Source organism: Salvelinus namaycush, unplaced genomic scaffold, assembly GCF_016432855.1.
Source record: "Salvelinus namaycush isolate Seneca unplaced genomic scaffold, SaNama_1.0 Scaffold86, whole genome shotgun sequence".
NCBI classification, from domain to species: domain Eukaryota; kingdom Metazoa; phylum Chordata; class Actinopteri; order Salmoniformes; family Salmonidae; genus Salvelinus; species Salvelinus namaycush.
The window spans coordinates 1-62,449 of NW_024061597.1; the positions used below are offsets into that span (position 1 = coordinate 1).

The following is a 62,449-nucleotide window of genomic DNA, read 5'->3' on the forward strand; positions in this document are numbered from 1 at the left end:
ACGTTCAGAGAGGAGGAGGACAGGACTGTTTCAAGAGAGAGGAAGTAGAGAGGAGGACCAGGACGTCACGAGAGGAGGAACAAGACTGTTCAGAGAGGATGGTAACAGGACGTCAGAAGAGGAGGAACAGACGTCAGAGAGGAGGAAACAGGAACGTTCAGAGAGGAGGAACAGGACGTCAGAGCAGGAGGAACAGGACCAGTCAGAGAGGATGAGACAGGACGTTCAGAGAGGAGGAACAAGGATGTCAGAGAGGAGGAACAGGCCTGTTCACGAGAGGAGGAACAAGGCTGTCAGAGGAGGAGGAACAAGGCTGTTAGAGAGGAGGAACAGGACGGTCGAGAGAAGAGGAACAAGGACTGTTAGGAGAGGAGGAACCAGGACGTTCAGAGGAGGAGGAACAAGAACTGTTAGAGAGGAGGAACAGTACGATTAAGACGAGGAGGAACAGGACGTTCAGAGAGGAGGACAGGACGATCAGAGAGGAGGAACAGGACGTCAAGAGAGCGAGGGGAACAGGACGTCAGAGAGGCGGAGACAGGACGTTAGAGAGGAGGAGGGGACAGGTACGTCAGAGTAAGGAGGAGGAACCACGGACGTTCAGAGAGGAGGAGGACCGGACTGTTAGAGAGGAGGAGGGACCAGGACGTCAGTCAGAGAGCGAGGAACAAGATGTTAGTAGAGGAGGAACAGGACGTCAGAGAGGAGGAACAAGGGATGTTCGAGATGAGGAACAGGACGTCAGAGAGGAGGAACAGACTGTCTAGAAGAGGAAGGAACTAGGACGTTAGAGAGGAGGAACAGGACGTTCGAGAGGAGGAACAGGACGTTAGAGAGGAGGAGGGACAGGGACGTCAGAGAGGCGGAACAAGAATGTTAGAGATGAGGAGGGACAGGACGTCAGAGAGGAGGAAAGATAGAGAGGACGGACAGGACTTCAGAGAGGAGGACCAGGACGTCAGAGAGGAGGCACAGGACGTTCGAGAGGAGGAGGGACACAGGACGTCAGAGGAGGACAAGATGTAGAGAGGAGGCCGACAGGACGTCAGGAGAGGACGGAACAAGATGTTCGAGAGGAGGACGTCAGAGAGGAGGACAACAGGACGTCAGAGAGGAGGACAGGACGTCAGAGAGGAGGAACAGGACGTTAGAGAGGAGGGACCAGGACGTCAGAGAGGAGGGACAGGACGTCAGGGAGAGGAGGGACAGGACGTCAGAGAGGAGGAACAGGACGTCAGAGAGGAGGAACAGGACGTCAGAGAGGAGGAACAGGACGTCAGAGAGGAGGGACAGGACGTCAGAGAGGAGGGACAGGACGTCAGAGAGGAGGAACAGGACGTCAGAGAGGAGGGACAGGACGTCAGAGAGGAGGAACAGGACGTTAGAGAGGAGGAACAGGACGTCAGAGAGGAGGAACAAGACGTCAGAGAGGAGGAACAGGACGTCAGAGAGGAGGAACAGGACGTCAGAGAGGAGGAACAGGACGTCAGAGAGGAGGAACAGGACGTCAGAGAGGAGGAACAGGACGTCAGAGAGGAGGAACAGGACGTCAGAGAGGAGGAACAGGACGTTAGAGAGGAGGGACAGGACGTCAGAGAGGAGGAACAGGACGTTAGAGAGGAGGGACAGGACGTCAGAGAGGAGGGACAGGACGTCAGAGAGGAGGAGGGACAGGACGTCAGAGAGGAGGAACAGGACGTTAGAGAGGAGGAGGGACAGGACGTCAGAGAGGAGGAACAAGATGTTAGAGAGGAGGAACAGGACGTCAGAGAGGAGGAACAGGACGTTAGAGAGGAGGAACAGGACGTCAGAGAGGAGGAACAGGACGTCAGAGAGGAGGGACAGGACGTCAGAGAGGAGGGACAGGACGTCAGAGAGGAGGAACAGGATGTTAGAGAGGAGGAACAGGACGTCAGAGAGGAGGAACAGGACGTTAGAGAGGAGGAGGAACAGGACGTCAGAGAGGAGGAACAGGACGTCAGAGAGGAGGGACAGGACGTCAGAGAGGAGGGACAGGACGTCAGAGAGGAGGGACAGGACGTCAGAGAGGAGGGACAGGACGTCAGAGAGGAGGGACAGGACGTCAGAGAGGAGGAACAGGACGTCAGAGAGGAGGGACAGGACGTCAGAGAGGAGGAACAGGACGTCAGAGAGGAGGAACAGGACGTTAGAGAGGAGGAGGAACAGGACGTCAGAGAGGAGGAACAGGACGTTAGAGAGGAGGAACAGGACGTCAGAGAGGAGGAACAGGACGTCAGAGAGGAGGAACAGGACGTTAGAGAGGAGGAACAGGACGTTAGAGAGGAGGAACAGGACGTTAGAGAGGAGGAACAGGACGTTAGAGAGGAGGAACAGGACGTCAGAGAGGAGGAACAGGACGTCAGAGAGGAGGAACAGGACGTCAGAGAGGAGGAACAGGACGTCAGAGAGGAGGAACAGGACGTTAGAGAGGAGGAACTGGACGTTAGAGAGGAGGAACAGGACGTTAGAGAGGAGGAGGAACAGGACGTTAGAGAGGAGGAGGAACAGGACGTTAGAGAGGAGGAGGAACAGGACGTCAGAGAGGAGGAGGGACAGGACGTCAGAGAGGAGGAGGGACAGGACGTCAGAGAGGAGGAACAGGATGTTAGAGAGGAGGAACAGGACGTCAGAGAGGAGGAACAGGACGTTAGAGAGGAGGAACAGGACGTTAGAGAGGAGGAACAGGACGTCAGAGAGGAGGAACAGGACGTCAGAGAGGAGGAACAGGACGTTAGAGAGGAGGGACAGGACGTCAGAGAGGAGGAACAGGACGTCAGAGAGGAGGAGGAACAGGACGTTAGAGAGGAGGAGGAACAGGACGTTAGAGAGGAGGAACAGGACGTCAGAGAGGAGGAGGGACAGGACGTCAGAGAGGAGGGGGGACAGGACGTCAGAGAGGAGGAACAGGACGTCAGAGAGGAGGAACAGGACGTCAGAGAGGAGGAACAGGACGTCAGAGAGGAGGAACAGGACGTCAGAGAGGAGGAACAGGACGTCAGAGAGGAGGAACAGGACGTCAGAGAGGAGGAACAGGACGTTAGAGAGGAAGAACAGGACGTTAGAGAGGAGGAACAGGACGTTAGAGAGGAAGAACAGGACGTTAGAGAGGAGGAACAGGATGTTAGAGAGGAGGAACAGGACGTTAGAGAGGAGGAACAGGACGTCAGAAAGGAGGAACAGGACGTTAGAGAGGAGGAACAGGACGTTAGAGAGGAGGAACAGGATGTTAGAGAGGAGGAACAGGACGTTAGAGAGGAGGGACAGGACGTCAGAGAGGAGGGACAGGACGTCAGAGAGGAGGAACAGGACGTTAGAGAGGAGGAGGAACAGGACGTTAGAGAGGAGGAGGAACAGGACGTTAGAGAGGAGGAACAGGACGTCAGAGAGGAGGAGGGACAGGACGTCAGAGAGGAGGGGGGACAGGACGTCAGAGAGGAGGAACAGGACGTCAGAGAGGAGGAACAGGACGTCAGAGAGGAGGAACAGGACGTCAGAGAGGAGGAACAGGACGTTAGAGAGGAAGAACAGGACGTTAGAGAGGAAGAACAGGACGTTAGAGAGGAGGAACAGGACGTTAGAGAGGAGGAACAGGATGTTAGAGAGGAGGAACAGGACGTTAGAGAGGAGGAACAGGACGTCAGAGAGGAGGAACAGGACGTTAGAGAGGAGGAACAGGACGTTAGAGAGGAGGACAAGTCAGCTTATGCCTTAACCTTAATTGCTTACTGTTGATAATGGCCAGAGGGTTTGGAGAGATTTATTGAGAATTAATAAACGCTTGAAATAAAGAATATTTCTTTAGTATCACGGATGCAGACAGTGAACTTTTACCCTCGTCTGAAAAACGAGGGTAAAACAGGGGAAATACTATTGTTATTACCTCATCGATGTTTCTACATCATGACTAGCTAACATGCCTGGAGAACACATACCTCATGTAGTGCCAGAGAGTGTCCGTATCGTCCCATGACTGAGTTGACAGAGCGGTTGAGAGACAGCCAGCGCTGGGAGCTTAGGTTATACCTGGGGGGAGAGAGAGAAGATCAGGACCACTGAGCATCACAGGCAGACCAGGCAGGCCAGGACCAGGTAGGCCAGGACCAGGTAGGCCAGGACCAGGTAGGCCAGGACCAGGTAGGCCAGGACCAGGCAGGCCAGGACCAGGTAGGCCAGGACCAGGCAGGCCAGGACCAGGTAGGCCAGGACCAGGCAGACCAGGACCAGGTAGGCCAGGACCAGGCAGACCAGGACCAGGTAGTCCAGGACCAGGCAGACCAGGACCAGGCAGGCCAGGACCAGGCAGACCAGGACCAGGTAGGCCAGGACCAGGTAGGCCAGGACTAGGTAGGCCAGGACTAGGTAGGCCAGGACTAGGTAGGCCAGGACCAGGTAGGCCAGGACAGGACCAGGTAGGCCAGGACCAGGTAGGCCAGGACCAGGTAGGCCAGGACCAGGCAGGCCAGGACCAGGTAGGCCAGGACCAGGCAGGCCAGGACCAGGTAGGCCAGGACCAGGCAGGCCAGGACCAGGTAGCCCAGGGCCAGGTAGGCCAGGACCAGGCAGGCCAGGACCAGGTAGGCCAGGACCAGGCAGGCCAGGACCAGGTAGGCCAGGACCAGGCAGGCCAGGACCAGGTAGGCCAGGACCAGGTAGGCCAGGACCAGGCAGGCCAGGACCAGGCAGGCCAGGGCCAGGTAGGCCAGGACCAGGTAGGCCAGGACCAGGTAGGCCAGGACCAGGTAGGCCAGGACCAGGCAGGCCAGGACCAGGTAGGCCAGGACCAGGCAGGCCAGGACCAGGTAGGCCAGGACCAGGCAGACCAGGACCAGGTAGGCCAGGACCAGGCAGACCAGGACCAGGTAGGCCAGGACCAGGCAGACCAGGACCAGGTAGGCCAGGACCAGGCAGACCAGGACCAGGTAGGCCAGGACCAGGTAGGCCAGGACTAGGTAGGCCAGGACTAGGTAGGCCAGGACCAGGTAGGCCAGGACCAGGTAGGCCAGGACAGGACCAGGTAGGCCAGGACCAGGTAGGCCAGGACCAGGTAGGCCAGGACCAGGCAGGCCAGGACCAGGTAGGCCAGGACCAGGCAGGCCAGGACCAGGTAGGCCAGGACCAGGCAGGCCAGGACCAGGTAGGCCAGGACCAGGTAGGCCAGGACCAGGTAGGCCAGGACCAGGCAGGCCAGGACCAGGTAGGCCAGGACCAGGCAGGCCAGGACCAGGTAGGCCAGGACCAGGTAGGCCAGGACCAGGCAGGCCAGGACCAGGCAGGCCAGGGCCAGGTAGGCCAGGACCAGGTAGGCCAGGACCAGGTAGGCCAGGACCAGGTAGGCCAGGACCAGGCAGGCCAGGACCAGGTAGGCCAGGACCAGGTAGCCCAGGGCCAGGTAGGCCAGGACCAGGCAGGCCAGGACCAGGCAGGCCAGGACCAGGTAGGCCAGGACCAGGCAGGCCAGGACCAGGCAGGCCAGGACCAGGTAGGCCAGGACCAGGCAGGCCAGGACCAGGTAGGCCAGGACCAGGCAGGCCAGGACCAGGCAGGCCAGGACCAGGTAGGCCAGGACCAGGCCAGGACCAGGCAGGCCAGGACCAGGTAGGCCAGGACCAGGCAGGCCAGGACCAGGTAGGCCAGGACCAGGTAGGCCAGGACCAGGTAGGCCAGGACCAGGTAGGCCAGGACCAGGTAGGCCAGGACCAGGCCAGGACCAGGCAGGCCAGGACCAGGTAGGCCAGGACCAGGCAGGCCAGGACCAGGTAGGCCAGGACCAGGTAGGCCAGGACCAGGCCAGGACTAGGTAGGCCAGGACCAGGTAGGCCAGGACCAGGCAGGCCAGGACCAGGTAGGCCAGGACCAGGCCAGGACCAGGTAGGCCAGGACCAGGCCAGGACCAGGTAGGCCAGGACCAGGCCAGGACCAGGCAGACCAGGACCAGGTAGGCCAGGACCAGGTAGGCCAGGACCAGGTAGGCCAGGACCAGGCCAGGACCAGGTAGGGGTTTGGTTACAGATAAGTTTCTCCATTGAGTCCACTCTCTTGTCCAGGACTAGGCTTAATGTGTGTCTGGGAAACCTAGCCGTTGAGTACAGGATAGAAAACCGGCACCTCTTTTCAGAGGCCACTGATAAGGGGACATTGTTTTCCATGGTCCTTCAAGCCGGATGGGAACAACTGTCCTGGTACAGAGCTGAAATGTAATACAGACAGCTAATATGTAATATCATGATGTCCAGTGTTATTTTGTTTTATTTGATTTCAGATTTTTTTTACCCCTTTTTCTCCCTAATTTCGTGATATCCAATTGGTAGTTACAGTCTTGTCTCATCGCTGCAACTCCCCTTTAGACTCGGGAGAGGCGAAGGGGGAGAGCCGTTTGTCCTCCGAAACACAACCCAACCAAGCCGCACTGTTTCTTGACACAATGCCTACTTAATCAGGAAGCCGGCCGCACCAATGTGTCGGAGGAAACACCGTACACCTGGCGACCGTGTCAGAGTGCACTGAACAGGAGTTGCTAGTGCGCGATGGGACAAAGACACCCCTGCCGGCCAAACCCTCCCCTAACCCGGTCGACGCTGGGCCAATTGTGCACCGCCCCATGGGTCCCCCGGTCGCGGTCTACTGCGGTCGGACTCAAACCCAGAATCTCTAGTGGCACAGCTTGCACTGCGCCACTTGTGAGGCCTTTTGTGTCAACACCTGCTACCAGCTAGCTAGCCAGGTTGCAATAGAGCCTGCTTCGTCTGAAATAGCTAACGAACGTTTCCAGCGCTGTAGAAGCTGTGTTTATTACGGTCTTGTCCGGGACAATATTGACAATCCAGAGTTCCAATGTAGTAAATATTTGCTAGCGGAGGACTACAGGAATGAGGTGGCTATGTTTAGCAAACAAATCTCAATTCTGCTCAAATTTAATGGGGAGAAATTGGAACTTTCTAGCTATCAGCTCGGGCCTAATGGATGTTTACGAGCCTTGTCATCTGTCCCTATCTGAATGGCCTGTGCTACCTGGAACTAGACTGCCAAGGAAGTCCTCAGCATCTGTCCCTATTCGAATGACCTGTGCTACCTGGAACTAGCCTGCCAAGGAAGTCCTCAGCATCTGTCCCTATTCGAATGGCCTGTGCTACCTGGAACTAGCCTGCCAAGGAAGTCCTCTCCATCTGTCCCTATTCGAATGGCCTGTGCTACCTGGAACTAGCCTGCCAAGGAAGTCCTCACCATCTGTCCCTATTCGAATGACCTGTGCTACCTGGAACTAGCCTGCCAAGGAAGTCCTCACCATCTGTCCCTATTCGAATGGCCTGTGCTACCTGGAACTAGCCTGCCAAGGAAGTCCTCACCATCTGTCCCTATTCGAATGGCCTGTGCTACCTGGAACTAGCCTGCCAAGGAAGTCCTCTCCATCTGTCCCTATTCGAATGACCTGTGCAACCTGGAACTAGCCTGCCAAGGAAGTCCTCACCATCTGTCCCTATTCGAATGGCCTGTGCTACCTGGAACTAGCCTGCCAAGGAAGTCCTCTCCATCTGTCCCTATTCGAATGACCTGTGCTACCTGGAACTAGCCTGCCAAGGAAGTCCTCTCCATCTGTCCCTATTCGAATGGCCTGTGCTACCTGGAACTAGCCTGCCAAGGAAGTCCTCTCCATCTGTCCCTATTCGAATGGCCTGTGCTACCTGGAACTAGCCTGCCAAGGAAGTCCTCTCCATCTGTCCCTATTCGAATGACCTGTGCTACCTGGAACTAGCCTGCCAAGGAAGTCCTCTCCATCTGTCCCTATTCAAATGGCCTGTGCTACCTGGAACTAGCCTGCCAAGGAAGTCCTCTCCATCTGTCCCTATCTGAATGGCCTGTGCTACCTGGAACTAGCCTGCCAAGGAAGTCCTCTCCATCTGTCCCTATCTGAATGGCCTGTGCTACCTGGAACTAGCCTGCCAAGGAAGTCCTCTCCATCTGTCCCTATCTGAATGGCCTGTGCTACCTGGAACTAGCCTGCCAAGGAAGTCCTCTCCATCTGTCCCTATTCGAATGGCCTGTGCTACCTAGAACTAGCCTGCCAAGGAAGTCTTCTCCATCTGATTATCTTCCTCAATCTTGTAATGAAGTAGACTGAGAACAACAAGAAGATTGTTCCAGTCAGTCCCATGTCACAAGTCGTGGAAACCGAAGGCAGCAGACGGGAGTGACTGCGAGAGGTTCGGATCAGATTGACATAAGGAACGATGCACTGGTGCCTGATCCACCTGCACTTTCATCACTGGGACTGCCTGTGTCTGTGACAGCTGTGCTGGCTGATACCACGCTGACTCCAGCAGCGGCTTCGATGACTGCCTGTGTCTGTGACAGCTGTGCTGGCTGATACCACGCTGACTCCAGCAGCGGCTTCGATGACTGCCTGTGTCTGTGACAGCTGTGCTGGCTGATACCACGCTGACTCCAGCAGCGGCTTCGATGACTGCCTGTGTCTGTGACAGCTGTGCTGGCTGCTACCACGCTGACTCCAGCAGCGACTTCGATGACTGCCTGTGTCTGCGACAGCTGTGCTGGCTGCTACCACGCTGACTCCAGCAGCGGCTTCGATGACTGCCTGTGTCTGTGACAGCTGTGCTGGCTGATACCACGCTGACTCCAGCAGCGGCTTCGATGACTGCCTGTGTCTGCGACAGCTGTGCTGGCTGCTACCACGCTGACTCCAGCAGCGACTTCGATGACTGCCTGTGTCTGTGACAGCTGTGCTGGCTGCTACCACGCTGACTCCAGCAGCGACTTCGATGACTGCCTGTGTCTGCGACAGCTGTGCTGGCTGCTACCACGCTGACTCCAGCAGTGGCTTCGATGACTGCCTGTGTCTGTGACAGCTGTGCTGGCTGCTACCACGCTGACTCCAGCAGCGGCTTCGATGACTGCCTGTTTCTGTGACAGCTGTGCTGGCTGCTACCACGCTGACTCCAGCAGCGACTTCGATGACTGCCTGTGTCTGTGACAGCTGTGCTGGCTGCTACCACGCTGACTCCAGCAGCGACTTCGATGACTGCCTGTGTCTGTGACAGCTGTGCTGGCTGCTACCACGCTGACTCCAGCAGCGGCTTCGATGACTGCCTGTGTCTGTGACAGCTGTGCTGGCTGCTACCACGCTGACTCCAGCAGCGACTTCGATGACTGCCTGTGTCTGTGACAGCTGTGCTGACTGCTACTACGCTGACTCCAGCAGTGGCTTCGATGACTGCCTGTGTCTACGACAGCTGTGCTGACTGCTACCACGCTGACTCCAGCAGCGGCTTCGATGACTGCCTGTGTCTGCGACAGCTGTGCTGGCTGCTACTACGCTGACTCCAGCAGAGACTTCGATGACTGCCTGTGTCTGTGACAGCTGTGCTGGCTGCTACCACGCTGACTCCAGCAGCGGCTTCGATGACTGCCTGTGTCTGCGACAGCTGTGCTGGCTGCTACCACGCTGACTCCAGCAGCGGCTTCGATGACTGCCTGTGTCTGCGACAGCTGTGCTGGCTGCTACCACGCTGACTCCAGCAGCGACTTCGATGACTGCCTGTGTCTGTGACAGCTGTGCTGGCTGCTACCACGCTGACTCCAGCAGCGACTTCGATGACTGCCTGTGTCTGTGACAGCTGTGCTGGCTGCTACCACGCTGACTCCAGCAGCGACTTCGATGACTGCCTGTGTCTGTGACAGCTGTGCTGGCTGCTACTACGCTGACTCCAGCAGCGACTTCGATGACTGCCTGTGTCTGCGACAGCTGTGCTGGCTGCTACCACGCTGACTCCAGCAGTGGCTTCGATGACTGCCTGTGTCTGTGACAGCTGTGCTGGCTGCTACCACGCTGACTCCAGCAGCGACTTCGATGACTGCCTGTGTCTGCGACAGCTGTGCTGGCTGCTACCACGCTGACTCCAGCAGCGACTTCGATGACTGCCTGTGTCTGTGACAGCTGTGCTGGCTGCTACCACGCTGACTCCAGCAGCGGCTTCGATGACTGCCTGTGTCTGTGACAGCTGTGCTGGCTGCTACCACGCTGACTCCAGCAGCGGCTTCGATGACTGCCTGTGTCTGCGACAGCTGTGCTGGCTGCTACTACGCTGACTGCAGCAGCGGCTTCGTTGTCCAGTTTGGCTCCTCTCTCTGCTCTCTCTGGCTCTGATGGAGAACTGCCTGCTGTGGGAGGTCTGGACCTGTCGCCGGGAGCAGCAGGCATACACTATCCTGCTTCTCGTGGAGCCGTGAAAGGTTCAACGAATTGTGTGAGGGGTAGGAATGGGTTTCTCGAACAGATTTCTCGATTCCCTTCTCCGGACGTTGTATTGGGCAGTTCAATGGTGAGAAATGTATCAGTCCCTGGAGCAAAAACGGTGTGCTATCCAGGAGCACGAGTACAGGACATCAATAAGCTGCTCCCAAACATTTTAAACCAGCATCAGGAAATTTAGTCTGTCATAGTTCATGTGGGATTCAATGACATTATGAAGGGCAGGTCAGAACAGCTGAGGATGGATTGTAAAGAACTGATTGTGTCTCTGCTTGACACCAACAAACGCCTCACAATAACCGTCCCTCTGCCCTCCCTAAATCGTGGCATTGAACATTTCAGCAGACTTTTATCCCTGCATAACTGGCTACCAGACTATTGCAGCTCTGTGGGTGTAACATTTATTGAAAATTTTAAAACCTTCTGGAAACAAAGCTCGTTTTCTGAGGAGGATGGGATCCACACTAATCATTTGTGTTCCTCGATCCTTTCACAGCATTATAAGGAAGTGTTGAGAAAATGACTTATCATTGAACCAAGCCCAGCTCAGTTAATCCCTACCATTGTGTCGCTGAGTTGGCATAATGGTCCAGCAAGTGTAAATTATCCCAGGGGGCGTAGGAAGACACTGTAAGTAACCTAATTTATGTCTCTTACTGCCTTGAATGCCTCTGCTGATCCCACACATATTGTATTTAGTAATCATGTGCCTATGAGCCAGAGATACTGTTGGCACTGAGGCGGTGCGCCCTAGTAGGAAGTCCATCGTAGGAAGTCCACCGTAGGAAGTCCACCGTAGGAAGTCCACCGTAGGAAGTCCACCGTAGGAAGTCCACCGTGGGAAGTCCACCGTGGGAAGTCCACCGTGGGAAGTCCACCGTGGGAAGTCCACCGTGGGAAGTCCACCGTAGGAAGTCCACCGTAGGAAGTCCACCGTAGGAAGTCCACCGTAGGAAGTCCACCGTAGGAAGTCCACCGTAGGAAGTCCACCGTGGGAAGTCCACCGTAGGAAGTCCACCGTAGGAAGTCCACCGTAGGAAGTCCACCGTAGGAAGTCCACCGTAGGAAGTCCACCGTAGGAAGTCCACCGTGGGAAGTCCACCGTAGGAAGTCCACCGTGTGCATCACTAACATAAATAACATGAGCATGTCTACTGCCACTAAGATTCCCAGTAAAGCAATGAAAAGAAGCAAGAAAAATACAAACAAAATAGCCCAAGTTAACATATGTAGCCTAAGAAACAAGGTTCATTAAGTCAATAACTTGCTAGTAACAGATCACATTCATTTTCTGACTATCTCTGTAACTCACTTAGATAATACCTTTGATGATACAGTGGTAGCAATACATGGTTATAACATCTACAGAAAATACAGAAATGGCAATGGGGCGGGGGGGGTAATGCTGCCTATATTCAGAACCACATTCCTGTAAAGCTTAGAGAGGATCTCATGTTAAATACTGTTGAAGTAATATGGCTACAGGTTCATCTGCCTCACCTAAAGCCCATTCTGGTGGGAAGCTGCTATAGACCACCAAGTGCTAACAGTCAGTATCTGGATAATATGTGGGAAATCAAAATCAAATCAAATCCATTTTTATTTGTCACATGCGTCGAATACAACCCTGTTACTTGCCTCGAAGTGAGCATAGAAGTAATTCAGCTCGGCTGGTAGGCCCGTGTTACTGGGCAGGTCTCGTCTGGTAGGCCCGTGTTACTGGGCAGGTCTCGTCTGGTAGGCCCGTGTTACTGGGCAGGTCTCGTCTGGTAGGCCCGTGTTACTGGGCAGGTCTCGTCTGGTAGGCCCGTGTTACTGGGCAGGTCTCGTCTGGTAGGCCCGTGTTACTGGGCAGGTCTCGTCTGGTAGGCCCGTGTTACTGGGCAGGTCTCGTCTGGTAGGCCCGTGTTACTGGGCAGGTCTCGTCTGGTAGGCCCGTGTTACTGGGCAGGTCTCGTCTGGTAGGCCCGTGTTACTGGGCAGGTCTCGGCTGTGCTTCCCTTTGTAGTCTGCCAAAACCCGACGAGCGTCGGAGAGAGTGTAGTCCTGTATTGATGCTTTGTTGGAGGGCATAGCAGGATTTCTTATAAGCTTCCGGGTTAGAGTCCCGCTCCTTGAAAGCCTTTAGCTCAGTGCAGATGTTGCCTGTAATCCATGGCTTCTGGTTGGAGTATGTACTAGAGGTCGGCCGATTATGATTTTTCATCGCCGATACCGATACCAATTATTGGAGGACCAAAAAAAGACGATACCGATTAATCAGCCGATTTGTATATATATATTTGTAATAATGACAATTACAACAATACTGAATGAACACTTATTTTAACTAAATAGAATACATCAATTAAATCAATTTAGTCTCAAATAAATAATGAAACGTTCAATTTGGTTTAAATATTGCAAAAACAGTGTGTTGGAGAAGAAAGTAAAAGTGCAATATGTGCCATGTAAAAAAGCTAACGTTTAAGTTCCTTGCTCAGAACATATGAAAGCTGGTGAGTCTTTGATATTCCCAGGTAGGAAGTTTTAGGTTGTAGTTATTATAGGACTCTCTCTATACCATTTATATTTCATATACCTTTGACTATTGGATGTTCTAATAGGTACTATAGTATTGCCAGCCTAAACTCAGGAGTTGATAGACTTGAAGTCATAAAGCGAAGAGCTGCTGGCAAATGCAGGAAAGTGCTGTTTGAATGAATGCTTACGAGCCTGCTGGTGCCTACCATCGCTCAGTCAGACTGCTCTATCAAATCATAGACTTAATTATAACATAATAACACACAGAAATACGAGCCTTAGGTCATAAATATGGTCGAATTTATCTAACGGGTGGCATCCATAAGTCTAAATATTCCTGTTACATTGCACTACCTTCAATGTCATAAATATGTACAATTCTGGCAAATTAATTACGGTCTTTGTTAGGAAGAAATGGTCTTCACACAGTTCGCAACGAGCCAGGCGGTCCAAACTGCTGCATATACCCTGACTCTGCTTGCACAGAACGCAAAAGAAGTGACACAATTTCCCTAGTTTAAATAAATTAATATTAGCAGGCAATATTAACTAAATATGCAGGTTTAAAAATCAATACACAAGTATATATTTTAAGAAAGGCATTGATGTTTATGGTTAGGTACACATTGGTGCAACGACAGTGCATTTTTTCGCGAATGCGCTTTTAAAATCACCCGTTTGGCGAAGTAGGCTGTGATTCAATGATAAACTAACAGGCACCGCATCGATTATATGCAACGCAGGACAAGCTAGATAAACTAGTAATATCAACCACTAGTGATTATGTGAAGATTGACTGTTGTTTATAAGATAGGTGTAATGCTAGCTAGCACCTTACCTCCTTGCTACATTCGCAGAACAGGTAGTCAGCCTGTCACGCAGTCTCCTCGTGGAGTGCAATGTAATCGACCATGATCGGTGTGCAAAAATGCTGATTCCCGATTGTTATGAAAACTTGAAAATCTGCCCTAATTAAAATCGGCCATTCCGATTAATCGGTCGGCCTCTAGTATGTACGTACAGAGTCACTGTGGGGACGACATCATCAATGCACTTATTGATAAAGCCAGTGACTGATGTGCTGTACTCCTCAATGCCATCGGAAGAATCCCAGAACATGTTCCAGTCTGTGTAGCAAAACAGTCCTGTAGTTTAGCATCTTCTGACCTCTTTTTTATAGACCGTCACTGGTACTTCCTGCTTTAATTTTGCTTGTAACAGGAATCAGGAGGATAGAATTATAGTCAGATTTGACAAATGGAGGGTGAGGGAGAGCTTCGTATGAGTCTCTGTATGTGGAGTAAAGGTGGTCTAGAGTTTTCTTCCCTCTGGTTGCACATTTAACATGCTGATAGAAATGAGGTAAAACGGATTCATGTTTCCCTGCATTAAAGTCCCCGGCCAACAGGAGTGCTGCCTCTGGATGAGCGTTTTCCTGTTCGCTTATGGCGGAATACAGCTCATTGAGTGTGGTTTTAGTGCCAGCGTCAGTCTGTGGTGGTATGTAGACAGCTACGATAAATATAGATGAAAACTCTCTAGGTAGATAGTGTGGTCTACAGCTTATCATGAGATACTCTACCTCAGGCGCGTAAAACCTCGAGACTTCCTGAGATATTGTGCACCAGCTGTTGTTTACAAATATACATAGACCGCCACCCCTTGTCTTACCAGAGGCTGCTGTTCTATCCTGCTGATACAGTGTATAACCAGCCACCCCTTGTCTTACCAGAGGCTGCTGTTCTATCCTGCTGATACAGTGTATAACCTGCCACCCCTTATCTTACCAGAGGCTGCTGTTCTATCCTGCTGATACAGTGTATAACCTGCCACCCCTTATCTTACCAGAGGCTGCTGTTCTATCCTGCTGATACAGTGTATAACCCGCCACCCCTTGTCTTACCAGAGGCTGCTGTTCCATCCTGCCGATACAGTGTATAACCTGCCACCCCTTGTCTTACCAGAGGCTGCTGTTCTATCCTGCCGATACAGTGTATAACCTGCCACCCCTTGTCTTACCAGAGGCTGCTGTTCTATCCTGCCGATACAGTGTATAACCTGCCACCCCTTGTCTTACCAGAGGCTGCTGTTCTATCCTGCTGATACAGTGTATAACCTGCCACCCCTTATCTTACCAGAGGCTGCTGTTCTATCCTGCTGATACAGTGTATAACCTACCACCCCTTGTCTTACCAGAGGCTGCTGTTCTATCCTGCTGATACAGTGTATAACCTGCCACCCCTTGTCTTACCAGAGGCTGCTGTTCTATCCTGCTGATACAGTGTATAACCTGCCACCCCTTGTCTTACCAGAGACTGCTGTTCTATCCTGCTGATACAGTGTATAACCTGCCACCCCTTGTCTTACCAGAGGTGTCTGTTCTATCCTGCTGATACAGTGTATAACCTGCCACCCCTTGTCTTACCAGAGGCTGCTGTTCTATCCTGCTGATACAGTGTATAACCTGCCACCCCTTGTCTTACCAGAGGCTGTTGTTCTATCCTGCTGATACAGTGTATAACCTGCCACCCCTTGTCTTACCAGAGGCTGCTGTTCTATCCTGCTGATACAGTGTATAACCTGCCACCCCTTATCTTACCAGAGGCTGCTGTTCTATCCTGCCGATACAGTGTATAACCTGCCACCCCTTGTCTTACCAGAGGCGTCTGTTCTATCCTGCTGATACAGTGTATAACCTGCCACCCCTTGTCTTACCAGAGGCTGCTGTTCTACCCTGCTGATACAGTGTATAACCTGCCACCCCTTGTCTTACCAGAGGCTGCTGTTCTATCCTGCTGATGCAGTGTATAACCTGCCACCCCTTGTCTTACCAGAGGCTGCTGTTCTACCCTGCTGATACAGTGTATAACCTGCCACCCCTTGTCTTACCAGAGGTGTCTGTTCTATCCTGCTGATACAGTGTATAACCTGCCACCCCTTGTCTTACCAGAGGCTGCTGTTCTATCCTGCTGATACAGTGTATAACCTGCCACCCCTTGTCTTACCAGAGGCTGCTGTTCTATCCTGCTGATACAGTGTATAACCTGTCACCCCTTGTCTTACCAGAGGCTGCTGTTCTATCCTGCTGATACAGTGTATAACCTGCCACCCCTTGTCTTACCAGAGACTGCTGTTCTATCCTGCTGATGCAGTGTATAACCTGCCACCCCTTGTCTTACCAGAGGCTGCTGTTCTATCCTGCTGATGCAGTGTATAACCTGCCACCCCTTGTCTTACCAGAGGCTGCTGTTCTATCCTGCTGATACAGTGTATAACCTGTCACCCCTTGTCTTACCAGAGGCTGCTGTTCTATCCTGCTGATACAGTGTATAACCTGCCACCCCTTGTCTTACCAGAGGATGCTGTTCTATCCTGCTGATACAGTGTATAACCTGCCACCCCTTGTCTTACCAGAGGCTGCTGTTCTATCCTGCTGATACAGTGTATAACCCGCCACCCCTTGTCTTACCAGAGGATGCTGTTCTATCCTGCTGATACAGTGTATAACCCGCCACCCCTTGTCTTACCAGAGGATGCTGTTCTATCCTGCTGATACAGTGTATAACCTGTCACCCCTTGTCTTACCAGAGGATGCTGTTCTATCCTGCTGATACAGTGTATAACCTGCCACCCCTTGTCTTACCAGAGGCTGCTGTTCTATCCTGCCGATGCAGTGTATAACCTGCCACCCCTTGTCTTACCAGAGGCTGCTGTTCTATCCTGCCGATGCAGTGTATAACCTGCCACCCCTTGTCTTACCAGAGGCTGCTGTTCTATCCTGCCGATACAGTGTATAACCTGCCACCCCTTGTCTTACCAGAGGCTGCTGTTCTATCCTGCCGATGCAGTGTATAACCTGCCACCCCTTATCTTACCAGAGGCTGCTGTTCTATCCTGCCGATGCAGTGTATAACCTGCCACCCCTTGTCTTACCAGAGGCTGCTGTTCTATCCTGCCGATGCAGTGTATAACCTGCCACCCCTTATCTTACCAGAGGCTGCTGTTCTATCCTGCCGATGCAGTGTATAACCTGCCACCCCTTGTCTTACCAGAGGTGTCTGTTCTATCCTGCCGATGCAGTGTATAACCTGTCACCCCTTGTCTTACCAGAGGCTGCTGTTCTATCCTGCCGATGCAGTGTATAACCTGCCACCCCTTGTCTTACCAGAGGCTGCTGTTCTATCCTGCTGATACAGTGTATAACCTGCCACCCCTTGTCTTACCAGAGGCTGCTGTTCTATCCTGCTGATACAGTGTATAACCTGCCACCCCTTGTCTTACCAGAGACTGCTGTTCTATCCTGCTGATACAGTGTATAACCTGTCACCCCTTGTCTTACCAGAGGCTGCTGTTCTATCCTGCTGATGCAGTGTATAACCTGCCACCCCTTGTCTTACCAGAGGCTGCTGTTCTATCCTGCTGATACAGTGTATAACCTGCCACCCCTTGTCTTACCAGAGGCTGCTGTTCTATCCTGCTGATACAGTGTATAACCTGCCACCCCTTGTCTTACCAGAGGCTGCTGTTCTATCCTGCTGATACAGTGTATAACCTGCCAGCTGTTATTCATGTCGTCGTTCAGCCACGACTCGGTGAAACATAAGATATTACAATTTTTAATGTCCCGTTGGTAGGATATACGTGTTTTTAGTCCGTCCAATTTATTATCCAGCGATTGTATATTGGCCAATAGTACAGATGGCAAAGGCAGATTAGCCAGTCATCGCTTGATCCTTACAAGGCACCTGATCTCCTTCCGCAAAATCTCAGTGTCTTTCTCCTGCGAATGACGGGGATGAGGGCCTGTTTGGCTGTCTGACTCATTAAAGAAAAATTCTTTGTCCAATTCAATGTCCAGAAGCTCTTTTCGGTCATAAGAGAAGGTAGCAGCAACATGATGTACAAAACAAAACAAAGAAAATAGCACGTTTAAGAGCCAATAAAACAGCTCCTCTCCGGCGCCATCTGTTTGATAATCTATGTGATATCAACATAGAGGTTTATTTTCTGGGTGATTTCAATATTGGACTGACTTTCATCAAGCTGCCCACTCAAGAAAAAACTTGGTTCAGATTGTCAGTCTACCAGGGTAGTTACAAACAGCACAGGAATGAAATCATCAACATGTAATCATCACATCTTTACTAATGCAGCAGAAATTTGCTTTAAAGCTGTATCCAAATCCATCGGATGTATTGATCATAATATAGTAGCCATATTTGGGGCGTAGCCTAATGGTTAGAGCGTTGGAAAGGTTGCAAGTTCGAATCCCCGAGCTGACATGGTACAAATCTGTCGTTCTGCCCCTAAACAAGGCAGTTCCTAGGCCGTCATTAAAAATAAGAATTTGTTCTTAACTGACCTGCCTAGTTAAATAAAGGTAAAATTAAAAATTAAAAAATACATGAAGGAAAACCAAAGTTCCAAAGGCCTAATATAGAGGTCATAGAATATGTTTTGTAGTGATTCATATGTTGATGATGTAAAGAATATTTGCTGGTCTGTGGTGTGTAATGAGGAGGAACCAAAATGATGAGAGAAAGAGGCAAAAGGTTGCTTATTCCAGTTACTAATAAGCATTCACCCTTTAATAAAAGTACTAAAAACTGTTAAATCCCCTTGGATTGATGAGGGATGAGGCAAAAGGCAAATAAGTCTGGCAGCACAACTGATTGGCAAACATACTGCAAATTAAGAAATCATGTGACTCAACTAAATGAAAAATAAACTATACTACGAAACGAAAATAAATGATAAAGCGAATGATAGTAAAAAGCTTTGGAGCACCTTAAATTCATCACTCTTTGAATCAGATGGCGCATTCTTCACAAAATCCACTGATATTGACAACTACTTTGATTCATTTTTTATTGGCAAGATAAGCAAACTTGGGCATGACATGCCAGCCACGCCAGCAACACACGCTGACACACAGTATATCTGACACATCCAAGTTATGAAAAGATAAGAAATGTACTTTTGAACACCGTAAAGTCAGTTAAGAGGTGAATGTTTTGTTGTTGTCTATCAACAATGACAAGCCACCAGGGTCTGACAATCTGGATGGAAAATTACTGAGGATAATAGCAGACGATATTGCCACTCCTATTTGCCACATCTTCAATGTAACTACTACCTACTAGAGAGCATCTGCCCTCAGGCCTGGAGGGAAGCTAAAGTCATTCTGCTACCCAAGAATAGTAAAGCCCCCTTTACTGGCTAAAATAGCCGACCAATCAGCACGTTACCAACCCTTAGTAAACTTCTGGGAAAAATGGTTTGACCAGATACAATGCTATTTCACAGTAAACAAATTGACGACAGACTTTCAGCTTATAGGGAAGGACACTCAACAAGCACAGCACTTACACAAATGACTGATGATTGGCTGAGAGAAATTGTTGATAAAAAGATTGTGGGAGCTGTTTTGTTAGACTTCAGTGCGGCTTTTGACATTATCGTTCAGTCTGCCGACGGAAAGACGTACAGTAATGACTTTACACCCCCTGCTATAATGTGGATAAACGTGTCAGCTACTACAGCGACTGGAATGACTGCAACACTTAACAAAGAGCTGTTGTCAGTTTCAGAGTGGGTGGCAAGGAATAAGTTAGCCCTAAATATTTGTAAAACTAAAAGCATTGTATTTTGGACAAATCATTCACTAAACCCTAAACCTCAACTAACACTTAATATGTTGTGAAAAGTGATGTCATTTGATATTTTGTATTGTATATAACTGCTTTAATGTTGCTGGACCCCAGGAAGAGTAGCTGCTGCCTTGGCAGGAACTAATGGGGATCCATAATAAACCCCAGGAAGAGTAGCTGCTGCCTTGGCAGGAACTAATGGGGATCCATAATAAACCCCAGGAAGAGTAGCTGCTGCCTTGGCAGGAACTAATGGGGATCCATAATAAACCCCAGGAAGAGTAGCTGCTGTCTTGGCAGGAACTAATGGGGATCCATAATAAACCCCAGGAAGAGTAGCTGCTGTCTTGGCAGGAACTAATGGGGATCCATAATAAACCCCAGGAAGAGTAGCTGCTGCCTTGGCAGGAACTAATGGGGATCCATAATAAACCCCAGGAAGCGTAGCTGCTGCCTTGGCAGGAACTAATGGGGATCCATAATAAACCCCAGGAAGAGTAGCTGTTCCCTTGGCAGGAACTAATGGGGATCCATAATAAACCCCAGGAAGACTAGCTGCTGCCTTGGCAGGAACTAATGGGGATCCATAATAAACCCCAGGAAGAGTAGCTGCTGCCTTGACAGGAACTAATGGGGATCCATAATAAACCCCAGGAAGAGTAGCTGCTGCCTTGACAGGAACTAATGGGGATCCATAATAAACCCAAGGAAGAGTAGCTGCTGCCTTGGCAGGAACTAATGGGGATCCATAATGAACCCCAGGAAGAGTAGCTGCTGCCTTGACAGGAACTAATGGGGATCCATAATAAACCCCAGGAAGAGTAGCTGCTGCCTTGGCAGGAACTAATGGGGATCCATAATAAACCCCAGGAAGAGTAGCTGCTGCCTTGGCAGGAACTAATGGGGATCCATAATAAACCCCAGGAAGAGTAGCTGCTGCCTTGGCAGGAACTAATGGGGATCCATAATAAACCCCAGGAAGAGTAGCTGCTGCCTTGGCAGGAACTAATGGGGATCCATAATAAACCCCAGGAAGAGTAGCTGCTGCCTTGGCAGGAACTAATGGGGATCCATAATAAACCCCAGGAAGAGTAGCTGCTGCCTTGGCAGGAACTAATGGGGATCCATAATAAACCCCAGGAAGAGTAGCTGCTGCCTTGGCAGGAACTAATGGGGATCCATAATAAACCCCAGGAAGAGTAGCTGCTGCCTTGGCAGGAACTAATGGGGATCCATAATAAACCCCAGGAAGAGTAGCTGCTGCCTTGGCAGGAACTAATGGGGATCCATAATAAACCCCAGGAAGAGTAGCTGCTGCCTTGGCAGGAACTAATGGGGATCCATAATAAACCCCAGGAAGAGTAGCTGCTGCCTTGGCAGGAACTAATGGGGATCCATAATAAACCCCAGGAAGAGTAGCTGCTGCCTTGGCAGGAACTAATGGGGATCCATAATAAACCCCAGGAAGAGTAGCTGCTGCCTTGGCAGGAACTAATGGGGATCCATAATAAACCCCAGGAAGAGTAGCTGCTGCCTTGGACAGGAACTAATGGGGATCCATAATAAACCCCAGGAAGAGTAGCTGCTGCCTTGACAGGAACTAATGGGGATCCATAATAAACCCCAGGAAGAGTAGCTGCTGCCTTGACAGGAACTAACTGGGGATCCATAATAAACCCCAGGAAGAGTAGCTGCTGCCTTGGCAGGAACTAACGGGGATCCATAATAAACCCCAGGAAGAGTAGCTGCTGCCTTGGCAGGAACTAACGGGGATCCATAATAAACCCCAGGAAGAGTAGCTGCTGCCTTGGCAGGAACTAATGGGGATCCATAATAAACCCCAGGAAGAGTAGCTGCTGCCTTGGCAGGAACTAACTGGGGATCCATAATAAACCCCAGGAAGAGTAGCTGCTGCCTTGGCAGGAACTAATGGGGATCCATAATAAACCCCAGGAAGAGTAGCTGCTGCCTTGGCAGGAACTAATGGGGATCCATAATAAACCCCAGGAAGAGTAGCTGCTGCCTTGGCAGGAACTAATGGGGATCCATAATAAACCCCAGGAAGAGTAGCTGCTGCCTTGACAGGAACTAATGGGGATCCATAATAAACCCCAGGAAGAGTAGCTGCTGCCTTGACAGGAACTAATGGGGATCCATAATAAACCCCAGGAAGAGTAGCTGCTGCCTTGACAGGAACTAATGGGGATCCATAATAAACCCCAGGAAGAGTAGCTGCTGCCTTGACAGGAACTAACTGGGGATCCATAATAAACCCCAGGAAGAGTAGCTGCTGCCTTGGCAGGAACTAATGGGGATCCATAATAAACCCCAGGAAGAGTAGCTGCTGCCTTGGCAGGAACTAACTGGGGATCCATAATAAACCCCAGGAAGAGTAGCTGCTGCCTTGGCAGGAACTAATGGGGATCCATAATAAACCCCAGGAAGAGTAGCTGCTGCCTTGGCAGGAACTAACTGGGGATCCATAATAAACCCCAGGAAGAGTAGCTGCTGCCTTGGCAGGAACTAATGGGGATCCATAATAAACCCCAGGAAGAGTAGCTGCTGCCTTGGCAGGAACTAATGGGGATCCATAATAAACCCCAGGAAGAGTAGCTGCTGCCTTAGCAGGAACTAATGGGGATCCATAATAAACCCCAGGAAGAGTAGCTGCTGCCTTGGCAGGAACTAATGGGGATCCATAATAAACCCCAGGAAGAGTAGCTGCTGCCTTGGACAGGAACTAATGGGGATCCATAATAAACCCCAGGAAGAGTAGCTGCTGCCTTGGCAGGAACTAATGGGGATCCATAATAAACCCCAGGAAGAGTAGCTGCTGCCTTGACAGGAACTAATGGGGATCCATAATAAACCCCAGGAAGAGTAGCTGCTGCCTTGACAGGAACTAATGGGGATCCATAATAAACCCCAGGAAGAGTAGCTGCTGCCTTGGCAGGAACTAATGGGGATCCATAATAAACCCCAGGAAGAGTAGCTGCTGCCTTGACAGGAACTAATGGGGATCCATAATAAACCCCAGGAAGAGTAGCTGCTGCCTTGGCAGGAACTAATGGGGATCCATAATAAACCCCAGGAAGAGTAGCTGCTGCCTTGGCAGGAACTAATGGGGATCCATAATAAACCCCAGGAAGCGTAGCTGCTGCCTTGACAGGAACTAATGGGGATCCATAATAAACCCCAGGAAGCGTAGCTGCTGCCTTGACAGGAACTAATGGGGATCCATAATAAACCCCATGAAGAGTAGCTGCTGCCTTGGCAGGAACTAATGGGGATCCATAATAAACCCCAGGAAGAGTAGCTGCTGCCTTGGCAGGAACTAATGGGGATCCATAATAAACCCCAGGAAGAGTAGCTGCTGCCTTGGCAGGAACTAATGGGGATCCATAATAAACCCCAGGAAGAGTAGCTGCTGCCTTGACAGGAACTAATGGGGATCCATAATAAACCCCAGGAAGAGTAGCTGCTGCCTTGGCAGGAACTAATGGGGATCCATAATAAACCCCAGGAAGAGTAGCTGCTGCCTTGGCAGGAACTAATGGGGATCCATAATAAACCCCAGGAAGAGTAGCTGCTGCCTTGACAGGAACTAATGGGGATCCATAATAAACCCCAGGAAGAGTAGCTGCTGCCTTGGCAGGAACTAATGGGGATCCATAATAAACCCCAGGAAGAGTAGCTGCTGCCTTGACAGGAACTAATGGGGATCCATAATAAACCCCAGGAAGAGTAGCTGATGCCTTGGCAGGAACTAATGGGGATCCATAATAAACCCCAGGAAGAGTAGCTGCTGCCTTGGCAGGAACTAATGAGGATCCATAATAAACCCCAGGAAGAGTAGCTGCTGCCTTGGCAGGAACTAACGGGGATCCATAATAAACCCCAGGAAGAGTAGCTGCTGTCTTGGCAGGAACTAACGGGGATCCATAATAAACCCCAGGAAGAGTAGCTGCTGCCTTGGCAGGAACTAATGGGGATCCATAATAAACCCCAGGAAGAGTAGCTGCTGTCTTGGCAGGAACTAATGGGGATCCATAATAAACCCCAGGAAGAGTAGCTGCTGTCTTGGCAGGAACTAATGGGGATCCATAATAAACCCCAGGAAGAGTAGCTGCTGCCTTGGCAGGAACTAATGGGGATCCATAATAAACCCCAGGAAGAGTAGCTGCTGCCTTGGCAGGAACTAATGGGGATCCATAATAAACCCCAGGAAGAGTAGCTGCTGCCTTGACAGGAACTAATGGGGATCCATAATAAACCCCAGGAAGAGTAGCTGCTGCCTTGGCAGGAACTAATGGGGATCCATAATAAACCCCAGGAAGAGTAGCTGCTGCCTTGGCAGGAACTAATGGGGATCCATAATAAACCCCAGGAAGAGTAGCTGCTGCCTTGACAGGAACTAATGGGCATCCATAATAAACCCCAGGAAGAGTAGCTGCTGCCTTGGCAGGAACTAATGGGGATCCATAATAAACCCCAGGAAGAGTAGCTGCTGCCTTGACAGGAACTAATGGGGATCCATAATAAACCCCATGAAGAGTAGCTGCTGCCTTGGCAGGAACTAATGGGGATCCATAATAAACCCCAGGAAGAGTAGCTGCTGGCTTGGCAGGAACTAATTGGGATCCATAATAAACCCCAGGAAGAGTAGCTGCTGCCTTGGCAGGAACTAATGGGGATCCATAATAAACCCCAGGAAGAGTAGCTGCTGCCTTGACAGGAACTAATGGGGATCCATAATAAACCCCAGGAAGAGTAGCTGCTGCCTTGGCAGGAACTAATGGGGATCCATAATAAACCCCAGGAAGAGTAGCTGCTGCCTTGGCAGGAACTAATGGGGATCCATAATAAACCCCAGGAAGAGTAGCTGCTGCCTTGACAGGAACTAATGGGGATCCATAATAAACCCCAGGAAGAGTAGCTGCTGCCTTGGCAGGAACTAATGGGGATCCATAATAAACCCCAGGAAGAGTAGCTGCTGCCTTGGACAGGAACTAATGGGGATCCATAATAAACCCCAGGAAGAGTAGCTGCTGCCTTGGCAGGAACTAATGGGGATCCATAATAAACCCCAGGAAGAGTAGCTGCTGCCTTGGCAGGAACTAATGGGGATCCATAATAAACCCCAGGAAGAGTAGCTGCTGCCTTGGCAGGAACTAATGGGGATCCATAATAAACCCCAGGAAGAGTAGCTGCTGCCTTGGCAGGAACTAATGGGGATCCATAATAAACCCCAGGAAGAGTAGCTGCTGCCTTGGCAGGAACTAATGGGGATCCATAATAAACCCCAGGAAGAGTAGCTGCTGCCTTGGCAGGAACTAATGGGGATCCATAATAAACCCCAGGAAGAGTAGCTGCTGCCTTGGCAGGAACTAATGGGGATCCATAATAAACCCCAGGAAGAGTAGCTGCTGCCTTGACAGGAACTAATGGGGATCCATAATAAACCCCAGGAAGAGTAGCTGCTGCCTTGGCAGGAACTAATGGGGATCCATAATAAACCCCAGGAAGAGTAGCTGCTGCCTTGGCAGGAACTAATGGGGATCCATAATAAACCCCAGGAAGAGTAGCTGCTGCCTTGACAGGAACTAATGGGGATCCATAATAAACCCCAGGAAGAGTAGCTGCTGCCTTGGCAGGAACTAATGGGGATCCATAATAAACCCCAGGAAGAGTAGCTGCTGCCTTGACAGGAACTAATGGGGATCCATAATAAACCCCAGGAAGAGTAGCTGCTGCCTTGGCAGGAACTAATGGGGATCCATAATAAACCCCAGGAAGAGTAGCTGTTCCCTTGGCAGGAACTAATGGGGATCCATAATAAACCCCAGGAAGAGTAGCTGCTGCCTTGGCAGGAACTAATGGGGATCCATAATAAACCCCAGGAAGAGTAGCTGCTGCCTTGACAGGAACTAATGGGGATCCATAATAAACCCCAGGAAGAGTAGCTGCTGCCTTGGCAGGAACTAATGGGGATCCATAATAAACCCCAGGAAGAGTAGCTGCTGCCTTGACAGGAACTAATGGGGATCCATAATAAACCCCAGGAAGAGTAGCTGCTGCCTTGGCAGGAACTAATGGGGATCCATAATAAACCCCAGGAAGAGTAGCTGCTGCCTTGGCAGGAACTAATGGGGATCCATAATAAACCCCAGGAAGAGTAGCTGCTGCCTTGGCAGGAACTAATGGGGATCCATAATAAACCCCAGGAAGAGTAGCTGCTGCCTTGGCAGGAACTAATGGGGATCCATAATAAACCCCAGGAAGAGTAGCTGCTGCCTTGGCAGGAACTAATGAGGATCCATAATAAACCCCAGGAAGAGTAGCTGCTGCCTTGGCAGGAACTAATGGGGATCCATAATAAACCCCAGGAAGAGTAGCTGCTCTCTTGGCAGGAACTAACGGGGATCCATAATAAACCCCAGGAAGAGTAGCTGCTGCCTTGGCAGGATCCATAATAAACCCCAGGAAGAGTAGCTGCTGCCTTGGCAGGAACTAATGGGGATCCATAATAAACCCCAGGAAGAGTAGCTGCTGCCTTGGCAGGAACTAATGGGGATCCATAATAAACCCCAGGAAGAGTAGCTGCTGCCTTGGCAGGAACTAATGGGGATCCATAATAAACCCCAGGAAGAGTAGCTGCTGCCTTGGCAGGAACTAATGGGGATCCATAATAAACCCCAGGAAGAGTAGCTGCTGTCCTTGGCAGGAACTAATGGGGATCCATAATAAACCCCAGGAAGAGTAGCTGCTGTCTTGGCAGGAACTAATGGGGATCCATAATAAACCCCAGGAAGAGTAGCTGCTGCCTTGGCAGGAACTAATGGGGATCCATAATAAACCCCAGGAAGAGTAGCTGCTGCCTTGGCAGGAACTAATGGGGATCCATAATAAACCCCAGGAAGAGTAGCTGCTGCCTTGGCAGGAACTAATGGGGATCCATAATAAACCCCAGGAAGAGTAGCTGCTGCCTTGGCAGGAACTAATGGGGATCCATAATAAGCCCCAGGAAGAGTAGCTGCTGCCTTGGCAGGAACTAATGGGGATCCATAATAAACCCCAGGAAGAGTAGCTGCTGCCTTGGCAGGAACTAATGGGGATCCATAATAAACCCCAGGAAGACTAGCTGCTGCCTTGGCAGGAACTAATGAGGATCCATAATAAACCCCAGGAAGAGTAGCTGCTGCCTTGGCAGGAACTAATGGGGATCCATAATAAACCCCAGGAAGAGTAGCTGCTGCCTTGGCAGGAACTAATGGGGATCCATAATAAACCCCAGGAAGAGTAGCTGCTGCCTTGGCAGGAACTAATGGGGATCCATAATAAACCCCAGGAAGAGTAGCTGCTGCCTTGGCAGGAACTAATGGGGATCCATAATAAACCCCAGGAAGAGTAGCTGCTACCTTGGCAGGAACTAATGGGGATCCACAATAAACCCCAGGAAGAGTAGCTGCTGCCTTGGCAGGAACTAATGGGGATCCATAATAAACCCCAGGAAGAGTAGCTGCTGCCTTGACAGGAACTAATGAGGATCCATAATAAACCCCAGGAAGAGTAGCTGCTGCCTTGGCAGGAACTAATGGGGATCCATAATAAACCCCAGGAAGAGTAGCTGCTGCCTTGGCAGGAACTAATGGGGATCCATAATAAACCCCAGGAAGAGTAGCTGCTGCCTTGACAGGAACTAATGGGGATCCATAATAAACCCCAGGAAGAGTAGCTGCTGCCTTGGCAGGAACTAATGGGGATCCATAATAAACCCCAGGAAGAGTAGCTGCTGCCTTGACAGGAACTAATGGGGATCCATAATAAACCCCAGGAAGAGTAGCTGCTGCCTTGGCAGGAACTAATGGGGATCCATAATAAACCCCAGGAAGAGTAGCTGCTGCCTTGACAGGAACTAATGAGGATCCATAATAAACCCCAGGAAGAGTAGCTGCTGCCTTGGCAGGAACTAATGGGGATCCATAATAAACACAAATACAGTACTTACGCTGTAATCATCTGGTAGTCTGAGGAGTTGAAGACGTAACCCCCGACGACCCACATGATCCCCTGGTCCACTACAGCCTTGTGGGAAGCCCTGGCCAGACCTGGCTCGGGGTACTCCTCGCGTTGCCAGAACGAGGCGTTGGCTGGGACGGACAGAGAGCAGTCTGGACCTGATGGGGAAGAGAAGATGGATGAGGTCTCCACGACTAGCCTGGTTATATGCAGGCTGGGACGGACAGAGAGCAGTCTGGACCTGATGGGGAAGAGAAGATGGATGAGGTCTCCACGACTAGCCTGGTTATATGCAGGCTGGGACGGACAGAGAGCAGTCTGGACCTGATGGGGAAGAGAAGATGGATGAGGTCTCCACGACTAGCCTGGTTATATGCAGGCTGGGACGGACAGAGAGCAGTCTGGACCTGATGGGGAAGAGAAGATGGATGAGGTCTCCACGACTAGCCTGGTTATATGCAGACTGGGACGGACAGAGAGCAGTCTGGACCTGATGGGGAAGAGAAGATGGATGAGGTCTCCACGACTAGCCTGGTTATATGCAGACTATCACTTACACTTACATAGACCATACATCATATTTAAAAAATAAACATGCAGTTGAAGTCAGAAGTTTACATACACTTAGGTTGGAGTCATTAAAACTAACACTAATCACACAAATTTCTTGTTAACAAACTATAATTTTGGCAAGTCGGTTAGGACATCTACATTGTGCATGACACAAGTCATTTTTCCAACAATTGTTTACAGACAGATTATTTCACTTATAATTCACTGCATCACAATTCCAGTGGGTCAGACGTTTACATACACTAAGTTGACTGTACCTTTAAACATCTTGGACAATTACAGAAAATTATGTCATAGCTTTAGAAGCTTCTGATAGGCTAATTGACTTTGTTGTCCTTAAGCCATTTTGCCACAACTTTGGAAGTATGCTTGGGGTCATTGTCCATTTGGAAGACCCATTTGCGACCAAGCTTTAACTTCCTGACTGATGTCTTGAGATGTTGCTTCAATATATCCACATAATGTTCCTCCCTCATGATGCCATCTATTCTGTGAAGTGCACCAGTCCCTCCTGCAGCAAAGCACCCCTACAACATGATGCTGCACCCCCGTGCTTCACGGTTGGGATGGTGTTCTTCGGCTTGCAAGCATCCCCCTTTTTCCTCCAAACATAACGATGGTCATTAGGGCCAAACAGTTCTATTTTTGTTTCATCAGACCAGAGGACATTTCTCCAAAAAGTACAATCTTTGTCCCCATGTGCAGTTGCAAACCGTAGTCTGGCTTTTTTATGGCAGTTTTGGAGCAGTGGCTTCTTCCTTGCTGAGCGGCCTTTCAGGTTATGTCGATATAGGATTAGTTTTACTGTGAATGTAGATACTTTTGTACCTGTTTCCTCCAGCATCTTCACAAGGTCCTTTGCTGTTGTTCTGGGATTGATTTGCACTTTTCACACCAAAGTATGTTCATCTCCAGGAGACAGAACGCGTCTCCTTCCTGAGCGGTATGACGGCTGCGTGGTCCCATGGTGTTTATACTTGCGTACTATTGTTTGTACTGATGAACGTGGTACCTTCAGGCGTTTGGAAATTGCTCCCAAGGATGAACCAGACTTGTGGGTGTCTACAATTTTATTTCTGAGGTCTTGGCTGATTTCTTTTGATTTTCCCATGATGTCAAGCAAAGAGGCACTGAGTTTGAAGGTAGGCCTTGAAATACATCCACAGGTACACCTCCAATTGAGTCAAATTATGTCAATTAGCCTATCAGAAGCCTCTAAAGCCGTGACATGATTTTCTGGAATTTTCCAAGCTGTTTAAAGGCACAGTCAACTTAGTGTATGTAAACTTCTGACCCACTGGAATTGTGATACAGTGCATTATAAGTGAAATAATCTGTCTGTAAACAATTGTTTGAAAAATGTATTGTGTCATGCACAAAGTAGATGTCCTAACCGACTTGCCAAAACTATAGTTTGTTACCAAGAAATGTTTGAGTGGTTGAAAAACAAGTTAATGACTCCAACCTAAGTGTATGTAAACTTCCGACATCAACTGTACGTAGAAGGTCATATATAATGTGATGAGTCTCTTATACGTAGAACACAATCAGAGGTCAATAACATTAGAGGTTGAGGGTAAGAGCGCTGATCGATAAGCATACAAACTCCGAAATTATTACTGAACACGATCCTTTAAGTTAGATAGAGACGGTGCCCACCTTGCCACCCAGGCTGGCATCGACATGTCTTTGTGTCCTGAAGGCAGTGTCCCCTGGCAGGCCAACCACAGTCTGACAGGCAGTAAGGGACATCACAGGCCTCGCCCTTCCAGTTGGATTCACAGTCACAATATACAGCACCTGTTGAGTTCCCGACGCGACACTCCCCTCGGCCAGAACAGTTGTTAGGACACGTGTTCACCCTGGTGGAGGGGAGGAAGAGAGAGAGAAAAATAAGACAGGGGTAAGAAAGAGAATGATGGACGGATGAGAAGGTATTTAAATATACTGATGAAATTGATTAATCAAGTGTCATGATGTATGCTAATGAGGAGACAAAGGGGTTGATAATATAAAACTCTACAACGTCAAATATTGTAGAACGACAGCAACACATGAGTAGTGAGACAGTCTGCTTCTATTTCATGTTATTCTGGCTGCAGCAGGAGACAGGTTTGGTGTTTGGGCTCTTTGATACACTACAGACACTGGGGCCCTATGAGACACTACAGAGAGAGAGAGACACACTGGGGCCCTATGAGACACTACAGAGAGAGAGAGACACACTGGGGCCCTATGAGACACTACAGAGAGAGAGAGACACACTGGGGCCCTATGAGACACTACAGAGAGAGAGAGACACACTGGGGCCCTATGAGACACTACAGAGAGAGAGAGACACACTGGGGCCCTATGAGACACTACAGAGAGAGAGAGACACTGGGGCCCTATGAGACACTACAGAGAGAGAGAGACACTGGGGCCCTATGAGACACTACAGAGAGAGAGAGACACTGGGGCCCTATGAGACACTACAGAGAGAGAGAGAGACACTGGGGCCCTATGAGACACTACAGAGAGAGAGAGAGACACTGGGGCCCTATGAGACACTACAGAGAGAGAGAGACACTGGGGCCCTATGAGACACTACAGAGAGAGAGAGACACTGGGGCCCTATGAGACACTACAGAGAGAGAGAGAGACACTGGGGCCCTATGAGACACTACAGAGAGAGAGAGAGACACTGGGGCCCTATGAGACACTACAGAGAGAGAGAGAGACACTGGGGCCCTATGAGACACTACAGAGAGAGAGAGACACTGGGGCCCTATGAGACACTACAGAGAGAGAGAGACACTGGGGCCCTATGAGACACTACAGAGAGAGAGAGACACACTGGGGCCATATGAGACACTACAGAGAGAGAGAGACACACTGGGGCCCTATGAGACACTACAGAGAGAGAGAGACACACTGGGGCCCTATGAGACACTACAGAGAGAGAGACACACACTGGGGCCCTATGAGACACTACAGAGAGAGAGAGACACACTGGGGCCCTATGAGACACTACAGAGAGAGAGAGACACACTGGGGCCCTATGAGACACTACAGAGAGAGAGAGACACTGGGGCCCTATGAGACACTACAGAGAGAGAGAGACACTGGGGCCCTATGAGACACTACAGAGAGAGAGAGACACTGGGGCCCTATGAGACACTACAGAGAGAGAGAGACACTGGGGCCCTATGAGACACTACAGAGAGAGAGAGACACTGGGGCCCTATGAGACACTACAGAGAGAGAGAGAGACACTGGGGCCCTATGAGACACTACAGAGAGAGAGAGACACTGGGGCCCTATGAGACACTACAGAGAGAGAGAGACACTGGGGCCCTATGAGACACTACAGAGAGAGAGAGAGACACTGGGGCCCTATGAGACACTACAGAGAGAGAGAGAGACACTGGGGCCCTATGAGACACTACAGAGAGAGAGAGAGACACTGGGGCCCTATGAGATACTACAGAGAGAGAGAGACACTGGGGCCCTATGAGACACTACAGAGAGAGAGAGACACTGGGGCCCAATGAGACACTACAGAGAGAGAGAGAGACACTGGGGCCCTATGAGACACTACAGAGAGAGAGAGACACTGGGGCCCTATGAGACACTACAGAGAGAGAGAGACACTGGGGCCCTATGAGACACTACAGAGAGAGAGAGACACTGGGGCCTGATGAGACACTACAGAGAGAGAGAGAGACTGGGGCCCTATGAGACACTACAGAGAGAGAGAGACACTGGGGCCCTATGAGACACTACAGAGAGAGAGAGACACTGGGGCCCGATGAGACACTACAGAGAGAGAGAGACACTGGGGCCCTATGAGACACTACAGAGAGACACTGGGGCCCTATGAGACACTACAGAGAGAGAGAGACACTGGGGCCCTATGAGACACTACAGAGAGAGAGAGAGACACTGGGGCCCAATGAGACACTACAGAGAGAGAGAGACACTGGGGCCCGATGAGACACTACAGAGAGAGAGAGAGAGACACTGGGGCCTGATGAGACACTACAGAGACACACTGGGGCCCAATGAGACACTACAGAGAGAGAGACACTGGGGCCCGATGAGACACTACAGAGAGAGAGAGAGAGAGACACTGGGGCCCGATGAGACACTACAGAGAGACACTGGGGCCCAATGAGACACTACAGAGAGAGAGAGACACTACAGAGAGAGAGAGAGAGAGAGAGACACTGGGGCCCGATGAGACACTACAGAGAGACACTGGGGCCCGATGAGACACTACAGAGAGAGAGAGAGAGACACTACAGAGAGAGAGAGAGACACTACAGAGAGAGAGAGAGAGACACTGGGGCCCGATGAGACACTACAGAGAGACACTGGGGCCCAATGAGACACTACAGAGAGAGAGAGACACTGGGGCCCGATGAGACACTAGAGAGAGAGAGAGAGACACTGGGGCCCGATGAGACACTACAGAGAGACACTGGGGCCCAATGAGACACTACAGAGAGAGAGAGACACTACAGAGAGAGAGAGAAAGAGACACTGGGGCCCGATGAGACACTACAGAGAGACACTGGGGCCCGATGAGACACTACAGAGAGAGAGAGAGAGACACTACAGAGAGACACTGGGGCCCAATGAGACACTACAGAGAGACACTGGGGCCCAATGAGACACTACAGAGAGACACTGGGGCCCAATGAGACACTACAGAGAGAGAGAGACACTACAGAGAGAGCGAGAAAGAGACACTGGGGCCCAATGAGACACTACAGAGAGAGAGAGAGACACTGGGGCCCAATGAGACACTACAGAGAGAGAGAGACACTGGGGCCCTATGAGACACTACAGAGAGAGAGAGACACTGGGGCCCTATGAGACACTACAGAGAGAGAGAGAGACACTGGGGCCCAATGAGACACTACAGAGAGAGAGATACTGGGGCCCTATGAGACACTACAGAGAGAGAGAGAGAGAGAGAGACACTACAGAGAGAGAGAGAAAGAGACACTGGGGCCCGATGAGACACTACAGAGAGACACTGGGGCCCGATGAGCTTTCTTTTATCAGTTTCTCAGTCCAACTTGAATTGTATCACCATGGAGACGGGACCAGTACCCAGCAGAACTCTGGGTCGTTTGTGTCGTGCCCTTCAAAGATGTTGGGGGTCAAGGCTAACAAGCCTGGTTAACTAACTTCATTATCTCTTCCTGCTAGCCTGGTTAACTAACTTTATTATATCTTCCTGCTAGCCTGGTTAACTAACTTCATTATCTCTTCCTGCTAGCCTGGTTAACTAAGTGCATTATCTCTTCCTGCTAGCCTGGTTAACTAACTTCATTATCTCTTCCTGCTAGCCTGGTTAACTAAGTGCATTATCTCTTCCTGCTAGCCTGGTTAACTAACTACATTATCTCGTCCTGCTAGCCTGGTTAACTAACTACATTATCTATTCCTGCTAGCCTGGTTAACTAACTGCATTATCTATTCCTGATAGCCTGGTTAACTAACTTCATTAGCTCTTCCTGCTAGCCTGGTTAACTAACTTCATTATCTCTTCCTGCTAGCCTGGTTAACTAACTTCATTATCTCTTCCTGCTAGCCTGGTTAACTAACTTCATTAGCTCTTCCTGCTAGCCTGGTTAACTAACTTCATTATCTCTTCCTGCTCGCCTGGTAAACTAACTGCATTATCTCTTCCTGCTAGCCTGGTTAACTAACTACATGATCTCTTCCTGCTCGCCTGGTAAACTAACTACATGATCTCTTCCTGCTCGCCTGGTAAACTAAATGCATTATCTATTCCTGCTAGCCTGGTTAACTAACTGCATTATCTATTCCTGCTAGCCTGGTTAACTAACTGCATTATCTATTCCTGCTAGCCTGGTTAACTAACTACATTATCTCTTCCTGCTCGCCTGGTAAACTAACTACATTATCTATTCCTGCTAGCCTGGTTAACTAAATGCATTATCTATTCCTGCTAGCCTGGTTAACTAACTACATTATCTCTTCCTGCTAGCCTGGTTAACTAACTACATTATCTATTCCTGCTAGCCTGGTTAACTAACTGCATTATCTATTCCTGCTAGCCTTGTTAACTAACTTCATTAGCTCTTCCTGCTAGCCTGGTTAACTAACTTCATTATCTCTTTCTGCTAGCCTGGTTAACTAACTTCATTAGCTCTTCCTGCTAGCCTGGTTAACTAACTGCATTATCTCTTCCTGCTAGCCTGGTTAACTAACTTCATTATCTCTTCCTGCTAGCCTGGTTAACTAACTTCATTATCTCTTTCTGCTAGCCTGGTTAACTAACTGCATTATCTCTTCCTGCTAGCCTGGTTAAATAACTTCATTATCTCTTCCTGCTAGCCTGGTTAACTAACTTCATTAGCTCTTTCTGCTAGCCTGGTTAACTAACTTCATTAGCTCTTTCTGCTACTCCCTTTTATACACTGCTCAAAAAAATAAAGGGAACACTAAAATAACACATCCTAGATCTGAATGAATGAAATATTCTTATTAAATACTTTTTTCTTTACATAGTTGAATGTGCTGACAACAAAATCACAAAATCAAAATCACAACAAAAATTATCAATGGAAATCAAATGTATCAACCCATGGAGGTCTGGATTTGGAGTCACACTCAAAATTAAAGTGGAAAACCACACTACAGGCTGATCCAACTTTGATGTAATGTCCTTAAAACAAGTCAAAATGAGGCTCAGTAGTGTGTGTGACCTCCACGTGCCTGTATGACCTCCCTACAACGCCTGGGCATGCTCCTGATGAGGTGGCGGATGGTCTCCTGAGGGATCTCCTCCCAGACCTGGACTAAAGCATCCGCCAACTCCTGGACAGTCTGTGGTGCAACGTGGCGTTGGTGGATGGAGCGAGACATGATGTCCCAGATGTGCTGAATTGGATTCAGGTCTGGGGAACGGGCGGGCCAGTCCATAGCATCAATGCCTTCCTCTTGCAGGAACTGCTGACACACTCCAGCCACATGAGGTCTAGCATTGTCTTGCATTAGGAGGAACCCAGGGCCAACCGCACCAGCATATGGTCTCACAAGGGGTCTGAGGATCTCATCTCGGTACCTAATGGCAGTCAGGCTACCTCTGGCGAACACATGGAGGGCTGTGCGGCCCCCAAAGAAATGCCACCCCACACCATGACTGACCCACTGCCAAACCGGTCATGCTGGAGGATGTTGCAGGCAGCAGAACGTTCTCCACGGTGTCTCCAGACTCTGTCACGTCTGTCACATGTGCTCAGTGTGAACCTGCTTTCATCTGTGAAGAGCACAGGGCGCCAGTGGCGAATTTGCCAATCTTGGTGTTCTCTGGCAAATGCCAAACGTCCTGCACGGTGTTGGGCTGTAAGCACAACCCCCACCTGTGGACGTCGGGCCGTCATACCACCCTCCTGGAGTCTGTTTCTGACCGTTTGAGCAGACACATTCACATTTGTGGCCTGCTGGAGGTCATTTTGCAGGGCTCTGGCAGTGCTCCTCCTTGCAAAAAGGCGGAGGTAGCGGTCCTGCTGCTGGGTTGTTGCCCTCCTACGGCCTCCTCCACGTCTCCTGATGTACTGGCCTGTCTCCTGGTAGAGCCTCCATGCTCTGGACACTACGCTGACAGACACAGCAAACCTTCTTGCCACAGCTCGCATTGATGTGCCATCCTGGATGAGCTGCACTACCTGAGCCACTTGTGTGGGTTGTAGACTCCGTCTCATGCTACCACTAGAGTGAAAGCACCGCCAGCATTCAAAAGTAACCAAAACATCAGCCAGGAAGCATAGGAACTGAGAAGTGGTCTGTGGTCACCACCTGCAGAACCACTCCTTTATTGGGGGTGTCTTGCTAATTGCCTATAATTTCCACCTGTTGTCTATTCCATTTGCACAACAGCATGTGAAATTTATTGTCAATCAGTGTTGCTTCCTAAGTGGACAGTTTGATTTCACAGAAAGTGTGATTGACTTGGAGTTACATTGTGTTGTTTAAGTGTTCCCTTTATTTTTTTGAGCAGTGTATTTAGCAATACAGTTTAAAAAACAAAGTGGCACTTTTCCTCTTTTGGTAAAGAGCTACTGTAGCTACTGTCCAGGCTCACCTGTTACTAAAAAGAGGCCATGCAAGGTCAGACTCACCTGTAGGAGACGCTGAACACAGTCAGGTTATAAGGTCAGGGGTTAAGGGTTACCTATATGAGATGTTGAAGCCGGTCAGGTTATAAGCAGCGTCGCTGAAGAAGTGGAGGAGGGCGTAACCAGACTGTGAAACCACCTCCGGAACAGTCTCGTTGCCATAGCGCTCAGGAACTATCAACCCACTGCAACAAGGAAGGTCAACACCCATCAACACCCTGAATAATTCATCGTTACCCAGGTAAATCAATAATTCATCGTTACCCAGGTAAATCAATACTTCATCGTTACCCAGGTAAATCAATAATTCATCGTTACCCAGGTAAATCAATAATTCATCGTTACCCAGGTAAATCAATAATTCATCGTTACCAAGGTAAATCAATAATTCATCGTTACCAAGGTAAATCAATAATTCATCGTTACCCAGGTAAATCAATAATTCATCGTTACCCAGGTAAATCAATAATTCATCGTTACCAAGGTAAATCAATAATTCATCGTTACCCAGGTAAATCAATACTTCATCGTTACCCAGGTAAATCAATACTTCATCGTTACCAAGGTAAATCAATACTTCATCGTTACCCAGGTAAATCAATACTTCATCGTTACCCAGGTAAATCAATACTTCATCGTTACCCAGGTAAATCAATAATTCATCATTACCCAGGTAAATCAATACTTCATCGTTACCCAGGTAAATCAATAATTCATCGTTACCAAGGTAAATCAATACTTCATCGTTACCAAGGTAAATCAATACTTCATCGTTACCAAGGTAAATCAATAATTCATCGTTACCAAGGTAAATCAATACTTCATCGTTACCCAGGTAAATCAATACTTCATCGTTACCCAGGTAAATCAATACTTCATCTTTACCCAAGTAAATCAATAATTCATCGTCAATCACCACCACCCACAATCACCACCATCTACAATCACCACCACCACCACCCACAATCACCACCATCTACAATCACCACCACCACCACCCACAATCACCACCATCTACAATCACCACCACCACCACCCACAATCACCACCATCTACAATCACCACCACCACCACTACCATCACCACCATCATCCTCCCTGTACGCACCTGAAGGCAGCCAGTAGAGGAGTGTAGATAGAGTCACCATCGTACACATACAGGTGGTCCCAGCTGCACTCTGTAGCAAAGTGGTCCAACCTCAGTCTGAGGATGCTGTTGGGCCTGCAGGGCAGAGAGAACACAGTTAGGCCTTTGGTTGGAAAAAAACGATTAGCCTTTAGTTCAACTAAACATGGATGAACTCAGGTCTAGGAGACACTGTTAAAATAAACATGGATAATCTCAGGTCTAGGAGACACTGTTAAGATAAACATGGATAAACTCAGGTCTAGGAGACACTGTTAAGATAAACATGGATGAACTCAGGTCTAGGAGACACTGTTAAGATAAACATGGATAAACTCAGGTCTAGGAGACACTGTTAAGATAAATATGGATAAACTCAGGTCTAGGAGACACTGTTAAGATAAACATGGATAAACTCAGGTCTAGGAGACACTGTTAAGATAAACATGGATAAACTCAGGTCTAGGAGACACTGTTAAGATAAATATGGATAAACTCAGGTCTAGGAGACACTGTTAAGATAAACTCAGGTCTAGGAGACACTGTTAAGATAAATATGGATAAACTCAGGTCTAGGAGACACTGTTAAGATAAATATGGATATGGTTGAAGTTCAGTTTGAGGATGGTGTTGAAAAAGGTATTGGATGAATCCCAGAATGCACAGCTGCATGTGGTTCAATTTGAAGAAATAAATAATTGCCTTAAGCACAGTACTAAATGCTCAACTGTTTTCAGCAGAGCGGAAAACCCACAAGTATTCAAAATGTTGTCACTGTGAAAACTCATGGAACACTTGGCAATGCTTGTAAAAAAATTATCAAATCAAAGTCTCTTCACCTCTGGAATACTTTACATGTTCACAAACATCATCATTCAGAGGCAGAAGGGTCAAAAAGACTGGTTGTCAGGAAAGAGAGGGATCCTGTCCATATATGGTCAAACATCATCATTCAGAGGCAGAAGGATCAAATAGACTGGTTGTCAGGAAAGAGAGGGATCCTGTCCATATATGGTCAAACATCATCATTCAGAGGCAGAAGGATCAAATAGACTGGTTGTCAGGAAAGAGAGGGATATTGTCCATATATGGTCAAACATCATCATTCAGAGGCAGAAGGATCAAATAGACTGGTTGTCAGGAAAGAGAGGGATCCTGTCCATATATGGTCAAACATCATCATTCAGAGGCAGAAGGATCAAATAGACTGGTTGTCAGGAAAGAGAGGGATATTGTCCATATATGGTCAAACATCATCATTCAGAGGCAGAAGGATCAAATAGACTGGTTGTCAGGAAAGAGAGGGATCCTGTCCATATATGGTCAAACATCATCATTCAGAGGCAGAAGGATCAAATAGACTGGTTGTCAGGAAAGAGAGGGATCCTGTCCATATATGGTCAAACATCATCATTCAGAGGCAGAAGGGTCAAAGAGACTGGTTGTCAGGAAAGAGAGGGATATTGTCCATATATGGTCAAACATCATCATTCAGAGGCAGAAGGATCAAATAGACTGGTTGTCAGGAAAGAGAGGGATCCTGTCCATATATGGTCAAACATCATCATTCAGAGGCAGAAGGATCAAATAGACTGGTTGTCAGGAAAGAGAGGGATCCTGTCCATATATGGTCAAACATCATCATTCAGAGGCAGAAGGGTCAAAGAGACTGGTTGTCAGGAAAGAGAGGGATATTGTCCATATATGGTCAAACATCATCATTCAGAGGCAGAAGGATCAAATAGACTGGTTGTCAGGAAAGAGAGGGATCCTGTCCATATATGGTCAAACATCATCATTCAGAGGCAGAAGGATCAAATAGACTGGTTGTCAGGAAAGAGAGGGATCCTGTCCATATATGGTCAAACATCATCATTCAGAGGCAGAAGGATCAAATAGACTGGTTGTCAGGAAAGAGAGGGATCCTGTCCATATATGGTCAAACATCATCATTCAGAGGCAGAAGGATCAAATAGACTGGTTGTCAGGAAAGAGAGGGATCCTGTCCATATATGGTCAAACATCATCATTCAGAGGCAGAAGGATCAAATAGACTGGTTGTCAGGAAAGAGAGGGATCCTGTCCATATATGGTCACGGATATGTAGTCTATTAAAACCACAATCATGTCCTTCTGTCTCAGCACCAGATGCCCAGTGCTGGAGGTCAATGGGGTTGTACTGGAAGACTGGCTGTGTCCCAAATGGCCCACTATTCTCCATATAGTGCACTACTTTAGACCAGAGCCCTATGGGTCCTGGTCAAAAGTAGTGCACAAAATGGGAAGCCATTTTGGCAGTGGATTGTCCTCTCTTCATTAGCTAGCTGCTCTTCTAAGAGTCCCACAGCAGAATGATGTCTACATGGGATGATTCAATTATTACATTCCAGTTCATCAGTTTGTTTTTCTCAACATTCTTGTGATTTGGATTCAGAAGATTAACTAGTGGGTTGAAGCTAAGTGCTGATAACTGTGTGCCCTACACGCTTCATGTAAATGAAGCATCTCTATTTGCATAGAGAATGAAACAGCAAAACCATTTAATACAAACATCACTGCATATTATGAAGCTTAGCTTATCACTTGGTATAACTTTCAATTAATAAATAGCAACATATTTTTGGTTGATCTTTAAGAGAAACTTAACGGGACTGCCACCCCCTTTGCCTCCAGAACCTAATTAGGTGTACCTAATAAACTGACACTGTCTGTAGGAGCCAACCATTTGGGTGAACAGGGTGGTGTACCTAATAAACTGACACTGACTGTAGGAGCCAACCATTTGGGTGAACAGGGTGGTGTACCTAATAAACTGACACTGACTGTAGGAGCCAACCATTTGGGTGAACAGGGTGGTGTACCTAATAAACTGACACTGACTGTAGGAGCCAACCATTTGGGTGAACAGGGTGGTGTACCTAATAAACTGATACTGACTGTAGGAGCCAACCATTTGGGTGAACAGGGTGGTGTACCTAATAAACTGACACTGTCTGTAGGAGCCAACCATTTGGGTGAACAGGGTGGTGTACCTAATAAACTGACACTGACTGTAGGAGCCAACCATTTGGGTGAACAGGGTGGTGTACCTAATAAACTGACACTGACTGTAGGAGCCAACCATTTGGGTGAACAGGGTGGTGTACCTAATAAACTGATACTGACTGTAGGAGCCAACCATTTGGGTGAACAGGGTGGTGTACCTAATAAACTGACACTGTCTGTAGGAGCCAACCATTTGGGTGAACAGGGTGGTGTACCTAATAAACTGACACTGTCTGTAGGAGCCAACCATTTGGGTGAACAGGGTGGTGTACCTAATAAACTGACACTGTCTGTAGGAGCCAACCATTTGGGTGAACAGGGTGGTGTACCTAATAAACTGACACTGTCTATAGGAGCCAACCATTTGGGTGAACAGGGTGGTGTACCTAATAAACTGACACTGACTGTAGGAGCCAACCATGGGTGAACAGGGTGGTGTACCTAATAAACTGACACTGTCTGTAGGAGCCAACCATTTGGGTGAACAGGGTGGTGTACCTAATAAACTGACACTGACTGTAGATTGGGCCTATCTGTCAATGACATTGTGCAGGGTAGAGGCATGTTGCTGTTGTGCTATTAGTCTATAGTTAAACTGACGTTCCCTCAATGAGCCAGGTGCACTTGGTCTTGTACTTGTAGTTCCCTGGTCCGTCTGTCAGGAACCCTGAGGGACCCGTCAGCCTATAGGAGAGAAAAGAGGTCAAAGGTCAGACCAGTCAGCCAATAGGAGAGAAGAGGTTAGAGATTTAAAGGCCATCGCCTCACCTATTACAGTCACACCTGATAACACAGCCATTCATACAGTCACAAGAGCAGCCATTCATCCAGTCACAAGAGCAGTTATTCATCCAGTCACAAGAGCAGTTATTCATCCAGTCACACCTGATAACACAGCCATTCATCCAGTCACACCTGATAACACAGCTATTCATCCAGTCACACCTGATAACACAGCCATTCATCCAGTCACACCTGATAACACAGCCATTCATCCAGTCACAAGAGCAGCCATTCATCCAGTCACACCTGATAACACAGCCATTCATCCAGTCACACCTGATAACACAGCCATTCATCCAGTCACACCTGATAACACAGCTATTCATCCAGTCACAAGAGCAGCCATTCATCCAGTCACACCTGATAACACAGCCATTCATCCAGTCACACCTGATAACACAGCCATTCATCCAGTCACACCTGATAACACAGCTATTCATCCAGTCACACCTGATAACACAGCCATTCATCCAGTCACACCTGATAACACAGCTATTCATCCAGTCACACCTGATAACACAGCCATTCATCCAGTCACACCTGATAACACAGCCATTCATCCAGTCACACCTGATAACACAGCCATTCATCCAGTCACAAGAGCAGCCATTCATCCAGTCACAAGAGCAGCTATTCATCCAGTCACACCTGATAACACAGCCATTCATCCAGGCACACCTGATAACACAGCCATTCATCCAGTCACACCTGATAACACAGCTATTCATCCAGTCACAAGAGCAGCCATTCATCCAGTCACACCTGATAACACAGCCATTCATCCAGTCACACCTGATAACACAGCCATTCATCCAGTCACACCTGATAACACAGCTATTCATCCAGTCACAAGAGCAGCCATTCATCCAGTCACAAGAGCAGTTATTCATCAAGTCACACCTGATAACACAGCTATTCATCCAGTCACAAGAGCAGCCATTCATCCAGTCACACCTGATAACACAGCCATTCATCCAGTCACACCTGATAACACAGCCATTCATCCAGTCACACCTGATAACACAGCTATTCATTCAGTCACAAGAGCAGCTATTCATCCAGTCACAAGAGCAGCTATTCATCCAGTCACAAGAGCAGCTATTCATCCAGTCACAAGAGCAGCTATTCATCCAGTCACAAGAGCACTTATTCATCCAGTCACAATAGTAGCCATTCATCCAGTCACAAGAGCAGCCATTCATCCAGTCACACCTGATAACACAGCCATTCATCCAGTCACACCTGATAACAGCCATTCATCCAGTCACACCTGATAACACAGCTATTCATCCAGTCACAAGAGCAGTTATTCATCCAGTCACAAGAGCAGCTATTCATCCAGTCACAAGAGCAGCTATTCATCCAGTCACACCTGATAACACAGCCATTCATCCAGTCACAAGAGCAGTTATTCATCCAGTCACAAGAGCAGCTATTCATCCAGTCACAAGAGCAGCTATTCATCCAGTCACAAGAGCAGCCATTCATCCAGTCACAAGAGCAGCCATTCATCCAGTCACACCTGATAACACAGCTATTCATCCAGTCACACCTGATAACACAGCTATTCATCCAGTCACAAGAGCAGCCATTCATCCAGTCACAAGAGCAGCTATTCATCCAGTCACAAGAGCAGTTATTCATCCAGTCACAAGAGCAGTTATTCATCCAGTCACAAGAGCAGCCATTCATCCAGTCACACCTGATAACACAGCCATTCATCCAGTCACAAGAGCAGCCACACTTCCAATAGAAAAAAATAATAATAATTTAGTTATGAATTGAACTTTAATTGAATGAGTTGACTCTTCACATGGGATGATTTCACTGAACAACTTAATAAAGGGAATATTGGAATGATCCCCAAACATTTTCAACATCTGTAAAATGATAGTCTAGAAACTAAAGCTTTGGTTGTCTTCCTCTCAGACTTCCATGTCTTCTCCCTGGACCTCCTCAATGTCCACCTCTTGAACATCAGACTCCATGTCTTCTCCCTGGACCTCCTCAATGTCCACCTCTTGAACATCAGACTCCATGTCTTCTCCCTGGACCTCCTCAATGTCCACCTCTTGAACATCAGACTCCATGTCTTCTCCCTGGACCTCCTCAATGTCCACCTCTTGAACATCAGACTCCATGTCTTCTCCCTGGACCTCCTCAATGTCCACCTCTTGAACATCAGACTCCATGTCTTCTCCCTGGACCTCCTCAATGTCCACCTCTTGAACATCAGACTCCATGTCTTCTCCCTGGACCTCCTCAATGTCCACCTCTTGAACATCAGACTGAGGCCTCATCTTCACTGTCACTTTCCAACCTTGTTGAGTATGGCTCGTTGTCAGGCTCAAAAAGCATAATTTGCCCAGATGGCCATCAATTTTTTAACCCTTGTATTGGTCAGCCTGTTGCATCCTTTGGTGCGTGTGCTCCCAAACAAGGACCAGTTGCGCTCAGAGGCGGCTGATGTTGGTGGGATTTGGAGGATGATGGAGGCAACAGGGGAAAGAGCCTCCGATCCACAAAGTCCCTTCCACCAGGTGGCTGATGAGATATGTTGGCACGACTGCCATATTGCATCTCCATCCCAAAGGCCTTGGAAGTGTACTTCGCCAGACTGCCAAGAACCTTGCCCTCATCCAGGCCAAGGTGGCGAGACTCGGTAGTGATGACACCATAGGCCTTGTTGATCTCTGCACCAGACAGGATGCTCTTGCCAGCGTACTTGGGGTCCAACATGTACGCTGCGGCGTGTTTGGGCATCAGGGAGAAGTCTTCCTGCTTTTAGATGTATTTCAGAACTGCAGTTTCCTCTGCTTGGAGCAACAGTGAAGTGGGCAGGGCAGTACGGATTTCTTCTCTTACGTCTGCAAACAGAGTCTGAACATCAGACAGGATGACATTGTCTCCCTCAATCCGGCCAATGGCTACTGCTATAGGTTTCAGGAGTTTCAGGCTGCTTACCACTCTCTCCCAAAATACACCATCCAGGAGGATCCTCTTGATGGGGCTGTCCATTCCTTGGAGAGACTCCTTCCCATCCAGGAGACTGTCAGAGTGTGGGCTCAATAGCATCTCATTAGTGTGCAAGATCTTGAGAATCAGATGTATATGTGATGGAAGAATGCACTGTGCATGCAGAGGGTTGCAATTCCATTGAATTGGGGAAAGTTTAACCAAAATATGTCACAAGACCTAGAATTGCCTTGTGTATCCCACAAAAAAGGTCCACTGTTAAAAGCTAACTTTTTGCTGAATTTAAGCTAAATTCCCTAAATTTGCCGGAAGGTTTCCGACCCTTTGCAACCTTACTATAGACAGCGGACGGTTGAAGAGTTAAATGACAACATCTACATGACAGCTCACACAAACTGCCATCATGTTTTAGTGTGTCTTCTCCAGTCACAAGCCAGATGTCTGATCAACGAACAGGGACATATAGGGACAGAGAGGGCTGAGCTGTTCTCCAACCAGTTCTAGCTGAGCAACTACCTTTATTTACTCCTGTTATTGTCTGTCTGTTCTTCCAAAAAAAGGAACCTCCAATCTATTGAGCTGTTGTAGACTTTCGACCTGTTCGTGTCAGTACTGAGCGATTGTTATCGTTACAAGTTATCGTTAGGCTACTCATTGTGTATAATTCCTCGTGCTCTAATTTTTTTCTCTCTCTGCATTGTTGGGAAAGGCCGGTAAGTCAACATTTCACTGAGTTGTTTACCTAGCATGTGCGAAATAACATTTGGAGGTGCTGGGTGGACATTTTGTCGACACACCAGTCATAAGAGGAGTAGTAAATGAAGGTAGTTGCTTAAAATTCCATATTTGGTGAGTAACAAACTTATTTTGACATTAGAAGGCTCACAGTATGTTTAACATGATTCTTGAACGACTACCTCATCTCTGTACCCCACACATGCAATTCTGTCCCTCAGTCGAGCAGGGAGGTTTCCCAATGCCTTACTCAAAAAAAGCAGACATTGAATATCCTTTGAGCATGGTGAAGTTATTAATTACATTTTGGGATGGTGTATCAATACACCCAGTCATTAAAAAGAAACAGGCGTCCTTCCTAACTCAGTTACCAGAGAGGAAAGAAACCCCTCAGGGATTTCATCATGAGACCAATGGACAGTTACAGAGTTTAATGGCTGTGATAGGAGAAAACTGAAGATAGTTACTCCACAATATGACCTAATTGACTGACTAAAAAGAAGAATACAAATATTCCAAAACATGTATTCTGTTTGCAACAAGGAACCAAAGTAATACTGCAAAAAAATGTGGCAAAGAAATTAACTTTTTTGTCCTGAATAAAAGTGTTTTGTTTGGGGCAAATCCAACACAGCACATCACTGAGTACCACTCTTCATATTTTCAAGAATGGTGGTGACTTAATCATGTTATGGGTATGCTTGTCATCGGCAAGGACTAGGAAGTTTTTTGGGGGATAAAAATAAATGGAATAGAGCTAAGCACAGGCAAAATCCTAGAGTAAAACCTGGTTCAGTCTGCTTTCCAACAGGCACTGGGAGATTAATTCACCTTCCAGCAGGACAATAAACAAAAACTCAAGGCCAAATCTACACTGGAGTTGCATACCAAGACAACAGTGAATGTTCCTGAGTGGCCAAGTTAACTTCTTGACGCTAGGAGGCAGAATTTTTATATTTTGGAAAAATAACGTTCCCAATGTAAACGGCCTATATCTCAGGCCCAGATGCTAAAATATGCATATAATTGACAGATTAGGATAGAAAACAATCTAAAGTTTCCAAAACTGTCAAAATATTGTCTGTGAGTATAACAGAACTGATTTCGCAGGCGAAAACCTGAGGAAATCCTACCCGGTAGTTCCTCTTATTTTGAAAAATCCCTATTCCATTGCCTGCCTATCCTCCATTTAAAGGGATATCAACCAGATTCCTTTTCCAATGGCTTCCACGGGTTGTGACCAGGCTTTAGACATAGTTTCAAGCTTTTATTCTGAAAAATGAGCGAGATGTATCAAAACTCGTCAGTGGATGGCCAGATGTCCTTTGATTTAGTTCATGCACGCGATAGTTGTAGCTCGACATTTTTTTTATCTATTGTATTGAATAGTTTACCGTCCGGTTGAAATATGATCGATTATTTATCTTAAAAACAACCTGAGGATTGTTTATAAAAAACGTTTGACATGTTTCTACGAACTTTACGGATACTATTTGGAATTCTCGTCTGCCCTTCATGACTGCTCGAGCCTGTTGATTTCTGAACATAACGCACCAACCAAATGGAGGTTTTTGGATATAAAAATAATATTTATCGAACAAAAGGAACATTTATTGTGTAACTGGGAGTCTCGTGAGTGCAAACATCCAAAGATCATCAAAGGTAAGCGATTAATTTTATTGCTTTTCTGACTTTCGTGACCAATCTACATTGCTGCTAGCTGTTCGTAATGTTTTGTCTAGTGATCGATAAACTCACAAGCGCTTGGATTGCTTTCACTGTAAAGCATATTTTCATATTACACGATAGGTGGATTAACAACAAAGTAAGGTGTGTTTTGGTATGTTTCACTTGTGATTTCATGAAAATAAATATTTTTAGTAATTTTTTGGGAATTTGGCGCTCTGCAATTCAGCGGTTGTTTACGAAAATGATCCCGTTAAAGGGATCTGTGCGCCAAGAGGTTTTAAACCTTTTACTTAAATCAGCTTGGAAAATCTACGGCAAAACTTGAAAATGACTGTCTAGCAATGATCAACAACCAACTTGATAGAGCTTGACTAATATTTTTATGAATAATGTGCAAATATTGTACAATCCAGGTGTGGAAAGCGCTTAGACACCCAGAAAGAGTCACAGCTGTAATCGCTGCCAAAGGTGTTTCTAACATGTATTGACTGTGGGGTTGAATACTTAACTAATCAATATATAAACAGAGTGTACAAACCATTCGAAACATGACAGACTGACCAGGTGAAAGCTATCATCCCTTATTGATGTCACTTGTTAAATCCAATTCAATCAGCCCCGACGAATTGAGGCTGTTCTGAGGGCGAAAGGGGGGTGCAATTCAATATTAGGAAGTTGTTCACTCAGTGTATCAGTGTTTCATTTTCCACTTTGACAGAGTATTACAATTAAATCCAATTTCAAATCCAAAACAGAAAGGACAATGGAGACGGCTCTCAACTAGGAGGCATTCTGCCTTCTGGAAAACAGAAAGGACAATGGAGACGGCTCTCAACTAGGAGGCATTCTGCCTTCTGGAAAACAGAAAGGACAATGGAGACGGCTCTCAACTAGGAGGCATTCTGCCTTCTGGAAAACAGAAAGGACAATGGAGACGGCTCTCAACTAGGAGGCATTCTGCCTTCTGGAAAACAGAAAGGACAATGGAGACGGCTCTCAACTAGGAGGCATTCTGCCTTCTGGAAAACAGAAAGGACAATGGAGACGGCTCTCAACTAGGAGGCATTCTGCCTTCTGGAAAACAGAAAGGACAATGGAGACGGCTCTCAACTAGGAGGCATTCTGCCTTCTGGAAAACAGAAAGGACAATGGAGACGGCTCTCAACTAGGAGGCATTCTGCCTTCTGGAAAACAGAAAGGACAATGGAGACGGCTCTCAACTAGGAGGCATTCTGCCTTCTGGAAAACAGAAAGGACAATGGAGACGGCTCTCAACTAGGAGGCATTCTGCCTTCTGGAAAACAGAAAGGACAATGGAGACGGCTCTCAACTAGGAGGCATTCTGCCTTCTGGAAAACAGAAAGGACAATGGAGACGGCTCTCAACTAGGAGGCATTCTGCCTTCTGGAAAACAGAAAGGACAATGGAGACGGCTCTCAACTAGGAGGCATTCTGCCTTCTGGAAAACAGAAAGGACAATGGAGACGGCTCTCAACTAGGAGGCATTCTGCCTTCTGGAAAACAGAAAGGACAATGGAGACGGCTCTCAACTAGGAGGCATTCTGCCTTCTGGAAAACAGAAAGGACAATGGAGACGGCTCTCAACTAGGAGGCATTCTGCCTTCTGGAAAACAGAAAGGACAATGGAGACGGCTCTCAACTAGGAGGCATTCTGCCTTCTGGAAAACAGAAAGGACAATGGAGACGGCTCTCAACTAGGAGGCATTCTGCCTTCTGGAAAACAGAAAGGACAATGGAGACGGCTCTCAACTAGGAGGCATTCTGCCTTCTGGAAAACAGAAAGGACAATGGAGACGGCTCTCAACTAGGAGGCATTCTGCCTTCTGGAAAACAGAAAGGACAATGGAGACGGCTCTCAACTAGGAGGCATTCTGCCTTCTGGAAAACAGAAAGGACAATGGAGACGGCTCTCAACTAGGAGGCATTCTGCCTTCTGGAAAACAGAAAGGACAATGGAGACGGCTCTCAACTAGGAGGCATTCTGCCTTCTGGAAAACAGAAAGGACAATGGAGACGGCTCTCAACTAGGAGGCATTCTGCCTTCTGGAAAACAGAAAGGACAATGGAGACGGCTCTCAACTAGGAGGCATTCTGCCTTCTGGAAAACAGAAAGGACAATGGAGACGGCTCTCAACTAGGAGGCATTCTGCCTTCTGGAAAACAGAAAGGACAATGGAGACGGCTCTCAACTAGGAGGCATTCTGCCTTCTGGAAAACAGAAAGGACAATGGAGACGGCTCTCAACTAGGAGGCATTCTGCCTTCTGGAAAACAGAAAGGACAATGGAGACGGCTCTCAACTAGGAGGCATTCTGCCTTCTGGAAAACAGAAAGGACAATGGAGACGGCTCTCAACTAGGAGGCATTCTGCCTTCTGGAAAACAGAAAGGACAATGGAGACGGCTCTCAACTAGGAGGCATTCTGCCTTCTGGAAAACAGAAAGGACAATGGAGACGGCTCTCAACTAGGAGGCATTCTGCCTTCTGGAAAACAGAAAGGACAATGGAGACGGCTCTCAACTAGGAGGCATTCTGCCTTCTGGAAAACAGAAAGGACAATGGAGACGGCTCTCAACTAGGAGGCATTCTGCCTTCTGGAAAACAGAAAGGACAATGGAGACGGCTCTCAACTAGGAGGCATTCTGCCTTCTGGAAAACAGAAAGGACAATGGAGACGGCTCTCAACTAGGAGGCATTCTGCCTTCTGGAAAACAGAAAGGACAATGGAGACGGCTCTCAACTAGGAGGCATTCTGCCTTCTGGAAAACAGAAAGGACAATGGAGACGGCTCTCAACTAGGAGGCATTCTGCCTTCTGGAAAACAGAAAGGACAATGGAGACGGCTCTCAACTAGGAGGCATTCTGCCTTCTGGAAAACAGAAAGGACAATGGAGACGGCTCTCAACTAGGAGGCATTCTGCCTTCTGGAAAACAGAAAGGACAATGGAGACGGCTCTCAACTAGGAGGCATTCTGCCTTCTGGAAAACAGAAAGGACAATGGAGACGGCTCTCAACTAGGAGGCATTCTGCCTTCTGGAAAACAGAAAGGACAATGGAGACGGCTCTCAACTAGGAGGCATTCTGCCTTCTGGAAAACAGAAAGGACAATGGAGACGGCTCTCAACTAGGAGGCATTCTGCCTTCTGGAAAACAGAAAGGACAATAGAGACGGCTCTCAACTAGGAGGCATTCTGCCTTCTGGAAAACAGAAAGGACAATGGAGACGGCTCTCAACTAGGAGGCATTCTGCCTTCTGGAAAACAGAAAGGACAATGGAGACGGCTCTCAACTGGGAGGCATTCTGCCTTCTGGAAAACAGAAAGGACAATGGAGACGGCTCTCAACTAGGAGGCATTCTGCCTTCTGGAAAACAGAAAGGACAATGGAGACGGATCTCAAATTACTAAACTCCATCCTACTAAACTACACTGCAGGAGTTACAGATCCATACAGCTATGGAGCCTCCATCCTACTAAACTACACTGTAGCAGTTACAGATCCATACAGCCTCCATCCTACTAAACTACACTGTAGCAGGTAGAGATCCATACAGCTATGGAGCCTCCATCCTACTAAACTACACTGTAGTAGTTACAGATCCATACAGCCTCCATCCTACTAAACTACACTGTATTAGTTACAGATCCATACAGCCTCCATCCTACTAAACTACACTGTAGTAGTTACAGATCCATACAGCCTCCATCCTACTAAACAACACTGTAGCAGTTACAGATCCATACAGCCTCCATCCTACTAAACTACACTGTAGCAGTTACAGATCCATACAGCTATGGAGCCTCTATCCTACTAAACTACACTGTAGCAGTTACAGATCCATACAGCCTCCATCCTACTAAACTACACTGTAGCAGTTACAGATCCATACAGCTATGGGGCCTCCATCCTACTAAACTACACTGTAGCAGTTACAGATCCATACAGCCTCCATCCTACTAAACTACACTGTAGCAGTTACAGATCCATACAGCTATGGAGCCTCCATCCTACTAAACTACACTGTAGTAGTTACAGATCCATACAGCTATGGAGCCTCCATCCTACTAAACTACACTGTAGCAGTTACAGATCCACACAGCTATGGAGCCTCCATCCTACTAAACTACACTGTAGCAGTTACAGATCCATACAGCTATGGAGCCTCCATCCTACTAAACTACACTGTAGCAGTTACAGATCCATACAGCCTCCATCCTACTAAACTACACTGTAGCAGTTACAGATCCATACAGCCTCCATCCTACTAAACTACACTGTAGTAGTTACAGATCCATACAGCTATGGAGCCTCCATCCTACTAAACTACACTGTAGTAGTTACAGATCCATACAGCCTCCATCCTACTAAACTACACTGTAGCAGTTACAGATCCATACAGCCTCCATCCTACTAAACTACACTGTAGTAGTTACAGATCCATACAGCCTCTATCCTACTAAACTACACTGTAGTAGTTACAGATCCATACAGCCTCTATCCTACTAAACTACACTGTAGCAGTTACAGATCCATACAGCCTCCATCCTACTAAACTACACTGTAGCAGTTACAGATCCATACAGCTATGGAGCCTCCATCCTACTAAACTACACTGTAGTAGTTACAGATCCATACAGCTATGGGGCCTCCATCCTACTAAACTACACTGTAGTAGTTACAGATCCATACAGCCTCCATCCTACTAAACTACACTGTAGTAGTTACAGATCCATACAGCCTCCATCCTACTAAACTACACTGTAGTAGTTACAGATCCATACAGCTATGGGGCCTCCTTCCTACTAAACTACACTGTAGTAGTTACAGATCCATACAGCCTCCATCCTACTAAACTACACTGTAGCAGTTACAGATCCATACAGCCTCCATCCTACTAAACTACACTGTAGCAGTTACAGATCCATACAGCCTCCATCCTACTAAACTACACTGTAGTAGTTACAGATCCATACAGCCTCCATCCTACTAAACTACACTGTAGCAGTTACAGATCCATACAGCTATGGAGCCTCCATCCTACTAAACTACACTGTAGTAGTTACAGATCCATACAGCTATGGGGCCTCCATCCTACTAAACTACACTGTAGTAGTTACAGATCCATACAGCCTCCATCCTACTAAACTACACTGTAGTAGTTACAGATCCATACAGCCGCCATCCTACTAAACTACACTGTAGTAGTTACAGATCCATACAGCTATGGGGCCTCCATCCTACTAAACTACACTGTAGTAGTTACAGATCCATACAGCCTCCATCCTACTAAACTACACTGTAGCAGTTACAGATCCATACAGCCTCCATCCTACTAAACTACACTGTAGCAGTTACAGATCCATACAGCCTCCATCCTACTAAACTACACTGTAGTAGTTACAGATCCATACAGCCTCCATCCTACTAAACTACACTGTAGTAGTTACAGATCCATACAGCTATGGAGCCTCCATCCTACTAAACTACACTGTAGTAGTTACAGATCCATACAGCCTCCATCCTACTAAACTACACTGTAGCAGTTACAGATCCATACAGCCTCCATCCTACTAAACTACACTGTAGTAGTTACAGATCCATACAGCCTCCATCCTACTAAACTACACTGTAGCAGTTACAGATCAACACAGCTATGGAGCCTCCATCCTACTAAACTACACTGTAGCAGTTACAGATCCATACAGCCTCCATCCTACTAAACTACACTGTAGTAGTTACAGATCCATACAGCCTCCATCCTACTAAACTACACTGTAGCAGTTACAGATCCATACAGCTATGGAGCCTCCATCCTACTAAACTACACTGTAGTAGTTACAGATCCATACAGCTATGGAGCCTCCATCCTACTAAACTACACTGTAGTAGTTACAGATCCATACAGCCTCCATCCTACTAAACTACACTGTAGTAGTTACAGATCCATACAGCCTCCATCCTACTAAACTACACTGTAGCAGTTACAGATCCATACAGCCTCCATCCTACTAAACTACACTGTAGCAGTTACAGATCCATACAGCCTCCATCCTACTAAACTACACTGTAGTAGTTACAGATCCATACAGCCTCCATCCTACTAAACTACACTGTAGCAGTTACAGATCCATACAGCTATGGAGCCTCCATCCTACTAAACTACACTGTAGTAGTTACAGATCCATACAGCTATGGGGCCTCCATCCTACTAAACTACACTGTAGTAGTTACAGATCCATACAGCCTCCATCCTACTAAACTACACTGTAGTAGTTACAGATCCATACAGCCTCCATCCTACTAAACTACACTGTAGCAGTTACAGATCCATACAGCCTCCATCCTACTAAACTACACTGTAGCAGTTACAGATCCATACAGCCTCCATCCTACTAAACTACACTGTAGCAGTTACAGATCCATACAGCCTCCATCCTACTAAACTACACTGTAGTAGTTACAGATCCATACAGCTATGGAGCCTCCATCCTACTAAACTACACTGTAGTAGTTACAGATCCATACAGCCTCCATCCTACTAAACTACACTGTAGCAGTTACAGATCCATACAGCCTCCATCCTACTAAACTACACTGTAGTAGTTACAGATCCATACAGCCTCCATCCTACTAAACTACACTGTAGCAGTTACAGATCAACACAGCTATGGAGCCTCCATCCTACTAAACTACACTGTAGCAGTTACAGATCCATACAGCCTCCATCCTACTAAACTACACTGTAGTAGTTACAGATCCATACAGCCTCCATCCTACTAAACTACACTGTAGCAGTTACAGATCCATACAGCTATGGAGCCTCCATCCTACTAAACTACACTGTAGTAGTTACAGATCCATACAGCCTCCATCCTACTAAACTACACTGTAGCAGTTACAGATCCATACAGCTATGGAGCCTCCATCCTACTAAACTACACTGTAGCAGTTACAGATCCATACAGCCTCCATCCTACTAAACTACACTGTAGCAGTTACAGATCCATACAGCTATGGAGCCTCCATCCTACTAAACTACACTGTAGCAGTTACAGATCCATACAGCTATGGAGCCTCCATCCTACTAAACTACACTGTAGTAGTTACAGATCCATACAGCTATGGAGCCTCCATCCTACTAAACTACACTGTAGTAGTTACAGATCCATACAGCCTCCATCCTACTAAACTACACTGTAGCAGTTACAGATCCATACAGCTATGGAGCCTCCATCCTACTAAACTACACTGTAGCAGTTACAGATCCATACAGCCTCCATCCTACTAAACTACACTGTAGTAGTTACAGATCCATACAGCTATGGAGCCTCCATCCTACTAAACTACACTGTAGTAGTTACAGATCCATACAGCCTCCATCCTACTAAACTACACTGTAGCAGTTACAGATCCATACAGCCTCCATCCTACTAAACTACACTGTAGTAGTTACAGATCCATACAGCTATGGAGCCTCCATCCTACTAAACTACACTGTATTAGTTACAGATCCATACAGCCTCCATCCTACTAAACTACACTGTAGTAGTTACAGATCCATACAGCTATGGAGCCTCCATCCTACTAAACTACACTGTAGCAGTTACAGATCCATACATCCTCCATCCTACTAAACTACACTGTAGCAGTTACAGATCCATACAGCCTCCATCCTACTAAACTACACTGTAGCAGTTACAGATCCATACAGCTATGGAGCCTCTATCCTACTAAACTACACTGTAGCAGTTACAGATCCACACAGCTATGGAGCCTCCATCCTACTAAACTACACTGTAGCAGTTACAGATCCATACAGCTATGGAGCCTCCATCCTACTAAACTACACTGTAGCAGTTACAGATCCACACAGCTATGGAGCCTCCATCCTACTAAACTACACTGTAGCAGTTACAGATCCATACAGCCTCCATCCTACTAAACTACACTGTAGCAGTTACAGATCCATACAGCCTCCATCCTACTAAACTACACTGTAGTAGTTACAGATCCATACAGCTATAGAGCCTCCATCCTACTAAACTACACTGTAGCAGTTACAGATCCATACAGCCTCCATCCTACTAAACTACACTGTAGCAGTTACAGATCCATACAGCCTCCATCCTACTAAACTACACTGTAGCAGTTACAGATCCATACAGCTATGGAGCCTCCATCCTACTAACCTACACTGTAGCAGGTAGAGATCCATACAGCCTCCATCCTACTAAACTACACTGTAGCAGTTACAGATCCATACAGCCTCCATCCTACTAAACTACACTGTAGCAGTTACAGATCCATACAGCTATGGGGCCTCCATCCTACTAAACTACACTGTAGCAGGTAGAGATCCATACAGCCTCTATCCTACTAAACTACACTGTAGCAGTTACAGATCCATACAGCCTCCATCCTACTAAACTACACTGTAGCAGTTACAGATCCATACAGCCTCCATCCTACTAAACTACACTGTAGTAGTTACAGATCCATACAGCTATGGAGCCTCCATCCTACTAAACTACACTGTAGCAGTTACAGATCCATACAGCCTCCATCCTACTAAACTACACTGTAGCAGTTACAGATCCACACAGCCTCCATCCTACTAAACTACACTGTAGCAGTTACAGATCCATACAGCCTCCATCCTACTAAACTACACTGTAGCAGTTACAGATCCATACAGCTATGGAGCCTCCATCCCCCCATCGCCCCCTGGACGCTAACTCAAGCCTCCATCTCACTTATATTTAGGATAAAGATCCGGAGGAATGTGGTGGATATGGCACGTTTCGCTATTGAACGCGGATGTTAAACTATTAGCTAAGGTTCTAGCATGCCGGTTGGAACCTTCAGGATGTCATATCTGATGGTCAAACGGGTTTCATCAAAGGGTGACGACTGTTTTCCAACGTACGCCGGCTTTTGAACATTATACTCTCTCCTATTTCTCCAGACCCCGAAATTGTTGTTTCTCTTGATGCAGAGAAGGCTTTCGCCTGGGTGGAGTGGGATTATTTATTTTAAGATTTGGTTGTGGGACCAATTTCATATCATGGATACGTCTGCTCTATTCTGCTCCTACGGCTAGCGTCCACACCAACTCTCAATATTCAAAATACTTCCCTCTCTCCAGAGGGACCAAGGGTGCCCTATGTCCCCGCTCCTTTTTGTCTTTTGCGATAGAACCGCTCTCCTTGGCCTTAAAATTACCACCATCATTTACTGGAATCCACCGAGCTGGTGAAGACCACAAAGTGTCACTGTATGCAGATGGTCTACTATTATTTAGGTGTGAATATAACACACTCTCTGGCTACCCTCCATAAAACAAACTTTGCAAGCCTAGTCATACGAGTTAAAGTAGAATTACAATGCTAGGATAGTCTGCCTCCCATTAGCTGGCAGAATCTAATCTGTTAAAATTAACATTTTACCTAGGTTTCTATACCTTTTTCAACATCTTCTGATCTTTCTGCCGAAATTATTTTTTACCAAGTTTGATAGGCTCATCAGTCATTTTATCTGGGCAGGCAAATCACCTAGGATACCTAGAGCAATACTTCAAAGAAGGAGACAAGATGGAGGATTGGCACTTCCAAATGTACTGCTTTACTATTGGGCAGCCAATATTCAAAAGATGATGGTCTGGTGTAATGCTCCAGGGACCAACTGGTGCTCATTGGAGGAGCACTCCTGCCAATCATCCTCCCTTCCTGCTCTTGTGTCCCACTGTCCTTGTGTCTTTCAAAGTATCCTGGAAACCCCATTGTGCGCTCTACTTTTAAGATATGGAGATAATTTGGTCAACATTTTAGACTTTCTGTCCCTTCTCTTCTAAGCCCTATCTGTATCAACCACCTATTTTTACCCTCCAAACTCCACCAGGCTTTTGTTTTGTGGCGAGAGAGAGGTTTGGTTTGTTTCAAAGATGTATTTTTTAGAAGGGAAGTTTGTCAGTTTTAATGATCTCGTTGCTAAATCTAATCTGGCTCATAATCTTTTCCGCTATTTTCACGCCCGTAACTTTGTTCGCTCTCATTTTCCCACCTTTCCTTAACTGCCTCCCAAGACGATGCTAGAGGAGATTTTGTCCATCCCGTGGAGTCAGCCAGGTCTGATTTCTAGATTATATGACATTATGCTGTCCTGAACCCTCCAATAAACAGAATCATGGCCGACTGGGGTAGTGAACCGTAACTTGACTTTACAGATGACTGGCGGGAGGAGGCTTTACAGATGACTGGCGGGAGGAGGCTTTACAGATGACTGGCGGGAGGAGGCTTTACAGATGACTGGCGGGAGGAGGCTTTACAGATGACTGGCGGGAGGAGGCTTTACAGATGACTGGCGGGAGGAGGCTTTACAGATGACTGGCGGGAGGAGGCTTTACAGATGACTGGCGGGAGGAGGCTTTACAGATGACTGGCGGGAGGAGGCTTTACAGATGACTGGCGGGAGGAGGCTTTACAGATGACTGGCGGGAGGAGGCTTTACAGATGACTGGCGGGAGGAGGCTTTACAGATGACTGGCGGGAGGAGGCTTTACAGATGACTGGCGGGAGGAGGCTTTACAGATGACTGGCGGGAGGAGGCCCTTAGGGTTAACTCCACATCCTCATGTGCTCGGTTAGGTAAAATTCAGTTCAAAGTCTTACACAGAATTCACCACAACAAAGAAAAACTTAGGAAATGCCTTCCAGACACAAATGACACGTGTTTATTCACTCCGGCAGACCACACCCATATGTTTTATTTGTGTTCTAAGCTGTCTGAGTATTGGACATCCTTTTTAAATACGCACTCTAGAATTCTAGATATTGACCTGCAGCTTTGTCCTCTAATAGCCATATTTGGAGTTCCACCTTTGTTGCCTAGTCTCACTAAAAGTAAAGCGGACGTTGTAACGTTCCGGCAGATCTTCATTAACTGGAAATCCTTCAAACCTCCCACTGCATCATCCTGGTTGAAATATCTCATGTCTTTTCTAAACTTAGAAAACAATTAAATATACTTTGAGAGGCTGTACTGATAACTTTTACTTGAGATGGCAGCCTTTAATTTCCTTTTTTGAATAGTTGCCCTCTATTGATCAGGAGTAAGAATTTTAGCCAACGGGATGCGGGAGAGTAGAGATAGTATGTTGTGATATTTTTTTTTGTGTATGTGTACTTGTGTACGTATGTATATTTATATACTATCTCCAATTGTAAATTTGTTACAAAATTTTTAAATGTATGCTGCTTTTGTTGTTAAAGGGAGGGAGTTGTTTCAATAAGTATAAGAGGATAAAAGGACGTATCTGTTCATTTTGTAATTCTTCATATGTCCAATAAAAATATATAGAAAAAATCAAATCTAAAACATCTACTTGAAAATCTATGGAGGAACTGAACATGGTCGTCTGGCAATGATCAACAACCAATTTGAAGAATTTTGAAAATAATAAAATGGGCAAATGTTGCACAATCCAGGTGTGGAAAGCTCTTAGAAACGTACCTAGAAAGACTGACAGCTGTAATCTCTGCCAAAGGTGCTTCTAAAAAGTATTGATTCAGAGGTGTGAATACTTACGTTTTATTTATTTAACTAGGCAAGTCAGTTAAGAACAAATTCTTATTTACAATGGCGGCCTACCAAAAGGCAAAAGGCCTCCTGCGGGGACGGGGGCCTGGGATTAAAAATAAAAACATAGGGCAAAAAACACATCACAACAAGAGAGACACCACAACACTACATAAAGAGAGACCTAAGACAACAACATAGCATGGCAGCAACACATGACAACACAACATGGTAGCAACATTATCGGGCAGGGACAACAGCACAAAGGGAAAGAAGGTAAACAATACATCATGTAAATGAGATGTCGATTTCATTTTCAATAAATTAGCAAAAATATTCAACCAAAAAATTCACTTTGTCATTATATGTAGATGGGTGATCGAAATAATATATTTAATCTATTTTGAATTCAGGCTGTAACACAAAATGTGGAACAAATCAAAGGGTATGAATACTTTCTCAAGGTACTGTATGAAACTTTGATAAACTTGAAACTATAGTTTGTAAACTTGATTCAGACAATCTACCATAGTGCAACTTAATATATACATTTAATTTGAATATTCAATTAAATTGAAATATATATATTTAAACTGAATATAATATTCACTCAATTCAGTGTCAAATCATGAAATACAAGTTCAATTTATGAATTGAATGATTACATTTCTACATTAGAAATTAAAAAATATTAAATTCAAAGTCCTAGCTAAAACAAATTCAAAATGAAGGAAATCAAATACAATTTATTTTGGCACTGAAATCGCTCCATATTAATGTTGAGACCGAGCGTCGGGACTCTTGACAGAAGTCCCCCATACAGAAGAGGACTTCGTCCAATGACTGATATATAATGGAAGTCGTAGGCAGCGATTCTCACCTGAACCTTCCTCCGCAGTGTTGGCATTGGTCCCCGACCCAGCCGGGGCTGCACACACAGTTGCCCGTAGACGTGTTGCATTGCCCATTCATGCACGGTTTGTCGCATTCTTTCGCATCGGTGATAGCGGGCAGTCCAAGGAGAAGCCCGAAAGCGGAGAAAATGAGCAGTGTTTGGAGCATCGAGGCCCGGCCACCAACCTCCACCAGCCCGCTAGTCAGGCTCAGGATGCAGGCCGGCCGCCGTATCGCCCCGTCCATTCTCAAAAAGATGGCTACTGCTCGAAACAGGTCCGTACCACTAGTCCACTTCTGGTCGTATTTGAATGCGACCGGCCTGGTTTTCAAGCTCCGTGGAAATATGAGAGGGACACAGTTGTTGCTAGAACGACTCCTTCCTATCTCCTTGTTGTGCTTGATTTTCATCTCATTTTTCCATTACATTTTTCCGGTGGCTATGATACCACCGCTGAACATAGCTGCATATTGACATCAGGAAGTGACGTGAGGAGGCGTTTACAGACACACACGGAAATGCGCAACGATTGCAGATGTCACGAGGACATCAATTTTATTATGGGTTTAAAATTCCAATTAAATTTGTTCCAGTAAATGTATGATCATTTTTATCTAACACATGATTTAATGCATACTTAAACTTTATACATGTACCCCCAATTACAGATGATTCTGATTGAATTGCATTCAAAGAGTATTCTTTATTATAAAGGCCCTGCAAGCCCATGGAAACACAGCGCTCTTTCATGGTGAGAGGTCAGCCCGCAGAAGACATAAACAGACAACCCTGACATTTAGCAATCAGATTAGAAATATAGACAAACTGACTGTAAATGTCTCTAAATTGTCTCTGCTGTAATAATCACAGTCTAATGTCTCTATCTATACATTTTGAGAGGGTTTTATGCACACAACAATAAAACAGCATCACCATGTTGACTGATTAGAATCACCATGGTAATGGACCCGTTTTGTAGTTTAGAATGTAGGTGAATCACCGTGTTGACTGATTAGAATCACCATGGTAATGAACCCGTTTTGTAGTTTAGAATGTAGGTGAATCACCGTGTTGACTGATTAGAATCACCATGGTAATGAACCCGTTTTGTAGTTTAGAATGTAGGTGAATCACCATGGTAATGAACCCGTTTTGTAGTTCAGAATGTAGGTGAATCACCGTGTTGACTGATTAGAATCACCATGGTAATGGACCCGTTTTGTAGTTCAGAATGTTGGTGAATAAACATCAGTACTAATACATTCTCATGATTTATCAATGTAATTATTCCCTTACTGGATTTGGCGAAGATGGGACATTTTATTCTGAAGATGATTTAATATGGAATGTGCCGTCTTCCAGTGCTGAAGCCGTGAGGACAACCTGGTACCAGATCTGTGCTGTGACAACGACCATGGGAGTTGGTATATGGCGAGACATCACAGACCTGAGATCAGGCTATTGAAAACAGGCAGGGAGGAGAGGAGACTACTGATGAATAAAGGGAACTAGTCATAACATCCTGTGATTGTGTTTCATTCTAGGTGTGTGTAAACATTTGGCTCTCACTGACTGCTGGATCATCTTAAAAAGGACATTATTAACCAGGTTTGGATTTCAGGCTCCTTGACAACACCATAACAATCTGCCTCCTCCTGACAGTGCTGTAGGAACAACCCTCACATCACAAATGGCATCCTATTCACTATAGAGTGCACTACTTTGGATCAAAATTGTATTCAGACAGATGACAAACGAGGGGGAGACCGATTAGGAGGAGACCAAGTGGCGTCTGCACAATAGTGCCCTACTTTGGACCAGGAAGCTGCTAGCCAAACCAAACACACTGGTCCAGTTCCTGCCCTACTGTGGACCAGGAAGCTGCTAGCCAAACCAAACACACTGGTCCAGTTCCTGCCCTACTGTGGACCAGGAAGCTGCTAGCCAAACCAAACACACTGGTCCAGTTCCTGCCCTACTGTGGACCAGGAAGCTGCTAGCCAAACCAAACACACTGGTCCAGTTCCTGTCCTACTGTGGACCAGGAAGCTGCTAGCCAAACCAAACACATTGGTCCAGTTCCTGTCCTACTGTGGACCAGGAAGCTGCTAGCCAAACCAAACACACTGGTCCAGTTCCTGCCCTACTGTGGACCAGGAAGCTGCTAGCCAAACCAAACACACTGGTCCAGTTCCTGTCCTACTGTGGACCAGGAAGCTGCTAGCCAAACCAAACACACTGGTCCAGTTCCTGTCCTACTGTGGACCAGGAAGCTGCTAGCCAAACCAAACACACTGGTCCAGTTCCTGTCCTACTGTGGACCAGGAAGCTGCTAGCCAAACCAAACACACTGGTCCAGTTCCTGTCCTACTGTGGACCAGGAAGCTGCTAGCCAAACCAAACACACTGGTCCAGTTCCTGTCCTACTGTGGACCAGGAAGCTGCTAGCCAAACCAAACACACTGGTCCAGTTCCTGTCCTACTGTGGACCAGGAAGCTGCTAGCCAAACCAAACACACTGGTCCAGTTCCTGCCCTACTGTGGACCAGGAAGCTGCTAGCCAAACCAAACACACTGGTCCAGTTCCTGCCCTACTGTGGACCAGGAAGCTGCTAGCCAAACCAAACACACTGGTCCAGTTCCTGCCCTACTGTGGACCAGGAAGCTGCTAGCCAAACCAAACACACTGGTCCAGTTCCTGTCCTACTGTGGACCAGGAAGCTGCTAGCCAAACCAAACACACTGGTCCAGTTCCTGTCCTACTGTGGACCAGGAAGCTGCTAGCCAAACCAAACACACTGGTCCAGTTCCTGTCCTACTGTGGACCAGGAAGCTGCTAGCCAAACCAAACACACTGGTCCAGTTCCTGTCCTACTGTGGACCAGGAAGCTGCTAGCCAAACCAAACACACTGGTCCAGTTCCTGTCCTACTGTGGACCAGGAAGCTGCTAGCCAAACCAAACACACTGGTCCAGTTCCTGCCCTACTGTGGACCAGGAAGCTGCTAGCCAAACCAAACACACTGGTCCAGTTCCTGCCCTACTGTGGACCAGGAAGCTGCTAGCAAAACCAAACACACTGGTCCAGTTCCTGTCCTACTGTGGACCAGGAAGCTGCTAGCCAAACCAAACACACTGGTCCAGTTCCTGTCCTACTGTGGACCAGGAAGCTGCTAGCCAAACCAAACACACTGGTCCAGTTCCTGCCCTACTGTGGACCAGGAAGCTGCTAGCCAAACCAAACACACTGGTCCAGTTCCTGTCCTACTGTGGACCAGGAAGCTGCTAGCCAAACCAAACACACTGGTCCAGTTCCTGCCCTACTGTGGACCAGGAAGCTGCTAGCCAAACCAAACACACTGGTCCAGTTCCTGTCCTACTGTGGACCAGGAAGCTGCTAGCCAAACCAAACACACTGG

General features: G+C 47.5%; 1 protein-coding gene across 1 annotated transcript; it reads right to left on the bottom strand.

The window, feature by feature from the left end:
- Window positions 1-27,462: 27,462 nt before the first annotated feature.
- Window positions 27,463-59,495, bottom strand: LOC120043081 (attractin-like). The gene is made up of 6 exons (XM_038987806.1): window positions 59,017-59,495; window positions 40,959-41,042; window positions 37,296-37,409; window positions 36,245-36,373; window positions 29,710-29,912; window positions 27,463-27,635 (listed from the first exon to the last, which is right to left on the bottom strand). The coding sequence occupies exons 1-6, from the start codon at window positions 59,439-59,441 to the stop codon at window positions 27,463-27,465; spliced, it is 1,128 nt and encodes a 375-aa protein (XP_038843734.1). The 5' UTR covers window positions 59,442-59,495.
- Window positions 59,496-62,449: the final 2,954 nt, after the last annotated feature.

Coding starts and splice junctions, on each gene's coding strand:
- LOC120043081 (XM_038987806.1), bottom strand. CDS start 59,441: ATGAAAATCAAGCACAACAAGGAGATAGGAAGGAGTCGTTCTAGCAAC. Junction 41,043..59,016: donor CACTGCGGAGGAAGGTTCAG/GTGAGAATCGCT, acceptor TCTCTCCTATAG/GCTGACGGGTCCCTCAGGGT. Junction 27,636..29,709: donor ATGCCAGCCTGGGTGGCAAG/GTGGGCACCGTC, acceptor CTTCCCCATCAG/GTCCAGACTGCTCTCTGTCC.